The 51297-nt window shown below is 45.9% G+C and overlaps 1 protein-coding gene across 1 annotated transcript; it reads left to right on the top strand.

Moving 5' to 3' along the window:
• Positions 1 to 27959: 27959 nt before the first annotated feature.
• LOC146992539 (uncharacterized) lies at positions 27960 to 31030 on the top strand. Its single transcript, XM_085788586.1, has 4 exons — positions 27960 to 28010; positions 28352 to 28492; positions 28644 to 28800; positions 30225 to 31030. Exons 1-4 carry the CDS (start codon positions 27960 to 27962, stop codon positions 31028 to 31030), a joined length of 1155 nt encoding a protein of 384 aa, XP_085644712.1.
• The last annotated feature ends 20267 nt before the right edge of the window (positions 31031 to 51297 follow it).

Genomic DNA, 51297 nt, shown 5'->3' with positions numbered 1-51297 from the left:
ATGGGTGTCTTTGCTGTGAGAAGATTCCTCTGGACTAATGAAGAAAACCGTGACATTTGACTTCTTGGAGGTCATTGAAGAAGTGGAAGAGCCATTACCCTCTTCTAACGACCCTGACCAAACTGAAATTGGAAAACGTCTGGACAGAATCGTATCAACATTCGACAAGAAACTCCATGACCAAGAATCAACCATCTACCTCGTCTTTGTAGTGACATTGGTCCTAATCACTTTCGTCTTCATCATCACTATTCTGCTCAACAAGAACTACGATTAAAGCATCATGAATAACATGAAGGAAACAGACCCCTACCCCTGTAACATGGGACAACTGAAGGAATGGATCATCAAAAGACTGGATGCCACCGCAACAGCAGCAGGACTTAATGGGATGGACACTAGAAACAACGTGGAGAAAGAATGGAAAAGATGGACAGAACAAGGACTCCTGACTGCTGACCCGGATGCTGGACTTCCCAACTCAGCCACCATCATGTGCATATCAGTCGGAGCAACATCAGCCTACACACAGGCCAAGACCAAATGGGAACAAGAAGGAAAGCATCTGTGGAGAAAAGGGTCTGTGGACAAAATAAAGAACAAATCAATGATGACCACAGCGATCTGCAACTACATGAGAGAAGCAAGAGAAGCGGAGATCTATGGCAAAAAATCTACAGAAGACAAAGAAGAAGACAAAGTCACAGATGAGAAGAACAACATGAAGGTGTCCTCTGCCCCCCACACGTATCCCATCCTACTGGATGCAGGATATGTCCCAACCGCTCCCCCATCCTGCCCGGCTCCACCAACGCAAGCACCTACTCTGCCCCCCTCCCAGACTCCTCCCACTCACACTTACCTGTATCCCCCATCTCAACCCTACACTCTGCCAGGTCCACCACCTCAGGCTTACACCCATCCATATCCACCACCCCCATACTACACTCTCTTATACCCTCCACCTCCACCACCCCAGACCCCCGTGGCCCCTCAACCACCACCTTCAACATCCCAACCCCAGCAACCTCAAGCACACCAAAATCGAGGAATGATGAGAGGTAGAAGAGGATCTTACAGAGGAAGAGGAGGCCCGCACCCACACTCACACTCCCGTTGCCACGGCTGTGGAAGATTCGGACACTGGATCAGAGAATGCCCGAGTCGACACCAGGCCCAAAATTCAGGAGAAAACCAAGCCCAAAACGCCCACCAAATGCCACAGTGACGGGTTCCTGAGTACAACGCAAGTCAGCTGAATCCACCAGCAGCCGAACCAATGGTGACTTGGAGCTGCAGTGTCAAGTATCATCACCCCCCCCCCCCACAGACTCTCACCATCGTCGGATACTCAGGACAACCACAAGTTCAATGTTTCACAATGCCATTGGCTGTAAAGTCCAGATCCCTAACACTGCAGCATCAATTCCTGTATGCACCACACTGCCCTGTGAACCTGCTAGGAAGAGACCTCCTAGTGCAGTTAAGCCTCACTATACAATGCGCTGATGCTGGTCTCATCATTCATCCCTCTTCAACGACCCCCACGGCACACCTCAGGATCCTCTACATGGCCCCATCACAAGAACTCACAGACAAACTCACACAAGTGTTCTGGTCACGACTGACATCCACTGGAGAAAAGACTCCACGCGTCCAATACGCCTATATGGAATGGAAACCCTGGATACAGTCTCAACTCACACTCTCTGAACCCTCTGAACCTCTACACTGCACCTACAACTACTCCTGACGAAGAGTACACTCAAGCTTGGACTGAAGACAAAGAGGGAGGAACTGAATCTCTGGAGATCGGAGACATCTACTTTGGAAAGGAGGGTGAGGCAGCGTACTGTAACCTCACACCAGAACAACTCGCCTGGTACGCGCTGGACACTGACTCCGCCCCACTCTGGCCATTGGGCAGAGCCACCGCACAAAGTCTCTGGGCCTTATGATAAAAAGTGCACTGAATCTCAACTGGACGCCGTCTCCCTTTCCCCACCTCTACAGAAATGAAGATGCCAACATGTGGAGACTCACATTCTCAAGCACTGAAAAAGGAGTCTTGGAGACTCAGGAATTCCCCAGACAATATGGATCTGACTCTGCGGATCACCATGACACGCCCACACTGTTGGCACAAATCCTACCATCACTCTGGACATAAGGACCCTATGATGTCGGTCTCATCACGACACATCCTGTTGATGTTAAGCCCCTGCCAAACCAACGCCCCGTATGGAGACCACAGGTCCTACAAGCAGGTGTGTTGGTCCCCTGTCACTCAAAATGGAACACGCCCATCCTCCCTGTCAAGAAGGGTGAAGGAAAGAGTTGGAGAATGGTACAAGATTTCAGAGCTGTCAATGATGCAACTGTGCCTACTGCCCTGCCTGTCCCCGATCCCTGCCTTGCACTCCAAAACCTGAACCCCTCCCACCAGTACTTCACCGTCATCGACCTGGCCAACGCCTTCTTCTGTCTTCCCTTAACCCCCAGCTTGACCCAACCCCTGCGAGAAATGATATCTGCTGCAGGCAACAGAAACCTGACTGCGAACCTCACTTGGACTCCTGAAGCGGAGAGGTCGTTCACAGACACAAAATGTGCCCTCACAAAAGCTGCAACACTGACAAGCCCTGACTACAATGTCCCTTTTCACTTGGATGTTTCTGAAAAGAACGGCATCGTTAACGCCGTCCTTTATCAGAAAAAGGAGGGAGAAAGAAGAGTACTGATGTACCACAGTTCAAAGCTGAAAGCTGGACAACATGGAAACAGGACAAGGAGGCTGTGCACAACATCTTGCCGCCCTGACCAAAGTCATATCAAAGACAGAACACATGGTAATGTGCCACCCATTGAACATTAACACAAACCACGGAGTGGTTGCGTTTCTGAACTCAAGTGCATTCACCTTCTCACCGTCAAGAAAAATAAAGATCTCAACTGCTTTGACACAACCCCACATCACCTACTACACAGAAAGCATCAACTTGGCCATCAACATGACCACGGAAGAACATCTCTCACACAACTGTGCAGATGTGGCAGCAAGAGACGTCAGGCTCCAACCAGACTTACAAGCACAACCACTACAGACACCAGACCTCACCCCCTTCACAGACCGTTGCTGCTACAAAGGTGAACAAGGAACGTTGCTTCCTACGCTGTTGTGAAACAGGGACAGGAAATGAACATGAAGTGCTAGAACAAAGAGTCATCCCACAACCAGCATCAGCACAATTGGCCGGAGTAATAGCACTGACCAGAGCCTTGCAGCTCAGTGAAGGACAAAGAGTTAACATCTACACTGACTCAGCCTACGCCCATGGAGCTGTACATGTTGATGGACCACAGTGGGTGAGAAGAAGCTTCCTCACACAGCAAACACCCTGGTGAAACACAAAGAACAACTAGAGGAGTTGATCAAAGCCATACTCCTCCCACAGAAAGAAGCAGTGATGAAATGCAAAGGACACCAGAAAAACTCTTCCACCATCGCTAAAGGACATGAAGCTGCTGACGCTGCAGCCAAGAAAGCAGGAGAATATCAAGGACAAATGCTGATAGTTGTGGTTGCACCACTCCCAGAGCTGACTAATGATGACATTAAAGATATGCAAGACAAAGCTGGAGCGTACGAAAAGAATGAATGGCTAAAGAAAGGAGCTACACTAAAGGAGGGACTCTGGAGAGCCCATGATGGAAGACTTGTGGCCCCAGCTAAACTGTGCCAGCTACTGCTAAAACAAGCCCATGGATTGGCCCACGAAAGTAAGAAGACTACACTGAGAAACATTTCCATCTTGTGGTGGCACCCACACATGACAAGCCTGGTTGACAATTACATCACTGAGTGTGGAGTTTGCAACGAACACAACCCAAGACCCACATACAAGTGTCCAGTGGGAAAGTTCCCAGTACCAGATGCCCCATTCAAAGACATCACCATTGACTTCACTGACATGGGAGCAGAAAACAGAGTACAAGGGTACCGATACCTATTGGTCATGGTTGATAGATTCACCAGATGGGTGGAAGCCATTCCCTGCAGAAAAGAAGATGCAAAGTCAGTCATCAAATGGCTGAAAAATGAACTGATCCCCAGATACGGAGTCCCACACACCATCAGATCAGACAATGGAACTCACTTCAACAACAAACGGCTGGACAAAGTGGAAAAGGCTCTGGGAATCACACATAAGTTTGGATCAGTTTATCATCCAGCCTCACAAGGACTAGTCAAGAGAGCCAACCTGACCCTTAAAAAGAAAATGGCGAAAATCTGTGCAGAAACTAAACTCTCATGGGTCGACGCCTTGCCTGTGGTCCTTATGTCAATGAGGAATTCTCCTCATGGCAAAACACATTTGACACCGCATGAACTGTTGACTGGCCGCCCTATGCCAGGTCCACCAAGAGACGGAGGACACCTCCCAATTCTTGACCTCTGGCAAATTGACTGTGATGACTACATAGCCGCTTTGACTGCCCTGTCACAAGTCTTGTGCAAACAGGTGCAGAATGCCGAAGAGGAGCCGGAGACGACACCAGCAAAGTCTCCTGCTTTGAAAGTGGGAGATTGGGTACAGGTGAAAGTCCACAAACGAAAGTGGTCTGAACCCAGGTGGACAGGACCATATGAGGTAATCGAACATACCTCACATGCAGTCCGTGTAAAAGGAAAGACAGGAGCAAATTGGCACCACCTGACACATTGTGTACCGTCCCCACCACCGACACGTTCACTACGTGAAGTTAGAGCTGATCTGTCAGCTGCAGGTACAGCTGATCTGGTAATTGAAAATACAGGCGCTGAAGAGTAGACTTGAATTATCGGCCATACGCCTGTAACAACTAACCTGCTAACTTACCATGTCGTCCAAACGTAAAAGTAAAAGCAAGTTCATTAAAAAAAAATTATGCGGTACCTCAACATGGAAGAACCTCAACAGCCTGGCTCTAACAGGGCCGGGGTGATGATGTTTCTTCTTGCCATGATAACTCAAGGCACAGTATTGGTTATCTTGTGGACTGGCCTAACGCCAAAGACAGTCCCACACAATTTCAGAGCTGAAAGATCCCTCTAATAATAATGTGGTGTAATCGCTGGCAGTTAGTCGTTGCTAACACTGGGAACAAAGATTGGGGCTACAGACCCCATAAAAGGACGATTGTCCATAATCAAAGGTACAGCTCCAAATGACTGCGCAGACGGCACTTGCAATCCACTTATACTGTCCCTGAAAAGCTCTAAGGTCACTGATAGTGATCTGTATGCTCTAGGAGTTTATATGACTGAGAATGACCCCATAGCTCAATTTAACATAACTGTATTCAGCGAAACTGACTCCTCCCGAATTGTAGAAGACGATCGCATTGAATACCTACACCTCCCATCACCAGAGAATGTGATAGCTTTTGAAACTGGTTACAAAGACAGTAACACTTGGTTAGATTGGATGTATCGTACTGCTGCTGCTCATAACCTTGCTAACTGTATTGCTTGTTCCACAGCCAGACCGACTCTGTACACAGGCCCTGCTCCGCTGTATCCAGACACCGACCCCGCAGGTTTTGAGTGTAGGTCAAAGCTGCACATGACACCTGAATTACAGAATTAACTATGTTTACTACAATGTCCAGAGACTAGCTAACCTCACTAACAGGTTTGGTAAGTGGAGAAACTTGGTCTTGTCTGCTGTGATATCTGTAGCAGTCTTTGCGGCTATCCTCATCACCTGTGGCTGTTGCTGCATCCCATGTCTTAGAACTCTGGTAAACCGTCTGATCATCACTGCCCTGTCCAAAGAGACGCCTCCTCCCCATTACCAAATGCCTTTGCTCGCTAGACTAACAGAGGACCAGGATGAAGTGTTCTCTCTGTCTGTCATCACCGATTATGCCCAGGAGGTGCCAGACATTGAAGAATACCTGGATTAAGTAGTTCACACCTAGTTGGTGTGAAAGGAGGGAGTTGTTAGGGTGAAAACTGTCTTAACACTGAATGTTTGCCTTATACTGAGTTTGATATTGTGCCTTACTGACTAACAAACAAAACAGAGCACCATTGTCTCACTGACTGATGAGATAAGGCTGAACCATATCTCATCAGAACTAACACTGAACATATATTCTCCACTTTGACAGTACTGATCAACACTGAATATATCTCACTGATGATTGTTTTATTAGATTGGGCACTTACACATTTTACCCAATTAAACAAGTTAATCCTGTGTGTGGTGTGAAACATTTACCTTTATGTACCTGTTTATGCATTCACTTTAAGTAGTAGTAGAGTTTAGCCTTGTGTTTTAACTAACCTGTTGTGCCTTATGTTTTTGACTAACCCATTGAGTTTAAAGATAACTGAAACTTGTAAGCAAACCATATAGACTTATGTTGAGCCTGATTCATAATGCAATGAATACCAGTAACCTGTTTGATCATTCAGAGGTAAACTGAGGGCACACAGAGCCACAGTGAAAGCAAAACATCTCCAAGGCCGAAGGGAGGAGAGGATGAGAGGCCTGTGGCCCGCTGAATGAAGCATTGTGAGGAAGAGTCTGTATTATCTGCCCTGACCCCTCAGACACCTGGGATGGAGAGTTATGTCAGTGTAGGGAGGGCTTTGTTTTTTTCAGGCCCAGAGGTTCGTGTGCTGGGAAGATGGGACCAACATGTGCCAGCCAGAGGGCACCAACGAAGGGAGGGCTAAGTTTAAACCACAGCCACTCCCCACCTGTTTTTGACCAATAAGAGTTAATTACACACACATAGTGCGAATTTATTAAAATTAATGTAACGTTTTTGTCTTGTGCAGAGGACAGAGATTTCTCGCTCTCTTGGGATGGTGGTTGCAGCTAACTGCTTGCAGACTGCGATTTCCTGAACAGGAGAGTTTCTTGTATCTGATTCCTTTGATGATCCAATTTAATAAATAGTTGCCCGGAACGTCGTTGTTTGTCCTCTCTTGGAATAAACGAACACGAATGTCAGTTTTCCTGTTTTTTATCCTGACAGTACACAGACTCTTTACCTTTCAACAACACTAATATCTTTGTCTTGAATTAGGCCTAGAGTATTGGCGCAGAGGAGCGAGGAAGGTGGTAGCCTTCCCCCAGGAACTCTTCGAATTGTTCTGGAGGAATAAGAGAAGGAGGTAAGAAGAATTACATTTTACAACTTCAGTGTAGTTACTTACAAATGAACACTTCATATTCACTATCAAATATGAGCTGGGAATTGTATCCCTTAGCTTGGTGCCTTAACTGTAGTCTATACAATTGTTTTGTCAAACAGCATACATATATGTATGCCATAATTGTTTTTTTTGTTTTTTTTTTTGGATTAAGGACAAGCCAGGATAATTTTTCTGAGGTCCATGGGGCAATAGAGGAATTCATCCAGGCTGCTGAGGCTCTGCCCTCTCTGGCGGCAGAGATCAGAGAGGGGCGGGGAAGCCTCAGCAGGGAACAAATGGAGGTCCTCAGGGACACCTTCAGGTGCCTGATATGCAGATGTGAGTACAATTTTAAGCCATCAATTCTGTTGTTGTAATGCCCATGTTGTCTGCAGTTTTCATTATAGCATTAAGTAATCACAGTTTATTTGGAAAATGTGAATTTCTTTTTCAAACATTACTTCTAAACTACTAGACAAGAGGGATAATTTCCACTCTAAACAGCTTCTTAAACCTGAGCCTGTTCCATTATAACTTATAACCCTTCTTCTGAAGTGAGAGTGATACATAATCAATAGGTCATGAGTCTGAACTTTGTTTTTAACTGTTTTCACACAGTGGTAGTCATTGATGGTCATTGGTGTACAGGTACACCACTGTAGCACGACTCTCAATGTGTATGGCCTGTTTCAGTAGTTTGAAATAAACTTCACATCTTTTTTGTGTTGCTGTCATTACAGCTGAGATGGAAGGTCCTACCTTGGCCTTGTGCTGCCGCAGCCTTATTGGCTGCGGAAGCTGCCTCCGCATCCTCCTAGACCGGAATGGTGTGTGCCCAAAATGCCGGGCACCAATAAGTGATCAAACGACCATAACTGTGGCAGGCCTTTCAGAGGCAATGGATATTATCAGGGGCCCTTGAGTCCCCCCCCCCCCCCCCCAAAAATGGAGTTATGTTCTGAGTTGTGTTCTGTTAATTAAATGTTAGTTGTGTTCTGTTCATTAAATGTTTGTTATGTTCTGTTCATTAAATGTTGAATGATCAGAACCTGACTCTGATGTGATTATTAACTGCACTGTACTGACGTTTTTTCATGACAATTAAGCATGAAACTTTGCTTTCAGTCCTAACCTTGCTGACGTGCACTGAGACAGGCAGTATAACAGACTTATTCTTCAAATTCCTTAGCATCTAGTCACTTACTGTAATACCTTTAAAGTAACACTATACATCAACTACTGTAAAAGTATTTCATTTAGTTACCACCCATGATTAAAGTAATAGCAGTATGTACACATCCTACAACACACTATTTCTTCAAGTTAGTGGATATTTTAAAGCTCCTACCAGTTATTGCAGACATTTAGTATCATGATAGGCTTTGGAGTGTGACAAGAAAGGGGGCAATTGCACAAGTAATATCTTTGTTGCATTTTTTTTCTTTTTTTTTTACTGACAAGAGTTAGGCCATGTTGTGTACACCATCCCTGATGAAAACAACAAAAATGCCACCATGACTTATGATGACTTCTCTTTCTGTGACCAGTATGAGCTACTGTGCACGTTTCATCTGTGCCCTGGACAAGGAATAACCATCTGTTCTCTGGTCATCATCCAGTAAATTAAAAGGCAGTGTTTACATACAAAAATAAATCAATGTACTTTTAAGTGCAATACAAATGTATTGCTTGCTATCTTATTTCTGTTTTACAATTGTTTCAGATATCAGTTGTCATGCTTTAAACCATGTGGTGCCTATCTGGAACTTTTTTGTTACAGAAGAATTAAGTAAGGATGTGTTGAGGTTAAAGTCACGTTCTCTTGACTGTCATCAACCCCTTTACATAAGGGGCCCTAGTTTCTTAGACCGAGCGAAGTCTAAGCTCAGCGCAGCTTCGCCACGCCAACGGGGCTGGACCAGGTCCATTTCGCAAGATTCGTGGGCCGCGCAGTCAGACTTAGACCAGCGTAAACCCTCCCCTCGTCCCTCCCACCGGCGCAAACGGCGAAGAGGGAGGAGAGAGGGCGGGAGGGAGACAGGAGGAGGAGAGAAAGGCGTGGAGTGGGTTTGACACAGCCGAGTCAGATCTTCACCAATCAAATGAGTTCCTCTCCTCACCTTTAACTGCGCGGAGGGCGATGCGCGCTGCAAGTTTGTCATTTTATACTTGGACTGGACGGAGGAGACAGCGACGCCAGAGGCCGAACCTCTCCCCGGAGGAAACAGCTGTTTCCCCGGGGTCATTCCTATGTTCCCACAGCCCTATGTTCCCACAGCCCTATGTTCCCACATTTCTAACTTTTGTTGTCACTGAAAATTAGGCCCTATGTTCCCACAGCCCTTTGGTCCCACCATTGGTTGGGTTTAGGCAATGAAGAAAAGAGTTGGTTAAGTTTAGTAAAAAGACCCGGTAGAGGCTAGACAGGCCAGATAGATAGAGTCCAGATAGGTAGAGAGAGTCCAGTGGGAACATAGGGCCTAATTTTGAGGAAAACCTTAGAACTGTGGGAACATAGGGCCGTGGGAACATAGGGCTGTGGGAACATAGGCACGCTCCCGTTTCCCCGGAGGTCCGAGCTCAGAGTGACCAACAATGAGTTTACTAATAATAATACAAATATCCTTAATCAGGTTTGATCTGATACACTGAGAACCCCTGCCCAATGAAAGAAACAACAACTAATAAACTAATAAAGAAACTCACATTTATTCAAACCCTGTAAGCAAGATGAGAGGTATAATACAACATAAACAAACACCATGCGTAACGGATGAAATCCTCGTAAAGGACGCTCTCTCTCTCTCTCTCTCTGTCCTCCTCTCTCTCTCTCTCTCTGTCCGTCTCTTTTTTTCTCTCTTTTTTTCTGTGATAGAGATGCTGAGTATACGGCTATATACTGACTATCTGATACCGAGGCTGTGGTGGACTAAGAGAGATGAAGATTTGTGTTTTGTTTTTCATTACGGCTGCCTGATGCGCTAATGAATTAATAAGTAAATAAATAAATAAAGCGATCATCACAAGGGCAGAGTGGTATCTCAACACGGCAGCAACATGCAGTCATCCACCCTCAGTCCTGCTCTTGGGACATCCACAACTGCTTTTCAGTGCCAGTTCGTCCCTGCTGTGTTAATTCAGGTGGAGTTTCCTTTACGCGCCGACAGCCTTTGATCTCTGCTTTGATCTGACGTCAGATGTGACGGGACAATCTATATAGATATAAATTCACGTGTTGATTCCATTAGTTGCATTAAATAGTGGTTATTGTGGATATTTATTGCATTGAAATGTGTCTGGAACTGTGGAGATCTGCCTGTGAGGTCTTGGTGACGTGTGTGCACTGCAGGTCAGTCAGTCAAACTTCCACTGCACCTGCTGCGCTCCGCCCTGCGCTGAGATTAGACCTGGTTGGAGGTGGCGAGCTTTCAGCGCAACCTCGGCGGGACATTTTCCCACGAAACTTCCACTGCACCAAGCTGAATCTGTGACGCCTCCCCCTGCTGCGCGGCCACGCCTATCTCAGCGCAGCGCGATCTACAAATCTCCCAATCTGACTTTGCGCTCGGCTGCGCTGGTCGAAACTTGCATTAGACCGGCTGCGTTACCTTGCGCCACCTGCGCTGCGCCAGCAAACTAGGGCCCACTGTGTCTTGAGTCTAAGAGCCCTGCATATCTGACTGCAATATCTCAGACCTGATGGAAGGAGTTGGGACAGGCTGTTCAAGAGGTGAGAGGAGTTTCTGACAATGTTTAGCTCTTGACATCTTGTGCAAACTCTGCAGTCGATGGGTAGCTTGACCCTATGATTGTTTCTTCTGACCTCATAACCTAAATGGTTCTGAAATAAAAGTGGTCTAGTCCAAAGCACTGTGTCAATCACTGATTAATAACGACAATACATTTTATTTACTCAAAGTCGCCTTTACATAGTAAAACAAACAAGATAAAAGAATGGTATGCAATAAATACAATAAAGAATATGATCAACACATGAACAATGAAACACAGAAGCTTATTACACTTGGGGATTAAAAGCAAGTTTGAAAAGGTGGGTTTTGAGCAAATATTTGAAAGCATTTCAGCCAGTACAGTCACAGGTGTTGGGGAGAGTTCAAAACGGAGGGGGCAGCAATGGAAAAGGCTTTGTAACCCCAGTTTTGTGCTTGGTACTGGGAGGAGGAGCGGAGGCAGTGGGAGGGGTGTGACGGTCCAACAAGGTCAGTGAGGTAGGATGGGGCCTGGTTCTGGAGGGCTTTGAAGGTGAAAAGAAGGACTTTGAACTTAATATGATAAGCAATTGTGATCCAGTGGATGTTCTGGAGGTAATATAAATTCCAAATGCATTTATTAATTGTTCAACATTTGTAAAATCCTAGCACCCAGCATGTCTGTATCTTAGTACTATCCTTTGCACTAGAAAGCAGGCTGTGTTTCGCTGTGAAAGCCATTCTTATAGGTACAGTTTGGAACTCAGAAAGCAGACATGTTGAAGCTCCTTCAAAAGCATCTGTGGTGAGTGACACTCCATCCACAGGAGAGCAGGAGTACTGATGGGCAGGCTGGTTGGTGTAGGGGCAGAGGAAAGCAGGCGCTGCAGGTGGAGCTCTAGAGAAATCTGTGGAAAACACAGAGAGGGTGTAAGACCAAGGCCAAAGTACAACAGATAATGACAACACAAAAAGAGAGGAGAGGGCTTCCTGTAATGTGATGTGTCCTCCAGCAGTCTAAGCCTATATTGTAGCTGTGTAGTTATACAATGCTATAGGCTACAGAGTTACCTGAACCAGCCCTAAATAAAAGCTCTGTCTTCAGTCTAGACTTAAATGTAGTTAGAGTGTCACTCTGCTTCTTTGACCCAAGGAGAGAGCTGGTTCCACAGTAAAGGAGCCCGCTAACTGAAGGCTCTACCTCCCAGTCTGTTTCTAGAGATACTGGGAGTCACTAACAGACCTGCATTCTGGGAGCAGAGTGCTCCGGTAGGACAGTAAGGAAGGATGAGATCTTTCAGACTTGTGTATACACGACTCAAAAGACTGTAGTATTGTGCCAGGCCTGTGTGGAGCTGGCGTGGTGCTGCCACACATCAAAGAAGAAGACAAAAGGCTTCCCCACTGAATTCAAACTTTAAACATTGTAAATTGATGAAATGATGACAGGGAGTCGTCCATGGAAATGTGGTGGCCCTAAATGTATCTAAATGATGGACTGGTTACTCTCACCTTACCAGCTCTGGCTGTTTCAAGCTGATCCTGGTGCTGTCATAGGATGAGTTCATGCATCAGCTCACGGTGGACCCACATCTGCCAAATAGGGACACACATGACATTTCAGATATCATTTAGACTTAGTTTACACTGCGTCTGCGTGGATAAACATGATGCTGGTAATAAGTTACACACATTTTGTGAACACAACTAACGTTAGCGTTAATAAATAAATAAATAAATAAATAAACACGTATTTATTCACTTCTACCATAAATGAGGACATTTCTCACAGACTTAGAGAAGAAAATATTCCAATGAGGTGCAGTTTAAGAGCTGATAATCACAACAACATGTAACGTTAGCGTCCAACAGCTGTTTATTAGCTACAACCGCTAGCTAGTTTACCTGTAAACAATTAGCATTGCTCGCGTTGATTATCTCCTGGAGCTAACCGTTAGCTTCAGGTCAACTATATAAACACTGGTTGGAGAAGTTAGGTCGAAAAAATGAAAAACAACATAACGTGTGATTTACTTCATGAGTGAAGTAGTGATGAAGTCCTCAACCACAACAAAGTTTGACTCACTCACCGAGACACTCACCTCAGGACGTTGACAGCATCTCAGTGCGATTCGGTACCCTTATTGTGAAAATCCCCAGGGATCCTGACAGTTGTGGGGAAAGTAGCCGAAATATCACTTCATATCATTTATTAAATGGTAATCGCTTAGGCGATTTGTTGTGAGTTTGTATTTAACTCGTTTCGGAGTTTTTTCTTTCTTTCTTTTAAATTGTCCGTTGCTGTAGCCAACATGCTTCAAAACGCGGAGCTTTTACTTTGAAGGCTGATTCCGGCTCTCGACTTCCTTTTTCAATTTTCATTTTACAAGTTGGAGAAAGGAACAAGCAGGCACTTCGGTGCGCTGAATTGCGTTGTACGTCTCACGTCAATGAAACAGGAAATACCCCTAAAAACGACATTTCTCATGGTACGAAGTGAACAACGTAATTGAATTATACTTCGTACACGGACCGAATATGATGAGGAAAAAATCCCATAATCAATACTAAACTAATCTACTTCAAATAATATGCAGAAGACCCAGAATAACACAAAACAAATCAAATCAAACTGTGACACTAAAAACGTAAGGAAAAAGATTACAATCATAACACGGCGTAAGCTGATAAATCAAACATCTCCAAAAACCATGATCGTTGTTCAACTATAAGTAGAAATCACTAACATTGATTACACGAGTGTAATTAGACTAATAATAAAAGAAAGCAAAATGTAACAGTTCTTTTCACATGTCCTGGCACACACTTCTCCATGAGTTAAACCTTCGTGACAAGGCTAATGCTTGATTCCCTCTCATACATCAACAGGACATGACAGCTCCAATACAGTTCAGAACAACACGCATAAAAACATAAGTTGCACATCAGTGAGGAATGATTAAGGCAAAATACAAAGTTAAAGCAACTCATCGTCCTCCCCAGAAGGGGGGAAACCCACTCGTCATTCCAGTCCATCACTGAATTCACCAATGGTACGAATAACCAAAAACATGAAACACTCAGAGATATCAAAACTGTGTTTGTGAAATTCAGACTTTCAGTAAACACCGTCATGTCCAGCAGTAGAAACAAAATCACAAGCAATGATAAAATACTACTGTTAAAGATAAGCAAAACATCAAACTCACACATATAGCAATGCATGAAAACAAGCATGGTGTTTTGTGATTATCCTAAACTGAAAACATAAAAAAAAAAAACTTTATTGGTTACATCACTCAATGTGAAAAATTATCAACACTGAATATGGAAACTTAAAGGAGCTCATCCCGCAACTCTGTAGTTCTTGTGAGAGTGAGAGTGATCCTAAAGTCAATGTTTATGAGAATTGAAACCTGCGACCATATCAGGTCACATCTGAAGATGTCCAAGTTGTCGTCCCACATTACCTGTCGCCACCACAGGTTGTCCACGAGCTGATGTACCCAGAGACTGCTCTCTGGGTGTAACACGATCCCGAGTGAACAAACTGCGCTTCTCTGAGTAGTAGGATCTGTGGTCCTTTGGGAAAAGTGGAGTTGTTCTCAAAACAACTGTGGAAACATTCCAGGAACAAACCTTCAGCCCCTCGTAACTCACAACAGTTGCGTTGAATCCTCAGCCGTTCCTCTGTCGGGTTGTGAACTACGAGTGCAGGGCCATGTCATTCTGGGTAAAAGCAATCATTGCCCCCAGAATTTTAGGAAGAGGTGTTCAACGGCACAGAGTTACCTTTGTCATGTGACAGGGCAGCGCAAGCACGGCAGCTTGCGTTGGTCAGCACCCTTGCAGCTCTCATCACTGCCCTGCATCCGACGTTGTCCTCCAGCTCGATGTTGTGTTACTCACGGTAACAGCAGATGTCTTCACCAGAGTGCAAAGCGTGTGGTGTAGATTTGTGGTCTGGGTGAGGTGAATCTGTCATGACGTTGTTGCTCGTCCTGCGGTTGTAGATCTCCTTCAGTAACAGCACCGACAGCCACGCGGTGATGGAGATAACCAGCAGGAAACTGGTCGCCACCCTTAGGCCGCACCCGAGCTGCTTACAGGGATGTCATGGTCGTTCACCACGATGTAGTCACCTGACCTGCGGTCACACAGCTCTGTGTCTGCTGGCCCTGTAGGGCAACCTTCACCTGTTGGTAAAATTTATACGAAAAACAAACAACAGGAAAAAAAAAAAACAGACAACAACGAGAATGCACAATACCACATCATTCATCCACACACTGGCCAGTGATTCCATACATGCTTCAATCATCAGTCATCCCCCCATTTGACACATGGTCCAACCCATGTGTCACCTTCACACTGGACGAAAATGTAAACAAGGGAGAAAAACAGCACAGATTGCCCTCGCCCAGAGACAGTCTTATCAAACGGGTGGCGTCTGCCAGTGTTATCCACAACTGTGGGGATGGAATCAGGGATGTTAGAGAAAAACAACTGACACAACATTTGTGTGACAAGAAATAGCCTTGAAGCTACATGTGCAGCTGCATTCGTCCTGGTAAGACCTAGAGGAAAAAGGTCAATGTCGTCAATGTGGACTTTAGCACAACAAGGTGTTCGTTTGGCATCAGAATTCCATCTAAAACCACCATCTAATGCTGATCATTTAAGTTCCATTGAAGTTGTCTCCATTCACCCCAATGTGTTCAACATCCTGAAAATGAACATTATACAAAGAAAAAACAGAAGTCAGAAAACATGTAATGCGTAGAGTGTCCTTTAACTTTGGCCTGCGGGAGCAAACAGATATGGTTGCCACATAATGTGGCTTTCCATCGTCAGCTGTTGGCAGAAGAGTAACAGGGTTAAAAACAGTACATGACAGAAGTCAGAATCCCTCCTTCTCGTCAACAGTCCTGGTCAAAGGTCATGAGCAGTCAGTCAGTCCAAGTACTGGAGGTGCTTTGTAAAGCTACTTTAAAGTCACTACAACACTTTGTCAGCCTCCACAGTCGTCAGTGTCAAACCTAAGTGACAGGGTCTGAGCTTTAGGCCTTGTCCATAAGCAATTGCTGCGAATGGTGCCTAAATTACTGCACAACGAGCGACCCATTGTCTGCTAGCTTCTCATGGCCAAAAATTATATCACTTTAATGAATTTACAGAATTGAAATTTATTTATTTATTTATTTTTTTATGAGGGGGATCCTCCCTCTGTTAAGATCATGTGACCCAAGATGTGACCTCTGTGGCAACAAACTACATGTTGGACAGGCTGGCCTAGTGCCCCTGTTCAACCAGATGGGTCAAAAGAGCCAGAGCAGCTTTAACGCATCTCTCTCTGGTCTCACTTGCAATCAAGATACCATCACCATTCTGCAACAAAGCACGTTTCTCTGGCAACACCAGAGGCTCCAGGCTGTCCCCCAGAGTAAAGCAATAAATCGTTGAAGATTTACACCAACCCTGACACAACCGAGCAAAACGCATACACCTTCCCACCAAAACAAAAGGCAAAACCAAAATTGACTGTCAAACTTACATGAAAGCGTTTAAAAAGATCAACAACTAAAAAAACCATCTACTATGTGTTGGAATTCAAAACAAAATAGTGTACGGATTTTGTACCATCGGCGTCCTGGCCTGCACAGCAACATTGACAGCCTGCAGGTCTTGCACAAATCTCCACTCCACAGGCTCGCCCTCAGGTCGAATCTTATGCACCAGAAAAAAATGGGGGTTCTCACTGGAGAACCAGCACATGGCACAATCACACCAGCTTTCAACAAAGCATCATACACAGGCCTAATGCCTTCACTTGCATCATGTCTGAGAGGATACTGGTTACAACAGGGACAAAACAGTGTGATTTAGGCTAATCGTTATAACAACAGGCTTATAATTGTTTTTAATCAGAAACGTCATGCTTACTTTTAGCCCAGAGATGACTGAGAATATCTTTTAATTCCGAGATCTCTTCAACAGATTTAAACAGTTTCTTGTCTATGTGAAAATTGGGATAGTCAAAGAAAAATATGATCTCAGCCTCAACTTCAACATCATTATTCAACAATTTGCAATTTGCCCTCAGGACTTCTTTAAAGTGCACCTGAGGATCAGCTGTAGCCTTCTAGTTTGAGGAAGCATTTAGCTTCTCTACCCAATTTTCCAAGTTTGTACATGCAGGATTCACCAATGAGATGTGTGGTTCAGATTGTTGAGGCAATACATTTAACATTACCTCAAAATAACCTATTTGCATTCAAACAAACCCCGCCTAGCATTATTTAATCAGTGATACTCCTACTGTCATAATAGGAGTGTATGTGTGTACTGCAGCGCAGGCATGTGACGTCAATGTGTGTGTGTGCTCGGAGCTGCAGCACAACAGAGCAGGGGGAGAGTTACTTTCCCCCGTAACATGTTTTGTGTGTCGGGGTGGTGGAAAAGCATTGATAGTTTTCTACCCTTATCTCACTCAACCCCGTCTAGTGTACAAATCAAAGATAAACCTAACAAACAAATAAATCATTTTTCATCAATTTAAAACTGGCAATGAATGTTTGAAATTTTTCCCAAATTAGGATCAAATGCATTTTAGTGGAGCTAAAAACTTCCCTCCCACACCAACTGTCTACTGATACGTGGTGCTGAGTTTAAGCTATTTATTATCAAATTCACAGCTGCTTAACTAGAATCAGTGGCCCCGGATTCGACCCGATCCAGATATTTCAACATGTCTATCATCATTGTGTACCTAGGTTCTAGTTGTGTGTGTTGTAGTTCTGCTTCGAGGCGCTGAACTGTTTCTAGCATGAGCTCAGTGTCAGTATCAGTGTTACGGCGTGCAGCATGTGTCTGTGTGTTAGTGTGTGTGTTAGTGTGGGTGTTCTCACGTGTTTCCAACGCGCTCCCAGCTGCCGGCCCAGTGTCTCCACCAGACTCGTCCCGGCTCCCACCTCCACCATATAGTCTGTCCCAATTCACCCTCTCTCTCCTCTCATTGGGGCAGTACCGTGCCCAGTGTCCTATCTTGCCACACCGAAAGCATCGGCCCCCCCTTTCGTTGCCGCGACCTGCTGCTCCGCGTCCGCAGCCGGCATGGCCCCGGCCTTGGTTCTGAGACCTGCGTCGCGGGTGGAGTTGGCGGTCGCGGCCACAGCTGCCCCCTCTGTCACCACTGTCCATGTTCTTTATCAGTTCTGCAGTCAAGACTGCTTCAATGGCATAAGCCTTGACTTCGTCCAGGCTTACACAGTATACCAGTGGCGACTGTGCACAGACAGCATGTTTATCAGCCACTGTCCATGGCATGGACACGGGCTGCTCACATTGTTCTTTTTCCCCGGGCTTGGGGAGCGCCAGGCAGGGTGGGAGCTGCTGCTGCTGATGATGATGATGATGAGGAGAAACATCCTGAAGTGACGATGAAGGTGGGGGTGGAGGTGGATGGCACGGTGCAGTCGAGTCCAGGTCTGGATCCCGCCTCAGACACTGGGGCACGGTCCTGTTGGAGCCCTGCCTACACTCTGCTTCACACATCCACATGTCAAAAGCTTTCCAATTTATCCTAATTCCCTTCTTGCTTTTATTATTCCGACGCAGCAGTCTCGCATTTAAAGCCTTTAACTCTTCAACGCTCAGGCTGCCCATTTTTGGAAATTTAAATTCTCTGACCCACAGATCTAATTGGGCTATGGCTTCCTCTCCATAGTTATCTGTCATGTACTTTATATTTGGGGCTTCGTAATCTGGTCCCTCGGATAGATTACATCCGGAGGGTTTGCTTTGTTTCGTTCCCATGATTGTATTCTCTCAGACGTTTGCAAGTTTAATTTTCACAAAAGAAAAACAGTAGGCCACTCAGATTTAGATTATCTTACTTACTCACCGTTCAAATTTGAATCTTTAAAATCTTTAAGCATAATAAATTTAGATTTAATTTCAGAATAACCGCAATTTAGATTATTTTCTGTTTTAAAGAAAAGAGAAGAGTAGCACTGCTAAATTTTTATTTTAATTTACTCTTTAACCGGATTCCGACTTTAATTATTTTCTCAAAATTAAATTGTAGTTCTCCAGACAGTCAAAATTGTTTCTTCTCCTTACTCCACCTGTCTTAGTGTTTTAGCCCCTAAGTGCCCTCAGACCCCGGGTCTGGCTTACTGCAGGTTCCCAGAACCTGAAGCCCCAAGTCCTCGACTTGAGGGAAGTCTACCGCTCCCTGACACTTGACCTCCACCGCATAGGAAGCCGAGTTGTCCGGCACGTCTGCCGACACTACTGTCAATTAGGGCTGTTCGATTTTGCCCAAAAGTAAAATCTCGATTTTCTTCTCTCAAAAATCGATTTCCGATTACGATTACGATTTTTTTTGTTAAATGACAAACTATTTTGTGTGCTGTTTGTGTCTTTTTAAATGGACCTAGAGTCTAATTTTTTTTTAAAATCTATCTATCTATCTATCTATCTATCTATCTATCTATCTATCTATCTATCTATCTATCTATCTATCTATCTATCTATCTATCTATCTATCTATCTATTTTATTCAAAACTTTGTTTCACAATACAAAACAGTTTTTCAAAATAATATGCAATATATAAAGCACATCTGTCTGTCTGTCTGTCTGTCTATCTGTCTATCTATCTATCTATCTATCTATCTATTTTTTTTATTCAAAACTTTGTTTCACAATACAAAACCATTTTTCAAAATAATATGCAATATATAAAGCACGTCTATCTATCTATTTTTTTTATTCAAAACTTTGTTTCACAATACAAAACAGTTTTTCAAAATAATATGCAATATATAAAGCACATCTGTCTCACCTGTCTGTCTGTCTGTCTGTCTGTGTCTGTCTGTCTGTCTAAAAACGTGACGTCAACTGACTGCCTTCCACTGATTGGCCAGAGCGTTGTCACCGGAAGAGTCGCAAGCGTGACGTCGGACCATTACGTCCGTCACGAGAATCAATACTCATTTTACAGTAAAAACACACCGACAAACTGTTGTTATTCTGTCACCTGAGTTAAATGTCTGCTGTGTGGAAAACCACGCGGTCCGTAATCGAGACGACACGGCCGTAGCCGCTGTTATATGACGACCCCGCCCCCGCTGAAGAACTCAGCTGTAACTTAGAAAATCCTTGTCATATCACAGTAGGCTACCGCTGTGATAGCGCTGTGATATGACGGCCGAGTCGAGCCGAGCCGAGCCGAGCAGACCTGTAACTGTGTAGTGGAAAAGGGCTGTTGGTCTTTTCGGCAATGAAATCCTCACTGGTCATAGCAGAATGCCGACATGCTTGTTTACAGTGTGTGGGGAGAGCAGTGGGAGAGCGTGATGGGAGGAAGGAGGCGGCAGTCATTACGGTAATTCAGCGCAGCGCAGATTCATGAACGGGGGCTTACCGTAATTACCCTAGTTAGAGTAAAAAAATCGATTTTTAGGATTTCACGTTTTTAACATCGTCCTAGGCAAATAATCGCGATTACGATTTGAAATCGATTAATCGAACAGCCCTACTGTCAATTCAGTAGGTAGAGACGGGACTTTGGCCGTTTCTTTTCTCAAAACTCACCAGAAAAAGACAGCGAGGTGTTTTCTGTAGCCACCGAGTTCGTTGGACCCCGAACGGTGAGGGGACTCTCAGTCCTCTGGACGTCAGGCCCTCTTCTCAACCTTCCTTGACGGGGGAGTCCGAGGTGTGCGCTTTAATCACCTTCGGTCCAGAAACGAAAAATCCGCTCACAGATGGGGTCCCTTCGTGGTCGCCAAATTGTGGTGGCAAAAAATGTTGTTCCTTCAACAAAGTATTTAAAAAAGGATGAGTGGACACGTCAGCTGTCTTTCTTGAGTTTTAATAAAGGACATTCATGAATGGAGTCACACACGCAACCGAACAGGAGTACAGTCAGTGAGTGAGTGAGCTGAAGAAGTTTAGAGACACGCTATCTTATAGTAAAACAAAGCTTTGAACAGACAAAATATATGGCGCCCTGACAGCCATGCCTGGCTTTACCACCTGATAGTGAGAGTGGTAAATCCACAGGCACTGTGTCAAAGCGATCCTTCAGGTCCTGACCTCGGGCCTGCTCTGTGTGGATATTGCTTCCCCTGATAAGGCCACATAAATTGTCAGCACAGGAATGTTCACTCGAATAACATGTTTGTGCTCTAGTCTTAAAGCATACACTGGGTTATATCAAAATTTGCCATTACATCCCTTTGCAGGTTTCTCCAAACGAACCTCAGCAGCGGCCGGTCCTCAGGTAGAAGCCGAACCTGGTGGAACATGGCTCGGATATCTCCACTGATGGCGACAGCGTGCTGGCGGAACCGCAGGAGGACCCCGAGGAGAGATGGGCCGAGGGTTGGACCTGGAAGCAGCTGCTCGTTGAGAGAGAGACCACAATGATTAAAGGAACAGTCAAAGACCAGGCGATGTTTGCCATTGTGATGGACGAGGTGATGAGGTATGAACCATGACTCGCTGGAGCTGGTTTCCTCCCCCTCCTGGAGCTTTGTGACACACCCACCATCTATAAGCTTCTGGATCTCTGCTTCATATAATTTAGCCTTGACAGGGTCTTTAAGTAGTCGTCTCTCTGTACTGCGTAGCTTTGGCATCACTGCTTCAGCATCTGCTTTCAGTGGTGGTGCACCTTTTACCCGTAGCAGAGGTGTAGCGTAGCGAAGTGTGTCACCAACCTTCACTCTCGTAGTGCGTGCTTCCAAGACGCCCACCGCTTCCTGGTCCAGGCGGGACCGCACTGCTAACCGCTCACTACGGAAGGGAAGCACATCAAGCTGCCAGAGGCGTTCAACATGTTGGTAGATGTCATCTGGTGTAGGCTTGAAGGCGGTGTAGTAGCATGATGCAGCGGGGGACTGTGAACCATCTGGACCCTGGAGCGTCCAGCCGAGTGCTGTATGGATGGCTACCGGTCCTCCCTTTGGGCCAAACCTCACAGGTTCTGTAGCCGTGATCAGGTGAGTGTAATCTGCACCAATGAGCAGCAGTGGTTGCACCTTGTTGAAGCTCGGCAGTTGTAACCCTCTCAGGTGGCGATAGCGTCTCTGGAGCGCTGTTATGGGATAGGATTGCTCTGTCAGGGTAAGTCGACCTGCTGTGTAGGCCCTCTCAACCAAATGCAGCTCTGATGGTGATGCTGGGGAGGCTACATGAAAGTCAACTGATGCTCCAGTGAGGTGAACAACATCCTGACGAACAGTCCGCAGGGTGAGGGACTCCGCTCTGCCTCTGAGCTTCAGGTCTCGAACTGCAGCTGGAAGTATTATGGTGCGTTCAGCCCCATCATCGAGGATTGCATAGGTCTGCAGTGATTTGGTCCCGTGACTGATGATGATTGGCACCACCTTGAGGTATACTTTTCCTCCTTGCGTAGTGTTAGCAGCTGAGGTGCAGTCTTTGGGCGTGATGAGGTAGACGCGGGGGCCCGGCCTGGCGATGTCATGCAGCACTCTCAGGTGGATCTCTTGACACTCACTGCATGGTTTCTTTAACGTGCAGCTCTCTTGGTCGTGGTTAGTGCGGCCACAGTTGCGACAGCGCTTGCCATCTGCTATCCACTTCTCAATTTCCTGTGTTGAGCGTTGAATAATGTCTGGACACTGTGACAAGTAGTGCTCTGTATTCCTGCAGAAGAGACACATCCTTTTAAACCTTTGTTGCTTAGCTGCTGGCCGAGGCATCTCAGCTGATCTGGACTGGTCTGCGCCGTGATACACAGAGACAGGCTGGGTCCGAGGCCGGGAGGTAGGGATAGGTCTGTCTCTTTTGGCAGGCTGTGCTCCTTCAGCTCGGTGGCGCTGTGCCATTTTCGCAGACAGTCTCTGAGCTTCTGCCTTCACCTTGAGCCACTCTGCGAGGTCTCTGAGGTTGTATGGATTTAGGCTGCTGGTGCTGAGGCGCCCCTGAATCTGCAGATGCTCCACGAAGTTGTCCCTCATGTGTCTAGGGAGTTTGCTAAGTAGCCGGTCAACATGGCCAGTAGACATCACTTCCATCCCATTTGGCCCTTCCAATGAGGTTAGCATTCCCACCAGCAGATCAACGTTGAGGGCGAAGCTCTGGAAGGCTTTGGGGTCTCCTGATTTGAGATCAGGAGAGTTCAGGATGGCGGCGATCTCACTTTGTGCCAACTGATGCGGCTGCCCGTACTGTCTCTGTAAAGCCTGCATGGCAGCGGTGTAGGGTTGTGCATAATGTCTGCATGACTGAGCTATTAGCCTGGCTTCGTCCAGGACCAAGTGTTCCATAAGCACACGGTATTTATAATGTTCAGAAAGTTCAGTGTGCGGATTAAGCAGGTGATCCAGCGCCATTTTCAAGTCAGCGAACTCTCTCTCACTGTCATGTACCAGCTTGGGCAGTTCAGGTACTGGAACTGGCTGTCTGGGGGACTGGACGGTGTATGGTGCCTGCAGTGGTGTATACTGGGACTGGGGGCTGTACTGCACCTGTAGAGCTGACACGGGCTGTTGCAGGTTGAAACCAGCAGGGGGAGACACCAGTTGATATGCTGGCTGAGTTGAGGGGGGAGACAGAGGCTGGTAGAGTTGCAGATGTTGGTTCTGCGGTGGCAGTGGCGACTGGTATATTGGCTGTGTGGAGATGGTTGATGGAGGCTGATAGACGGTCCCCAGGGGAATAGCAGAGCTGTAGGGTGATGGATTGATAACTGGCTGAGTGGCAGCTGCAACAGGTAACTGTGGTGCAGAATATGGAGCTGTTGCTATCTGGGGGATTTGATAGGCTGGCTGGGCAGACATTAGTGGAGTGTGTTGTTGCACCGGTGCTGCAGACATGAGTTGAGTGTATTGCTGCACTGATGCTGGGCTTACTGGTGTTGTCTGCATGGGCCGGTATTGCAGCTGTGCAGCTGGTGGCACTCTGTCCTGTGCAGTGTTAACCATCAGTGTATGGGGCTGGTTAGGCTGGTAGCCAGATGTAGCTGGTATCTGTGGACTTGCGTAACTCACTGCTTGTGATGCTTGAGGAGTAGGCTGCAGCATGGCCACATTCAGCGTAGTGGGGGGAGGCGGTGCCCATGCAGATGTCACAGTTGATGGCAGAGACTGCGTCAATGTGTAGCTCTCCTGTCTACTATCTGGTGGAGGAGTCGTTGCTGCTTGAAGCTTAAATGCTGCAGAGGTGGTATGTGGCAGTGTAGGCAGTTGTGGCTCATGTTGAAGCAGTCTAGCTGATCCAAGCTGCAGGTTAGATGGCTGTGACAGGGGGGTGCTGTGAACTACTGGACAACTTAACCAGGGCGATTGATATGGTGGGATGCTCGTATTGAGATTAGCTGGTGGCTGTAGGACAGGGGAGCCCTGGCTGCTTTCATAGCTCCGCTCCGCGGCCGCCGCCGATACGGGGCTCATATGGCCTGTTAGCTGGCTGGGCAAGTCTCTAGCATGCATCGCCATGTTCCACTCGCTCACCTTGTCGGCCGCTCCCGGCGATAAGAGGCTGTCGGGGATAGCGTGCGCTCCGCGCGGCTGGTCCGCTATACACACAGACTCGGTCTGTAGGCTGAGTGACTGCAGCTGCTGGGCGCCGACGCTCTCTCCCCGGTCTTCCGCGTAGGCACCGTGAGGCATGAGGGAATGTGGAAGGCTAACCTGGTAGCTTTCTAGACGAGCTGGAAGTTGTCGCTGTCTTGCTCCGAGTGCGCCGCTGTCCGCGGCCGTTGTTTTCGGTGTGTCCATTCCTCCGTCGCGAGTGAAGAAATCCGGCTCGAAGGACCGATATTAAAGAACTATAATGTGGATAACTGTGGTGGGACTGGGACTCTTCACCCGTGAGCGTACTCCGGTCAGGGAATAAGGACACCGTTTTCCGTTTCAACTTCTTCTTTTATATGTAACGTTTTGCAGCAGGTAAGTACACACACACACATTAGCTGTGTCCCAATTCAGGGGCTGCAGCCTTCGGAGGACCCAGCCTACGCGGTCTCCGGAGGCAACGGCTTCGGAGGCTCCTCCGGGGGCCGCATCAACGGTCGGTAAATGGGACGGTCTAGCCTTCAGAGCATTTCCTGATCCGAACGTAAACAACGGCGTAACGTAAACAACGGCCGGACGTTAAACATTTAAAAGTGGCGCTTGCAACAGCTCTACTGCTCCTCCGCCCCTCACTTTTTTTTTTTTTTTTTAAAGAAGTAGAATCAATACAAGGGCAGTTATCATTAATATACTAATAAACAAACCACTGAACAGCAGCCAGGGGGGTAGGCTATTGAATAGAGAATAAAGAGAGCACAAGTAATGTGTTTTCATAGCTTTCTTATTAAAAGTTGTCACACACAAGATGCTTTGCCTCCGCTCCTCACCTGTGCAGCCAGAGCAGAGCAGAGCAGAGCTCAGCAGCGGGCAGCCACACCTCCGAGCCGGCCGCAGAGCCGGGTTACCATGGCTACAGCACAGAGCTGCTCCGTTCGATAGCTAACGGCTAGGTTGCTAATAACAACAACGGTGCAGCAAAGCATCTTGGGATACGGGAGGCCGCGAAGGATAGTAGCGGTGCATCCTCCGAATGCAGGGGAAAGGAGGACGCATTTGGAGGCTGCATTTGGAGGAGCCTTCGAATTTAGACGAATTGGGACAGCCTTCGCGCAGCGCTGTGACGTAATCGGCCTTCAAATCCACCCTCCGAAGGATGCAGCCCCTGAATTGGGACACAGCTAATGTTTTTACACACCGACTCTGAGGACCCCGGAACACACAACATAGCTGCCCTGTAAACTGCCTAAGGACCCCAGAACGTAAAGTATAGCTGCCCCGTAAACTGCCTGACTCAAACACAGACTGAACTTAAAGGTGCATGACTAAAAGTATTGACCTATTCTAAATCAACAATATTATATCAATATCATCAATTATATTCAACAAATTAACAGATTAACTAGGGTATCTTTGCTCATCACAAAGGGAATTTATAACAGTAGGCTTAAGACCTTCCTTTATGACAGGGCTTTTAGTTAGGGCTGGTTCAAGTAGCTCTGAACCATTTTATAGCTACACTGCTATAGGCTTACGCCGAAGCGCAGCGAATAGCCGCAGAACGGAGCCCGCTTCCTTTCAGCGCCCTTGTTAACCGATAGTGTAGTTCGGACCAGACGCGAAGCGCCGCGATCCTCTGCGTCCGGCTCGCGCCATGCAGCGATGGTTTCGGCGTCTGGTCTATTTTGTGTGCGAGCCGCGAGCGATCGCGTCAATTCTGGCAAGAAGTCACACAAAGAAACACGAGACAATCCGGTCAATTTTCAAAATAAAAGCAATTTTCAAAATAAAATACAGAGATTGACAAATGCCGGAGTCCAAAGTGTGTACGTTTGTGTTTATTAATCTAAACAGAGTGCGAGAGAGGAACACACACACACCTACACACATACACACAGGCTACACAGATATACACACAGCTGAGGAGCAGAAGCTCGGGGGGAGGGACGCGACTCGCACGCAATTCCTGCGACCGCTCCGCTCCGCTCTGCAGCGCTTCGGCATCCGGTGGGAACCCGGCGTTAGACTGCTGGGGGACACATCTGGTTACATGGAGCCCTCTCCTCTCCTCTCCCCACCTCTCTTCTCCTCTCAGCACATTTTGAACTGTCATTATCATTATCTGTTGCACTGTGTCCCGCACTCTGTCTGTTTTTCCACAGATCCACCGGATCTCTCTGCACCAACCGCCGCCTGCATCGACCCCCTACCTCCCTTTCCCCTGCTGTAAAACTGGCCTGCCCTCCCTTCCCTACTCTAGTTTTTCCTGTTCCAATGATGTCGACTGCAGCAGCTCAACACACTGAACTAAATTCTGCTATAGAGACACTTTGGAGGTTCACAGGTTTGTAGCAGGTCTCTTACTGTGACTCTGAGGGTCCAGGTTCAGGACTGAAGTTTGGTGGATCATCGTTGGACCAGTCACTCTTTATAGATGGACTGATGGATACTGGAGACTCTGGTCTCAGTCCGTAGTCCTGACCCCTACAAACACAAACATGTTGTTATTCTGTGTCCAGTCTCCAGCTGTTGACCACCTGTCTCACATCAGCTCTAAAGAAGCAGAAGTGTAACACACACCATCAGTGAACACCACATCAAATCAGCCTATTCCATTGTTTTCTATGTAGAGCTCCACAAAGACCACAACACACTGACCCTACTCTCCTACTTCCTGTCCTTTTTATATCTGTATCTTATGGCTTTGTAACAATATATTTATGGGATCAAAAGAAGCTACCGGTATGTGTTTTTTTGTTTGTTTTTTTATGTAAAAATTTAATTTGCAGTTACATCACTTCACTGAAGTTTTTCCCCTAATATCGTCCCTAGTTGGCTCTAGTTATTTCCTGTTCCAGTGAGGAGAAAACAAGTGTGTCACACCAAATACGCGCCACTACGGTATTGCTTTGGGTTGTGAGCGTGCATGACATGTGTCTGCATTGACAGTAATGGGTTTGTTCGTGCATACAACGCTATGTCTGGCAGGCACACATGCTTTAACCAAGGCGCCTGCCATCTGAATTAAGTTTTCAACACCAGATTACTCACTGCGTGTCGTTTCAAAATAATAGCTGCCCACTGTGTTAATATGCTTACCCTGCTATTTGGAGCTTCTTCTATTTTTTTCTCCCTGAAATTTTTACCTCATAGCTGGCTACGGCCATGGACTCACGTGTATCCTTCAGAGTTTCTGCTGATGTCAAAAGTTTCTTTGTTGCCATCCTGATGTTTCTGCTTCTTGAACCTGAAGAGAAATGTCATCAAGTCTCAGACTTTTAACAACAACTTCCCTTCATCCTGAAAAAAAACTGCGTTGGAATTATAATTTAAAACTAAACTTTACTCTGAATTATCAAATTCATTTTATGTAAACCTTATCACAACTTTGATATTTTATATCAAAGTTATAAAGTATAATATGATGTTCTGAAACCACCAAAAGGTTGTGTGTTTTGTCCACCAAATGTCTCACCGGTTGACAAAGTCAATGGCGACAATAAATCCCACAATGCTCAGGGCCAGCAGGACGGCCAAAGTGATGATGGTGGTGTTATTGGAGGTGGGATCTTGAGGCTTCGTCACCACGGCAAAGTTAACCCCCTCCCCAAACAGTTGGACCAGCTCATTGGTGATGGCAGCTGATTGGCTCTGCAGCTTCCTGTTGATCACACAGAGGTCGAAGTTAACGTCTACCTTTATACTGTATGGAGCTTTAACACAAACATCTACCTTTATACTGTATGGAGCTTTAACACAAACATCTACCTTTATACTGTATGGAGCTTTAACACAAACATCTACCTTTATACTGTATGGAGCTTTAATACAAACATCTACTGTATGGAGCTTTAACACAAACATCTACCTTTATTTTATGTGTGTGTGTGTGTGTGTGTGTAGGTCCAGGTGTTGTCTGGTCCCAGCTGTTCCAACCTGATCAGTGTGTTGGTGACGAACCTCCTGAGTGAACAGAGCAGCCTTCAGCCTGAACTGGCTGCTCATCGTCTGGAGCTCAGCAAGACCAGCGGCCTGCTCAACGCTGTACGTATTCTCACTCACACACACACACACACACACACACACACACACACACACACACACACACACACACACACACACACACACACACACTCTCCTCCTCTCATCCCCCTCTCCTCTCTCTAACTCTCTCATCCCCCCCCCCCTTCATCAGGACCTCCGGGCTCTGGTCTTGCTCCTGTCCGTCCAGCCGCCTCAGGTCGTCGACCCCGCCCTTGGCCCCGCCCTTCAGGAGCTGCTGAGTCGTTGTCGCGTGTGTGTTCAGCAGCGCAGCGCTCTGGAGCAGGAGGCCAAGGAGCACAAGGCCAAAGGTAACACACACACACACACTCTTCCTCCTCCGCTTCATCATTTCATATTTAAAGGGGTAATCCAGCCTAAGTTTAACCCATTCTCAAACTTTTTTTTACATCACAGACCCCTAAATTGAAACATATTAGTGGAACATTTTGAAGAAAAAAAGTGGTAAAAAGTCTGAAAATTGTCGAAAAAACAGTTTGAAAAAAAATTCTAGAAAAAAAGTGGTAAAAATTCTAGAAAAAAAGTTTTAGAAAATTCTAGAAAAAAAAAAGTTAGTGAGGAGGAATGGAGCGTTACACTGATGCTGCATTCACCTGCAGTCGGGCAGACGGCCGTCGCTAACAAACCAGATGTCATTTTAGTCACAGAAGTCCAGAGAAAGACGGTAAAACGTGGGTCAGGTAAACAATACCACATCACCATGACAACATATTGTCACGTGTATTGTTTTGCCTCGTGCTGACGGACCACTTGTTTACATAGAGGCTTGTTTATGCCGTTACGTGCAGCGGCTGTCGTCCGTCTGCCGTCTGCCCAATTTCAGGTGAATGCAGCATGAAAAATACGACTGAGTTGCACAACACAACACAACGCTAGATGGGAGTAATTCCTACACAGTGTAGCTTTAAAAAAACCAGATTATTAGATTATCAGAATAGCTGTTTTAGGGCCCATTCACATGGAGCGTCTTTTGCACGAGCGTTTCCATTGTTTTCAATGTAACCGCGCGCCTTGCGCGCGCAAAATCCGAAGCGACGCCGACGCGCCGCGCACATGGTGCGACGCCGACGCGCCTTTTTTTCCGTGCGCGTCCGAGGCGCACCGAGATGAAAATATCTCAACTTTTTCGAATGCCGCACGCGCACCGCGTGTCATGTGATCAGAATCAGCTGCACGGACCTGCTTCACCAGCAGCAACATGCAGCCCGGCTCTCAGTGCTTGCCCGCTTTCAGCAGCTCCCTCTAGGCGAGCGGCAGCTCAGTTCTCCCCCGGTCCAGCTACTCCATAGCTGCAGTAGCAGCAGTGTGTACATTTTTAACAGCATTTTTAACTTTTATTAGACACAAGGTAGGGAGTTCACGTCTGGCCTGCCTCCCTCCTCTCCACACGGCGGTGAGTCCTCCGTTCAAACTGACAGACAGATGGAGCAGTGAAGCTGCTGAGAGGGATTCATGGTGCTTGAAATCTGATCAGCTCTGTGTTTGCTCAATTCCTGGTTAAATGACAGAAGCACACCACTAAATGTAAGAATGTGACAGGCGCTTTTGGTTGCTTAGTAACGGCAGACGCGACCACAGACGCGAGCTCAGAAGCGCTTTGAAAAACGCATGCAAAACGCTCCAGCTGGCGTTTTGCATGCGTTTTCAGGCGCTCCATGTGAATGGGGCCTAATAGTTTAATAATCTATTATTGTTGTGTGTGTTTGTGTCTCAGTGGAGGACGAGGGAGCGACCCCGGTGAAGCGGCGCCGTGTCAGCAGCGACGACGCCGACTCAGCGGCTCCGCTCTGCGTGGCCTCCACCTCCTCCTCCTCTTCTTCTTCCTCCTCCTCTTCCTCCTCCTCCTCCTCCTCCACCGCCGCCGCCACAGCCACAGCCGCCGCCTCCTCCTCCTCCTCCTCCTCCTCCTCCCTCCTCCCCCCGTGCAGCAGCAGCAGCGGCGGCGACGCCACCATGAAGCCCGACCAGCAGGAGGCGCTGACGCCGACCAGCACGTCGGACACGGAGACGCGGGACTCGTCCTCGCTGATCGACCCGGGCACGGAGCAGGACCCGCCCTCGCCCTCGCCCGACACCGTCGCCCCTAACAACGCCAACAACGCCTCCTCCTCCGCCTCCCCGAAGGAGGAGAAGATGGAGGCGTCTTCGTCCTCCTCCTCCTCTTCCTCCTCCTTCTCCTCCTCCTCCTCGCTGCTGCAGGAAGCGGGGGAGGAGCCTGAGCCGCCGCAACCGCAGCAACAACACATGGGTGAGGAAGAGGAGGAGGAGGAGGAGGAGAGGAGGAGGAGAGGCGGCGAGGAGGAGGTGGAGGCGAAGGAGGAGGAGGAGAAGGAGGCCCCGCCCCTCTCAGAGGACGGTCTGGTGGTGGTGGGGGGAGGGGAGGGGCCAGATGGCTGCGTAGGAGGCCATGCCCCCTCCTCCTCCTCCTCCTCCAATCAGGCGCTCCCGAGCTCTGGCTCTGCCCCCGACATGCTGGACACGCTGTACAGGCAAGGGGGCAGTTGTCGGTCTGAGAAGTGAAGCTCACTTCCGCGTTCAAAAAGCTGCAATCCCCCCGGCTGTCGCTGGGGGCTGGCTCCAGAAGGGAGCAACTCCAGTTGAGCCCCATGTTAAAATAGCCGATTTTACAGCTTTAAAAAACATATTTACAGCCTGGTACATTTCATTTTTTTGGTCTCAACCGATAGTTTCTACCCCCGCACACACTCTGAGGGGGGTGAATTTCTTTTAAACTCTACAGTTTTACTGTTATAAGATTTAAAGTTCTGGCCAATTAGGGCGCAGAACCGTTGAGTGACAGGTCCGGGGACCGCTGCTACGAGGTCAGTGGGCGGGCTCTCGGCCGGCCAACGGCCGCACCGCTCCAAATATAAGTAGAATCCAACATGGCGCGGCTCTAACCCCCGTAGTAGCGGCACAAAACAGACTCCCCAAAACCAATGGGTGACGTCACGGGTGCTACGTCCATTCTTTATACAGTCTATGTGTACAGGACGGTGGAGGCCACCATCGCCATAGTTACCAAACTGTCCGCTAAAGGCCCGCCCTCGTCATGACATCATCAACTCAGAGCCGCCGCCGCCGCCGCCATGAGATCTTAAAGAAAAATAAAAGCTTTTTTTTTTTTTCTTCTTCTTTATTTTTTTTTGTGTTTTTTTTTTTTAAACTTTATTATTTTTCTGCTCAGAGGAAAAAAACAAAAAAAAAACAGTTTCCTGTTTCAGTTTCTTCTTCTTCTTCTTCTGCTGTTCGTGCTGCTGTTCGTTGCCTTCTGCTGATGTTCGGCTCCGGCCTCAGTGGCGCTCGCCGTGTCGTCGTCTCGCTCTATTAAACTGACTCCTCCCTCCTCCCCCCCCCTCCTCCCCCTCCTCCCCCCTCCCTCCCCTGTTTGACACATAAAGAAGAAAACACAGAAAAAGTCGTACAAGCTATAGCACATTTTTTCAAAGGGCAAAAAGAGTTTTTTGTTTTGTTTTTTTGTTTTGTCGTTTTCCTGTGTGCGTGTGTGTGTTTTATACTGATTTGACTTTTTGTTCTGGAAGTGATTTTATTTGAGGTTTTTTGCTGTAACGGGGAAAGGTTTACACGACTTTTGTCTCCTCTTATGTAATTTAATTTTATTGCATTTTTACTGTGTATGAAAATGGTCGTCCTCTGTGCCAGTTTTGTACTTTATGAACGAGGCAAAGAGAAAGTTGCCTTTGACTTTTCTGTGGTTTAATTATCCAGAAACGAAGTTTACCTGTAAATTAAGAACCACAAGAAACTTGATTCTGTAAAGAATCCTCTCTAGTCATTGCCTGAAGGTGTATATGAAAACTATATAAATATATATATAAATATCTTTATATATATATGAATATATAAAAAGCGGTGCTTTATTTGACTGTGGTTGAAATAAAGCCCCCATGTTGGACCAGCTGGAGCTTTTATTTTCTTTACTGAAGTACATTCCATAATCTATTGTTTATTTTGGCTTCTTCTGCTGTGTTCTGATTCTCTCCTGATTTTATTTTAATAGAGAATAAATTAATAAAAACAGTTTTAATATGAAGAATTATCAAGTGAAACAAATGTGGAGCTGTGAGGTTTGTTTGTTCATTCTTCTCTCTCGTCTTTCATCATTTCACGTCAGGATGGGAACTTGAACGCACCATATACAAAACAGCAAGGAAACGGTTTGTAAGTTCAGGTTTTTATTTATAATGACGCAAGCAGCAGGTTTTGTTTTCTATAGCGACACTGTCTAATTAAAATAGTGAAAACACACAGACTAACAGGACAAACTCATTACAGATTTCAAATCACAAAGGAAGCACAAATTAAATTCACATGTATTTTGTTAGGCGACTGTTTTGATAAAATGTATCAGGAAAAAATATATATATTGAAAAATGACATTTGATTTAATCAAGAAAAAAGTAAAACTAGAGGCAAAGTCTCAGTTTAAAACCATTTAATTTCATTCACTGGTCAACAACTCACAACAGGTAAAATAAAACATTTAATATCATGAATGTTGGAATTTAGTGAATTTCAAAATAATTCAAGAGTCCGTTCACCTGCAGCATAATATTTCTACATCATTTCTTAGATTTAAACTGTAGCGCTGGACATCTCTGCAGCAGTCTATCGTAACACAGACACCAAAGTGGTTATTATTCACGGGAGAAAAGGACAGACAGCCATGTCTTTGTTTGGTCGGAAGAACTCACTGACCGTTTATTGCGCATGCTCACAACAACATCCTAGTCTCGCAGGCACACCTCGCGTCATGTCACTGCGTGACTTATTTAACATGGCTTTGCCACTCATATTGTTAACAGGACATCAGAGAGCCAATTATAATCAGCCAACATTGCCTTGATTTTGCTCATCTTCAGTCCATTTGCCCCCTGAGTTGATTTGAAACAATAATAAATGTTGATTTTTGAACAGTCATAACTGATCTTGATTTTGTTGTGATTGCAACAGTAGTGATGTCAGAGGCAAATTCATCATTACTCACTACATCTTAGCCTTTCTTAACCTCAGGCGTGAATATAAACCATTAACAATGTTATCTGTATCGGTGGAAAAAAACAGTTATTCCACCAGTATCGCTACAATGACTTGTTCATGTGCTGCTCGGCCAACACAACAATTTTTGACAATAGAAATATTTGAAAATAGTAAAAAATTTATATCATTCTAACAAGTGTTTGAACTATATTTATAGGATCAAAAAAAGCTATGTTATATTTTTTTCTTTTAAATGTGAAAATTTAATTGGCCGATATATCCCCTAACATCGACATCGGACCCAAAAAAAACTCCATATCAGTCGGGCCCTGGTTGTTTCCTGTTCCTGAGACGTCGACTGCAGCAGCTCAACACTAAACTAAACTCTGCTACAGAGACAGTTTGGAGGTTCACAGGTTGGTAGCTGGTCTCTTACTGTGACTCTGAGGATCAACGTCGGAACATTGGTGGGAGATCGTGGGACACCTTGTCTGCACTGTGACGGCTCTTCTTCTTGACTCGACGCAGTCTGAGAGGGAAACCAGTAACACAGACTGTGAGATAACACACACAGATTATACTGTAGCCTATTATGGACCATAATACTTATTATGGACCCGAGGAAGACTTGCTTTTGAGACATCAGCTAATGGGGATCCATGTAACAAATAAACAGTAAAATAAACTCCACCTGGCCAGTTTTCATGTGTATTATTCAGCTCATCAGCTCCTGTTGTCTCCTCTATTCTCTCTGTGTCTCTGTGTGAACTGAAGTTCACTATGACTCTTCTTCCCTCCACAGTCCACAGGGACAAACGGACTCACACACTCTCACACTTCAATTATAACTAGAAGTTTTCCTCGCAGAAATGATCATAGGGCCACTGCTGCCGAGGGCACCATCTCTGTCAGACAGACAGACACGTGGGGCTCTATTTTCCTGGCGCAGCGAGGCGAACCCTGGCGCAGCCGGCGCAGTGGTATTATCGTCCAGTGCAACAACGTGCGCAGCGGATTTGGTAAATTGGCAGACTGCTGTGCGCCGAGATGGGTGTGGTCGCGCAGCAGGGGGAGGTGTCGACAGATTCACCTTGGCGCAGTGACAATTTGGTGCCAAAAGGCCGTGCCGAGAGTGCGCCGAAAGCTCGCCAGCTCCAACCAGGGGAGCTCTCTTTATCAAAGAGGGTGTAAAACTGCTACTAAATTTTTGCGTACGGCGAAAAGACGAAAATGGCGTACACCCGAAATATTTACACCTTTTTCAGATCAATCAAACTGTGCATAAGCACAACTCTCCGCAATAATGAACACACCTCTTACTCCGCCCCCGGAACGCCTATATCCAACTATATATGGTCAGCATGTGCATATTTAATTAGCCATGTGCTCTCTGTGGCGCAGCAACAAGTGACAACAAAGTGACAACGGAGACAACGGGCGGAGGACGGGGAAAAAAGCGGAACTTCTCCGAAAGCACATACGTAAGGGATAATGTATAGTTCGGAGGTTGTTATGGAGAAATAAACCCCGACAGGTTGTATGGATGTTTCATACAACATGAAGGGGTTTATTTTCTCCATAACAACCGACCAACTATACATTATCCCGCTTAGAACACGGCCTACAACTAAATCATTCAATAATGTAACACAAAATAATGATAAAAAGAGATTTTATTCATGTAAAATTAGACCGTTGCTCGGGACGCCGCTCTGACCAGCGCAGCACAGAAAAGAGAAACTATGCAGGATATTTACTTTATGTTTCACTTTTACCGTCATTAAACAGCTTCGGACTAATAGTGATGTTAGATAAACGACTTGTAACCTGTTACAGGGAGAGTGGAGGCTCCTTATTTCCACATCGTGGCTGAAAAGTAAACTTGCATCAGAACCTCTGACCGTGTCACAGCTCCTCTCCTCTCTGTAGCTCCGCGACACAAACGCACCCCATAATCTCTTGTTTATGACAGGTACGACTACACAAAACACATCGTAACGAGTATGGTAATCCATCGATCCACTGATTGATTATCAAAGGCTTCAAATGCACGAACGGGAGGAGGCTCAGCAAAACAGCGGCCGTGACCGGACATGCAGAGTCGGCCGTTGCTATGGAGTCCCTAGCAACGGTCCGCTCAGCGGTGGTCTATCGAGAAATAAACACAGCAGAATATCGGTGATTGACCAATCAGAATCGAGTGTTCAAGAGAGCCGTGTTCTAAACGGCGATATCGGGCAATAAATCAGTCAGAAAAATGATCTTGCATTTTAATAAGCTACAATAAAAACAAAAACCTCCCAGATCTCAACAAAAGGGAGCAGAAAGAAGAAGAATCTTCCTAATCTGCCCCTTTATCCCAGAAAATCTTTTTTTTTTTTTTTTTACCTAGATGTTAAAACAATGTATGAAGCAGGACGATAGTTACCATTACTTTGCATGCCTTTCCACTACACAGTTACAGCTCTACTGGACTCGGTTTAGGTCATTTTCAAAAATCCTACTGTGCTCTTCTAAATGTACTCCGCTCCTCTCTCCCTCTCACACTGCAGTTCTCTGACTCAGCAACGGTGTCGCCAATTCCTCCTGTTTCTCAAAAAAGGCGTAAATCACGGTACGCCAGAGTCAAAATGGGTGTAAATGTCCGCACTTTTCCCCGTCAGGTTTTCCCCCGCAGCCGTGTTATGACGACCCCGCCCACGTCGAGAAGGTAGGTCTACTAGTGATACTCAGTTGTAATGGAAACACAACCAAACCGAGCCAAGCCGAGCCGTATCGAGCCGAGCCGTGCTAGTGGAAATGCGCCATAAATATGAGTGTCTTTATTAATGGAAGAGGGATGTGTGTGTGTGTGTTTTTTTTTTTACTGGGCAACAGCTCTCAATATGTCAGAGCAAACCTGGATAACATCATAACCTCCTCCCAGACTACTTTTGCATCATCAGCCCGTGAGGTCTGTTCGCGCGACCATATATTGGGACACTGCTGCGAGCTTGGACCGGACCAGAACATCAGTTTCCTCCCGTCTCACTGCTGCCTCCCTCTTCCACGGTGAAATCAAACTTGCGCCTCACGCGCGGCGGATTTAAAGGAGAGGAGCTCATTTGATTGGTGAAGATCTGACTCGGCTGTGTTAAACCCACTCCACACCTTCTCCCCGCCCTCTATGCCACTTGCGCCGGTGGGAGGGAAGGAGGCGGGATGCGCTTCACCTTGCATTAGTCTGGGGCCGTTGACAAGCTGTTTTGGTAGGAAACGGATCCAGGGCCAGAGAAACAGGCCTTTCCATCAAAATAAAAGCACCGAGCTAATAAAATGCGGTGAAACTCTTTAATTTAAGGAATATAATTTACAAGAAAGTCCCTGATGCATTAAGTTAACATTTTGCTTTTATTGTATTGCAAGTTAATGTTTATTTTATAAGTTTTATGTTGGTGAACACTTTTATTTTGGTGAATTTGGTGATTTCGGTATCCGCTACAGACGGGAACCAGAATGCAGACCAAATTCAGAGTAAACAGACACCAGGCTCTTCGCTTGTCTGAAGAGCCTGGTGATGCGAGGCTAGCCTTGCATTGAAGGAAAATTGCAAACTGCTCCTGGACACGCCCCGTTGGCAAGGCAAAGGCGAAGCGCTGGGAAGATCCGCCACGCCTGCACCTAGTCTAGGAAAATAGAGCCCATGATCATCTTTCACTGAGCACTGATATTGAGGAGCTGTAATCACTTAATTGGCCCTTTTCCACAACACAGTTCCAGCTTTACTCGGCGTGACTTAGGTCTTTTTCCATTAAAACCAAGTTGTTCATAGTTCCTCCTCAGTGGGGGCGGGGTCATTACAGCACAGTGGCTATGGTTGCTCCGTCTCGTCAGCTCCAAACTCACTCGTCTGTAGCCTGACTCTCGCCAGACCCTTGTAGTTCCGCAAAGCTATGCTGAGCTCCACACAAGGGTCTGGGACTGCTCCATAGGCGATTCATTTCAGAAGGCGGGGCCTTGTAAAAAAAATCTTGTATGTGATTGGATAAACCACTTGTCCGTTATCTTGAATGACGTGCTACTTCAGCCACTCACTGCGAGCCGCCATTGTTGTTTGACTCAAACAGTCGCTTCAGCAATACGTCACACCTCAGAAAGTCCCGCCCGGCGATCCTGATTGGTTCATTATTTTTTGCTCCGGGGAAGAAGTTTGCATTGGCCTCGAGTCCAGACCCTTGTGTGAAGCTGAGCGTAGCGCCTCTGGTGGAGCTTTGCGGAACTACAAGGGTCTGGCGAGAGCCAGGCTAACTCGTCTGCTCCTCGATTACTGACTGAGTGTGGTTTTAAACACAGCAGCCATTTAACTTACATGAAAGAATAACAACAGTCTCAGTATGTTGTGTCGGGTCAGACGTCACGCTTGCGACTCTGGCCAATCAGTGGAGGGCAGTCGGCTGACGTCACGTTTTAGTATCGCCTCGGCTCACTTGGAACCAGGGCCGAGGAGGTACCAATAAAGTACCAGGTACCAGGTACCAGGTACTAGTGGAAAAGCAAAAACAAGTAGAGCTGTGGCGAGCTGTGCTAGTGGAAAAGGGGCATAGGTCACCTGTGTGTGTGTGTGTGTGTGTGTGTGTGTGTGTGTGTGTGTGTCTGTGTGTGTGGTTGTGTTCCTCTGAAGATTTTGAAAGAAAACCTTAAGCAGTCAGCAGTAAAACTGGGTCTGGATTGTTGCTTTGTCTTACATGACAACAAACATAAAAATACGTCTCTCCTAGTGAAGAACGACCTCCAGACCAAAGTGAATGTTATTGACTCTCCTGCACAAAGCTCTGACTAGAATCACATTTGAAATCTGTTCAGTGGACTGAAGACCAAAGTCCAGGCAGAGGCACACGCTCTTACCAAGGAGCCTGTCATCTGCATTTTCTGCATTTCGACGATACATCAGATAACTTACTGTGTGTCGTTTCAAAATAACAGCTGTCCAGTGTGTTAATATGTTTACCATGCTATTTAGGGCTTCTTCTATTTTTTTCTCTCTAAAATTTTTACCAAGGTCCAGACCTTGGTGACCTCTTAGCTGGCTACGGCCATAGACTCATGTGTATGTGTTTCTGCTGATGTAAAATCTCTCTCTGTCCTGATGTTTCTGCTTCTTGAACCTGAGGAGAAATGTCATCAAGTCTCAGACTTTTAACAGCAACTTCACTTCATCCTGAGAAAACCTGCTTTGGAATTATGAATTATTGTGACATTGATCAGTTCTGAAACCATCATCAGAGGGTACGTCTACATGGACAGTTTCAAACGGTTTCAGAAAGGTTGTTTGAAGATTTCAGCTTGGGTGTTTACATGCGCCGACAAAACAAACGCTTCGAATGTGCCTGCAGCCGTGAGTGATTGCGTTACTATGGTTACAACAGTATTGATTACGGAAGTGCTACAGCTGTGCCGACATACATCGTTTGTTGAGCGCAGTCTTTGCTGTTATAATATTTCTCTGTATTAAACAGCAGCGTGGCATATTCCTAATTTTAGCAGGAAAAGAAGAGAGAGCGTTTGGAGTGCGTATGCAATATGTTGCTGGTGTTGTCCCGAAAAGAGACTACCTGTTGAAAAGCGACTGCTCTCTTTTCGGCACAACACCGGCGGCATACCGCTTCCTCCTCCTCCTCCTCTTCCTCTCTCTGCATGAATTTTCGGACACCGAGTGGAAACAGAACTTCCGCATGCCCCACTAGTCCGTTATGAAATTTCTTGCTCGACATTTTCCCATACACGGACATTTTCACTTGAGTGACAGCCAGGCAGGCACTCCAAGGCTCGTACGTGCTCAAGCGTGCGTGCGTACGTACGTCAAGTCCTGAGCAGGGATCGACCCGTTTCAAGTGTAAACATGACAGACAGATGGCTTTAGAAAAGGTTTAAACCACCACCTTCAAACTGGTTGGAATTTCAACCGGTTTGGGGTAATTGAAACGGTCTGAGGTGTTTAAATGAAGTATTTTCAATCGGTTTGGTCTCCCAAACCTTTCTGAAACCGATTGAAACTGTCCATGTAAACGTAGACTTAGTTCCACTAGGGGGCAGCATAAGTCTAACAATGTCTCACTTGATGCTGTTGCCGATGATGACGCCGATCAATACCACAATGATTAGGGGCAGCAGGACAGACAGAGCGATGATGATGGCGTCTTTGTTGGAGTCGGGGTCTTGAGGATTCAGCTCCACGTCGAAGTCAACCTCCCCCCCAAACAGACTGACCAGCTCATTGGTGACGGCAGCTGATTGGCTCTGCAGCTTCCTGGTGATCACATAGAGGTCAAAGTTAACATCTACCTTTATACTGTATAGAGCTTTAACACAAACATCTACCTTTATACTGTATGGAGCTTTAATACAAACATCTACCTTTATACTGTATGGAGCTTTAACACAAACATCTACCTTTATACTGTATGGAGCTTTAACACAAACATCTACCTTTATACTGTATGGAGCTTTAACACAAACATCTACCTTTATACTGTATGGAGCTTTAATACAAACATCTACCTTTATACTGTATGGAGCTTTAATACAAACATCTACCTTTATATTTGCAACTCCTTTGAAGGAACAACACCGAGCCACTGGTTCAGGTATGTGGACGACACATGGGTTAAAATCAAAACCAAAGAGGTGCAAGCTTTTACCGAACACATTAAAGCAGAAGTAAGTGATATATTTGTGTTAATATAAGTCTTAAATAGTTATATCTTCCGACAGCAATCACTTACATAGAGTGTTTGGACTGAAACACGGGTCTCTCAGTCCCTCTGCTCTGCTCTGAGCCGAAGAGAAAACATTTATCGTATCCTACAGTTTTTATCCAATGAGGAGAGAGAACGGCATGCAGGGCTGTGTGTGCAGCCAAGGGACGCCGTGAATGTGGTGACGTAGGGACGAGGACTGTTATGATGCGTTCAAGGAAACTCGTATTTTTCCGACCGTGAAGTGGTACCAGTTCGATCTGGTACGAGTTCACCGGTCGGAAGTTACGAGTGGCCGTTATAGTGACTTTCACAGGTAAAACAGGTCGGAAAAACACGAGTGGGTTGCCTGGAACGCTACAAAGTCGTAAGTTGTGACTTGAAGCTGTAATTTACGATTTCAAAAGCCTGCCTGGAACGCAGCATTAGCGAAAACGACCGGACCACTTACTTCTGCTTTAACTCAGTGGACAAAAACATCAAGTTCACCAGAGAGGATGTCAAGGACAATAGTCTGCCTTTCTTAGATTGTGACGTCCATATGAAAAAGGACAGGAGCCTCCACATTGGGGTATACAGGAAACCCACACATACAGACCAATATCTACTTTTCGACTCTCACCACCCTCTGGAACATAAGCTTGGTGTTATCAGAACTTTGCAACACAGAGCTGATTACGTGCCCACCAGCTCACAGGCCCAAGGGGCAGAACACAAGCACCTGAGAGGCGCCCTCACAACTTGTGGTTACCCTAACTGGACCTTTGTGAAAACTGCAGCTGCTTCCAGAAAGAAAACCAGCAAAGTGGTTGAGAAAGAAAGACAAAACAAGAGAAACAACATAGTCATTCCATATGTGTCTGGAGTATCAGAAAAACTCAGGAGGATCTTTAACAAACACCATATCCCTGTGTATTTCAAACCCAGCAACACACTCAGACAGAGATTGGTACATCCCAAGGACAGAACACCACACACCCACAAAAGCAATCTGGTGTATGCAGTCCACAGTCCACTATTTTCTATGAAAATGCCACGGTTATCTACCGTACGCATTTCCTTGTAATACACACGGTATTGTGTATGTACGTTGGTGTGTGTGTGTTGTCCGCTGCTGCTCCGCTCTGTCCCTCACTGAGGAGCGGGGCTGCCCCGCGGTGCGCGCTCCCTCACATGCACGTCCAGAGAGAGAGAGAGAGAGAAGTAGAAGCTGCTGCCTCATCGATAACTCTGTGTGCGCCGCACATAGATGAGACGTGATAGTGGAGCGACTTGTGTCGAATCTTGTGAGTTATAAATCCACCAACATAACTTCCTGGTCGGTTCTGACAAGTCGCCGTCCACTTATTCAACGAGCTTAATATGAGTCATACTTCAGAAAAGCGCCCATTTGTGTTTGTTTAGCAGCTCACTGCTTGTTAAGAGTTAAGCCCCACCCCCCCCTCTGTCTAACATCACCTGAATGTAGTGAACAACAACAGCAACAGGAGGAATCACTCACTCAGCTTGATTTCACTGACTATTTGAATTTGTTTCCAGATATTGAGTTACTGCTAATTGTGACTTTCATGTTGTAAATATTGCTGCTGTTCTGAAATATGCACAGTAGCAGTCACAGTAGTAATTTCTTGGTTTTGTGTGTCCTGTAGGCTTAGCCTACTTCTATTTTTGCACTTGCACTCACATGATTTTTTTTTCTGCAATGTTAATGTGCACCCAATACTATATTAGCCTCAACCTACCAGTTCAGAAGTCATGACTCTGTTTCGGGAAGTTGGGAAATTGGTCCAGCGTGTTGACTGCAGTCCTGAAGGCGTGCAGGCTTTCTCTACCGACTATATAGTAACTGTAATTTATTTTAATTTATTTATTTTGATATTAAGGCCTGAAAAAAATGTACGTACTGCCCTTTTCTGATGTTGAGCCCCTGCCCCTCTATAGTTATGTGCACGTCCCTGGTCCACTGCAACGAGGAATGCAAAGACCTCTACATTGGAGAAACAAAACAACCACTGCATAAACGCATGGCCCAACACAGGAGAGCAAACTCCTCAGGACTGGACTCTGCTGTCCATTTACATCTCAAGGAGAAAGCCCACTCCTTTGAGGACAGCAATGTCCAAATCCTAGACAGAGAGGACAGATGGTTTGAAAGAGGAGTTAAAGAAGCCATTTTTGTAAAAGTAGAAAAACCAACCCTCAACAGGGGAGGAGGTCTGAGACACCACCTATCTCCAATTTACAATGCTGCCCTTTCATCCCTTCCCAGGAGACTCAACAATCTAGCCTCAAAGAACAACCACTGTTCACAAGTGGCAAGTGACTCCAACGACTGTCATTATAACACAATAGGGCACTAACGAAGTCGAAACCAACCTTCCATCAAAGACAGTCATTTAAACGACTGTCGTTGGCACTTGGAGCACAAAAGGGAACCAGTGACATCATCACCCTTGTGAAACGCCCACACAAGAGGTTAAATAGTGAGTCTCCACACCAGATAGTTGGACCAGTCCCAGCCTGGTCAGATGCTACATGAACTGATGAAGCCTCTTGGATGAGAGGCGAAACGTCTTCCTAGACAAATAACTAAGTCCAGTTGCTTTCGATTTAACCTCCTTTGAAATACTATGACCTGGACAAATTATAATATTCACCGGCTTATCTACCTTTATACTGTATGGAGCTTTAACACAAACATCTACCTTTATACTGTATGGAGCTTTAACACAAACATCTACCTTTACACTGTATGGAGCTTTAACACAAACATCTACCTTTATACTGTATGGAGCTTTAATACAAACATCTACCTTTATACTGTATGGAGCTTTAATACAAACATCTACCTTTAAATTAAATACACATAATAGATGTCATTCTATTCAGTTCAGTAAAATGACTGTTATTTTATGTGAAGTTAAAAATCCAACCCTCACTTATTGACTTCCTCTGATGAAACCATTTTGCCTCTGTCTCCGTCGTATGAGAGGAAGTTGACCAGCGTCCTCAAACCGGCCCTGGGGCTTCTGGACTCGGGGGTCGACCCCCCGTCAGAGGTCTGCAGCCAGAAGATCCTCACAGTCCAGTTCAGAGCCAAGTCCAGAGACCTGAGAGAGGAAGAACTGAGTTACAAACCCGGAGCAGAGAGAGAAGATGGAGGAGTGAACGTCTGAAACTAAACCAACTCACTTCTCTAACTCTGGAATCTTCTTCTCCACGACGTTGGCCGGCTGGTTCAGGGAGATGATCACCACATAATCAGTGCTCGAATCCCACCGGAAATCCACCTGGGGGCAGAACAGAACCAGGTCAAAGGAAGGAAGGTTTTAAAGTACTGTATGTCAGCAAGAAAAGATAAATTCATAAAATTAAATAGATAAAAGACATTTTTAAATCCTTTTTTAAAAACTGTTTTATTATAGTTATTTAGTTATTTAGGACCTGAATGCAACATTTTAATCTTAATCTCCATCCCGGCCTTCAAAGAGGCCATCTCACACCTTTTTACAGATTCTTGCAGCTGCTTCCCCACTATCTAACCCTTTTCCTCAGTTGTGCTTGTTGAATGCCCATACCTGCCGCCGCTGGACTAGGCCACTTTTTTGTGACACACTGTTGCTACTAATTACTGAAACTAACTCTGTCTTTTGGTGTTTCTGTGTGTAAATAATCCTTACCGTAGGGATCCACTGGCGTCAATACGATTTCTTGCCGGACGCGACGCCTCTGAAAAAACGGACGCTTCGGTAGGCGGGAACACAGACCGGCGAGTTAACGGACAGTGGACAAACAGACCCCCGCCCCCCGAGCTGTTCTCTATCTCGCTCCCCATTGGACAGTGACCCTGCGTCGGACGCATTCATTTGCATAAAGTTGAGCTCCGGTCAACTTTTGGACGCGCCGCAACTGCTCGAACGGACGCGCCGCGTACCCAGAATGCTTTCGGGCGCATCATTAACGGTTCGACGCGTCCCATAGAAATGAACAGGCAGCCGCGTCGCGGCGGACTAAACGAACGCCAGTGGATCCCAGGCGTTACTGATAACCCTGTTCTTTTCTTTTCCTCTCTCAACTTTTAGGCTCTCTAAAGAATCCTTAATGTCTGTAAAAACCTTGGCTATTAACTCTTTTTATGCTTGTAAAAATCCTTGCTATTAAAGCAGCACTAAAGAACTTTCAATATTGGTTGAGTTTGGCGGCGCCAGTGGCCCAAAGCGGTAGTGATTTGCCTGAAGGAAGACTACATCTCCCATGAGCACTAGCGCGTAGCGCCGTAAACATCCTGATCTCCCATGGAAATTACCAGAAGACGTCCAAACTAAGTTTCTGTTACCAGCAGATCATTTCTCAGTAAACACACATACACAATCTGACAGAAAGGTGCTGCATTGTCTGCTCCCTCCTCGTTGTGACTCGCGAAAGTGAAAGTGAAACTTAAGTGAGAGCCGGGTTCCTACCATGCTCCTCAAAGCTGCTTAGTGCCAGTGAAGGTGATACAGACCATAATGATACAGACCCCCTCAGGCCATGACAGAGGTGTCATTCAACCTGTTGTAAGTCGATGTACCATCACAAAAGTTATGAAAATATTATATGAAGGTTGAAAAGTTCCTTAGTGTTGGTTTAACTCTTTTATGTTCTTGTTCTTGAATGTCTGTATAGTTGTGCCTATTTGCTATTGTCCTTTAACCAATCTTTTCTCCTTTACAGCCCTCTTGCCCCCTCCCCTCAAGAAGCTTATGCCTCTTGTCAGGCCATCATTGTAAATAAGAACTTGTTCTTAATTGATTCTGCCTGGTTAAATAAAGGTTAAATAAAAAAATAATTTTCATCAAGTGAAACCAGTTTTCTTTCAAGTTGTTTTTTGAAGTATTTTTGCTGGACAGTGTGAAGAGACTGAACCTGTGTGGCTCGGGTTCAGGTTCAGGTTCAGCCCACTCTGAGCAGAAATAACAGGTTTAAACCTGCTTTTAAAGTTTCTTATTGAACCTGTTTTTATCTTCATCTTTAAATCTTCTGAGCTGCCGTCATTCATTTCTCTGTTCACTTCCTGTTTCCTGTTCCTCTGACTGAAGACAGATCCTCACCTCCACCCTGGTGGTCGCCTGAAGCCCTCCACCGTCTGTGGCCTTCACCTCCAGCACCTCAGACAGACTCCCCACCCACTCCATGACGACCAGACCTGAGGACGGGTCCACGTAAAAGTGAGAGTTTGGCTCTGAAAGACTGTAGCTGAGACGACCATTCTCCCCCACGTCAGGGTCCGTGGCCTGGGAAGGAGGAGGAGGAGGAGGAGGGGGAGGAGGAGGAGGAGTAGGAGGAGGAGGAGGAGGAGGAGTAGGACTGTTAAGATGCTGGAGGAGGAGGTAAAACAGCACAACTCTGAAACTCAGAGGAAATTCCCAACACCTTCTGGGACTCGTAATTCGACCTCCTTTGTTATTGGGTCACCTAAATGAGCTGAGGCAGAACATGTACCGGTGTTATCATATTACAGCACTTTGCAAAAGTCTTCCTACCCCTGGAACACATTACGACCACAAACTGTAATGTATTTTATTGGGATTTCGTGTGATAGACCAACACAAAGTGGAGCATAATTGTGAAGTGGAAGGAAAATGATTAGTGCTGGGCCGTTAACGGCGTTAACGTGCTGCGTTAACGTGAGACTCTTATCGCGCGATAAGAAAATCATAGCCGTTAATCTATTCTCAAAGTTGTCTGGGGGCTGGGTCAACATGCACCTTGTAGGTACAAAGCAGGTCGTGGAGCTGTGCACCGTGGACGTGCACGAAAAAAACAAGAGTCACACCGAATTTCCCTCTGCTGTATTTTTTATTTCAATTAAATGACAGGTAGACCGCTAGGTTCATTGTAAAACATTAATTTATTGACGTAACGTGGTGATTTCTGTACAGAGCCCTGAGGCTGCGCTGCTCTTCTGTCCAGTAAGTTTCACCTTTCATTCAAACTGCGGCTTCCACAGTTGTTAGGTTTCATCAATGAGACCAACATTTATATATTTAAAAAGAATTAAACCACCGGCGGAAAACCTCTAAAAACCTGCGGGTAAGTTACTCTGCTCGTTTTCTCCCCGAGGGATGCCGACGGCGACGCAGGCTGACCGCCACGTCAGCTGACCGGTGTCACCGGAGGCAGCTGCGTCTGTGACGAGCTGCTGCTGCTGCTGCTCCCGGTCGGCTGCTCTCACAACGTCGGAGCAAACAGGCGTTATTTGGATAAACTAACCACAAAGTGGGGATCTACACGGTTAGATTCCCTCTGAAAAAATATTAAAACGTAATAAAGTGACATATTAACAGCTCCACAGCGGGAATTAAAACAGCTGCTTTACCACTGTCGCTTGGAGCGAATCACACATGTACAGTAGCCTAGTACAGTCGTTACATCCGCGCATGTTGGAAAAAGAAGAGCGTCAGGTGCTGCACAGCGTCAGGTAGCCTATAACTTCATATGAACGCAGCTCAAAGCGACCCGGTGCCTCTCGCGGTGACCAAGCTCAGATAAATACATTGGATCAGCACTGCGTGTCCTCCCGCATAAAGCCGCAATATACCGCTCCTATAAAAAAAAAAAAAAAAAGATGCACGTCTCAGACTGTCTGCTTCCCAGATGAACAGCTGACATGTGGTCAAGACGTACAGAGACCTGTCACAGTGTCACCTGTGCATTGATATAAACTTCAACCTCAGACTGTCTGCTTCCCAGATGATCACACAGGGAGATCATGAAGCTGCTTGTGTGATGAGTGTGTTACAGAGTTCTGTATCAATGTTTAGGTTTATTCGTCAGTGCTATGTTGTCATGATAATTAATATATGCTGAGAAACAAGCTTGTAAATCAAACAAATCCTACAGGAAAGACCAATTTATGTTTAATGAATCAAATATTGTTTTGGTCATAGTAATTGATAATAAATAGGCTATGTTTAATTCTCTTCTCTTTTTTTTTGGAGGGGGGGGGGGGGCCCCCAGCTGTTTATTTTTCAATAAGGGGGGCTCACTCTCTCACACTTTGAAAACCCCTGGGTTAGAGCCTATTATGTTATATATACAAATATGAATTTATCGGTATCGGCAATGAGAACCAGGAAATTATGGGTTATTGGTAGAAATTTTTCATATCGTGCATCACTTGAATGCCTTCATCAGAATTCAAATGAGCCATTTTAATCTAGATTAATCTAGATTAACTCCAAGATTGCAGTGAGATTAATCTAGATTAAAAAAATTAATCTATGCCCAGCACTAAAAATGATACATAATGTTGACGATTTTTTACAAATAAAAATCTGAAAAGTATGGCCTGCATATACAGTATGTATATGTATATAACAATGTATTCAGCCTCCTGAGTCGGGTAGGCTGAATTAATTGTTGAACCACCTTTTGCTGCAGTTACAGCTACAAGTCTTTTGGGGTGTGTCTCTACCTTTGCACATATACACACTGCAGTTTTTGCCCATTCTTCTTTGCAGTGCAGCTCCAGTTCAGTCAGATTGGATGGAGAGCGTCTGTGGACAGCAGGTTGCCACAGATTCTCAGTAGGATTCAGGTTTTAGATATTTATAGAGCCACAGTGTATTCTATATTATTGCCACCAACACATACTGTAGCTCATTTGAAAGGTTTAACTTTATGCTTCAAATGACCACAAACCGTTTGTTTCTACGTGCCTCCGTTCCTGAGAAAAGTCAAGCTAAACATGGCTGGGTTTCACCAAAATCCCTCCTTTTTTTCTAGAAAAGGAGATAGAGCGTCTTTTATGAAAGGTGCGCTGTTTGTGCCTGTCGCTCTTCTGACACTCGCATTTCTGGATCAAAGGGCTCGTATAAGATAAATATACACAACAATTGTTGTTCTATTCACAAAACCACCATCGGGGGCGGGGGGGGGCGCCACTAAACAACAATAACACAGACGCACCGTGCCGTGTCACAGCTTCTCCCCGCGGAACGTGAGGGTCTGTCGGCCACAGCGGCTCGCGAACACCGGTCCCGCTGTGGTACGGGTCAGTGATGCCGGTCTGCTTTGGTCCAGAGACCATCAGATTTTACCGCGGGAGGACTTTGGGGAGGACACGGTGTTGCTCCAGATGAAGACCGGGCGGGACAGTCGGCTGAGAGCTTCCTGTTCGGCTCCGAGCTGCTGGAGCCTCGCGGGTGAGAGCAGAGCAGCTGCTGCATCCACATGCAGAACTCCGTTTGCAAAAGCCGAGTTATGATAAAAACTTCCAGATCATGAGACTTTGATCGTCGTCTATTTCAGTTCTGCTCGTCGTAAAGTCCCCAAATTTACACATTAAGATGTGTGTTAAGTGTCTAGTTTCATAATTTAAAAAAAGAAGAAGCAAAAAACAAGAAATCTCGTTTTTGGCACGAAAAACGAGAAATTACGTGGTTGGCACTCAGTGAGTTAATACCGCGTCACGGTGTGTGTGTGTGTGTGTGTGTGTGTGTGTGTGTGTGTGTGGTGTTGAGCATAGACTGTAGTGCAGTGATCATCAACCTTCCAATCCGGCCCGCGACTAGTTCTGATAGTTAACAAGTAGCTATTATATTTAGGCTATCACTTGCACTCCCATGATATTTCTTTTGTTTTGTTATGCTAGTCCACCAGTCATGACTCAGTTTAGGGAAGCTAATACAGGACATGGGCTACTTTAGCTTTGCTACGTCAACAAATCATTGAGACCAGCATGTTGACTGTTGTCCTATTGACATGCAGGCATTCTCTACAGTCTAAACAGTAAATTTAATTTAATAACATTTATTTGTTTTGTTATTGAGGTAGCGTTTTGCACATGCACATATAGGCTACTGCCCTTTTATGGTGTTGAGCCCCTGCCCCTCTATAATCATGTGCATAAACATAATTCTGTGAAGATGTGAGATGAAAGGCACACATGCTTGTCATATTGAAATACGCTGTTAATAGTTATTTTTGTAGGATATTCAGGTTGAAGTTACTTTTTTTTTTAGGGTTAGGGTTATTTGTAACTCGGATTTATTGATTGAATTTGGTTTTAAGCTATTTTTATTTGGTTTGTTCTTAGTAATAATAAATGTTGTCAAATTAAATGGTATATCATTATAGAGTCATTTTGTAACTATTGACATCAGCCGGGGGAGGGCCTCCAAATAAAATTTTGCTTAGACCCCCAATTTGGCCAGCAGTGGCCCTAAGTACACAGCTACAGTTGATCATTGCCTTTCTTGACAAACGGAAACAGATGGAAGCTGTGTGTGTGTGTGTGTGTGTACCTTGACCTTGATGATGTCGTAGATGTGTGGAAAGATGCTTTCCCCGGAGACTTTATAAACCTCAGTCTCAAACTGTGGCGGCTCGTTGACGTCTTCAACCTGAACTATGACCTGAGAGAAGACGACCGGGTGAAGAACATGACTCAGCACAACAAAAAACTACAAACAACAAATATCAAATGACAAACTACAACTATTCCCAACAAAAAAACAACAAATATCAAATGACTAACACAAACTACAAACAATAAAAAAGTACTCTGGACTTCTGTGACTAGGTTTGTTAGTGAATCAGTGTAACGCTCCATTCCTCCTCACTGCGTTACCACGGTGACTTTTCACAGACGCCACCTCCACCTGAGCCGACAGCTCCGGTGTCTCCGCTGAGTTTCCGTGGTTTCCTACCGTCACGCTGCCACTGAAGGTAAAAACATGGCGACACCACATGGCAGCAGCACCGAGCTTACCCACTCCATGTAGATATGAATGATATGAACGGCTAATTCAGAGCTGAAAGGAACACTTCACTTTGTTGATGGGGGGGATTACTGATTAAAGGGTTAATGAAAAACAGACTTTTGAACAAAATAATCGATTTTCAGGAATAGATAACAGGATAAGTTACACAATGTCCCTTTAAGTAGATTTGAAGCTGGATATTTACTGTTGATACTTCATATAAATGGGTTTGTCCTGGGTAGTTAAACCTCTCTAACGGGTCGTACCACTGCGGTGGCTGATGTGGGGGGGGTCCTGGTGTCCACCGCCTCCACGTCCAGGATGTACCACTCCTGCTTCTCCTTGTCCAGCTCTGCTTTGGTCACGATGACTCCGTTGGCGTCCACGGAGAACAGGTCAGAGTGTGTTCTCACTGCGTAGGCCACGTCGTAGATGTCGCTCCCCGCCGAGGCCTGGACCCGGCCCACGGTCGCCCCCCCTGCCTCGTTCTCAGGGAGGCTGAAGTTGTAGGTGGGTCTTAAGAAAGCCACGCCCTCCACAAGACTGGCAACCCTGAGGTTCACCACGACAGGAACTGAAGGAAAATATATAATATAAACAATGAACACAGCAGTACTCAGTACAGTAATACAGTAGTACTACTACAAAGTACAGTAACAGAAGTACACTGTACATTCTTATTTGTTTACATCGGTGAAGTGTTAAATATCCCATTGCATTTGAATGCACTGCTCAGTTCACGGTTCATGAGCCCGAATGGGGGGGGTACCAAGCCTAGACTATTGTAACGTCCTCTTATCAGGTCTGCCCGAGAAGAGCTTTCATGGACTACAGATGGTTCAGAACATGGCAGCTCATATTCTGTCTGGCTCATGAGCGCATTACACCGGTGCTGGCCTCTCTTCATTGGCTCCCTGTTCAGGTTAGAGCAGATTTTAAGATGCCAACTCACAATAAAAACATACACATTAGTGCTTCAATACAATAAGAGCAATCTGACAGGGACAGCTAATGGGGCGCATGGCGTCTGTCCGACTACCCATTTCTCCGACCATACATTTCTTTATTTTTGCGTCCATTAGTCCGACCTCCCATTTCTCCGACTTAAGTAGCCCTAACCCTTAACCTTACCCTAAACCTAACCTTAACACTGTAGAATGGGTAGTCGGAGAAATGAGCTGTCGGACTTTTGGGCAGTCGGACTGATGTATGCTCCCCCAGCTAATGGCAGCTAATGGCATTAGCAAAGCTAACATCAGGACGTCAACTGTTAAAACCCTCCCATTGTGGGGCGGTGCGTGGCGCA

The sequence above is a fragment of the Trachurus japonicus genome, chromosome 1 (assembly GCF_045865225.1).
Source record: "Trachurus japonicus isolate A0001 chromosome 1, Traja_1.0".
NCBI lineage: Eukaryota > Metazoa > Chordata > Actinopteri > Carangiformes > Carangidae > Trachurus > Trachurus japonicus.
The sequence above is the reverse complement of the archived record's forward strand: the minus strand, read 5'-3'. Positions and strand labels throughout refer to the sequence as shown.

Excerpts from the sequence above, each read along its gene's own strand:
- LOC146992539 (XM_085788586.1), top strand. The coding sequence starts at position 27,960 with ATGCTCAGGGCCAGCAGGACGGCCAAAGTGATGATGGTGGTGTTATTG. Across the intron at positions 28,493-28,643 it reads CCAGCGGCCTGCTCAACGCT|GACCTCCGGGCTCTGGTCTT; the intron begins GTACGTATTCTC and ends CCCCTTCATCAG. Across the intron at positions 28,801-30,224 it reads CAAGGAGCACAAGGCCAAAG|TGGAGGACGAGGGAGCGACC; the intron begins GTAACACACACA and ends TTTGTGTCTCAG.